Here is a 58004-nt window from a genome sequence, read left to right as displayed (position 1 = left end):
TAATAAAATATTTTTTAATATTATTTACAAAAAAAATATTAGTAAAGAATAAAAGATTAAATTCATCGTTTAAAAGTGATAAAAAAGAAACTATTGATGTAAACAAAATAGATTATACTTTTTCACATGTTTTTAAGCATTATACTAATGATCAAATTGTTTAATAGAGAAGCTATTTGAAGCATTATACTATGGTCAAATCTAATGATCTTAAAATTATATTACTTTGGTCCCTCCAACATTTTTAGTCAATATCCACCTTTGGGTGATAACATAGAAAACATCATAGACAACTAAAAAGTGTAATAAATATTCAAATAAAAATACTCAAATTTATAGTTTGGCATAATGTTTATGTATATTTTGAAACAAACTTAATTGAAGTTCTCCCTAATGCTTGATGGATTGATTATGGATGTACAGTTCATGTTTTTAATATGATGTAGAGATTCCTTTCAATCTAAACCATAAACTCAAATGATAAGTTTGTCTTCAGAATACAATACTCTTTCTTAATACAAAAGAGTTATATATATATATATATATATATATATACTACTACTAAATAATAATAATAATAATAGCATAATTAATAGGTTTAAATACTATTTTGGTCCTTGTTTTGATCCAATTTGTTAAATTTGGTCCCTGATTTGCTAAATTATGTTCAATTTTGTTATTTTCATTGAAGATTTGTAAATTGATAACGACAGAGTGTACAGGTTGGCATTGCTCACATGACATGGCACTGTTCACATTATGACTTGTTGTGTTTTGTTCAAATAAGTCCCTAATTTAGTTAAATTTATTGAATTTAGTCTCACCCTCCATTTCATACATTTCACCACCACCACCACCACATTAAAACCATTGTCACCACTGGTGGCGGAGCTATTCGGGGGCAGGGAGGGGCCCTGGCCCCCCAAGATTTTTATTTTATATTATATATATATATAATATAAAAATATATTTAAAATATATTAAATTTTTAAAATTATAGACAATATATATTAAAAATTAATAAAAATTATATTTTTTATCTTTTATTTTTTTTATTTAAACATAACATTTAATATAAATACGTAATAAAACATAAAATTAAATATAATAAAAAATAAAAATATTTAGGTTTAATTATTCTTTTGACCCCTGATTTTATTTAAAAATTGACAGTAGGATTAGGTTAATTATACCAACAAAGCAAATCATTCATATTAACAGTTTCAATTTTAGTGGAAAGATCATTGATATGTTTCGAGAAATTTAACGAAATTTATCATACAAGACGATCAATTTTTCAAAAATTGGGACTAAATTGAGACTAAAAAAAAAATTGGAGGACCAACTTAACATTTTTAAACGAAAGCATGAATCAAAAGAGTAATTAAACCAAATATTTATTAACCTAATTTTTATTTTCCTCTTCATTGTCTTTTTTATTTTTCACAAATTGTAATAATCTCTCACTCTCATATGTCTTCTTTTTGTTTTAAAAGAAAAAAAAGTTAGACATAAACTCATTATATTTCTCATTTATCCTCTTCCTTTCCTGTCTTTTGTCTTATTTGATAATGAAAACATTATTTTTTTATCTAATGAGCTTTTTATATATTTTTTTTGTGAATATAGAAAAAATAATAGTGTATTATGTATTAAGAATAATGAATATATTTTTCTTTTAATAATTACATGTCTCAATTTTTTATTAGATTATGATCAATTATTTTTTAGTATTATTTTTAAAAAAGTATGTTGATAAAGAATGAAAGAATAAATTAATCCTTTAAGAGTGATGAAAAAAAAATTATTTATTAAAACAAGATAGATTCTACCTCTTCACATATTTTAAATCATTATACTAATGATAAAAAATGTTCCATCTTTTGAAGTATTATACTAATGATCCAATCTAATGATCTCAAAATTATATTACTTTGACCCCTCCAACACTTTTAGTCAAGATCCGTCATTGGTCACCACTACCACATTAAAACAATCACCATTACCACCACCACAATCACTTTGCAACTACCAACACAATCACTCCTTGCAACCACCCTCACCCCCACCCCTACACTAAAATCACATTCACCACTATTACAATAAACCCACCAACAACAACACTCATACTCAGTAGAATCTTTTTAGGGGCGGGGGTGGCCATGGCCCCCCTAATTTTTTTTTTTAATATTATATGTAATTTAGGAATTTTCAATCTTTTTTCAAAAAAAATAAATTATATTTAGTTTATATTAAAAATTAATGATTATTAAATTAGGTATTTTTTTATTTTTCTATAAAGCATAACATTTAATAATAAGAAATAATAAAACATAAAATCAAATATAATAAAAATAAAAAATATTTATTTAGATATATATTTTTTTATTGTCTTTTTGAGTTTTCTACATATTAGACTCATCTCTCACTTTCACCTTTTTTCTTTTTGTTTTTGAAAAAAAAAATAGTTGGACACAAACTCATTATTTTTTTTCTTTCATTTCATTTGTTCTCCTCCACTATTGAAGAAAAAAAGATAATTTTTATGTTTGACTTGATCCTTAAATATTTATTTAATAGTTAGCATTATTTTTTATCTCATGAGTCTTATATTTATTTTTTTATGAATATAGAGGTAAAAGTAATGTACGATGTATTTTTTCATAATTGATTTTTAATTATGACTTGATTTTTAATTATGACTTATTATCATATATCTTTTTTAGGAACTCTCATTTTTTATTATATTGTGGTAACTTATTTTTTATTTTAATATTTTTTAGGAACTCTCAATTTTTATTAGATTGTGATAAATATTGATGAAGAATAAAATAATAGATTATTGTTTTAAAGTGATAAAAGGGGAAGCTACATGTGAAGATGAAAATAAGACAAATTTAATTATTTACATATTCTGAAGTTTAATACTAATGATCATATTGTTCAATTAGATTATTCTTTTCTTAAGATTCAATGAATTACATGATAAATTTCGTATTAATTCTTTAGAAAGGTTTCCATGTTTATATTTAAAAAAAAATAGCTGGAAATTTTAGTTTTGATTTAATTATTAATGAGTTTAAGAATTTTAAAAAACAATAATTTAGATATGTGTGATTTGTTTTTGTAGTTATAGTTATACTAAATTATTATTATTTTTTATTGTATTATTAACAATAATTAAAAATATAAATTTTGAGTATATTATTTTGACTCTCCCAAAATTAATGGGCAAGATCTGCCACTACTCATAAGGGTAGGGTTTTAGTCTCACCCTTCATTTCATGACCCTCCATTTCAACACCACCACTCATGGTGGCAGTGTGGTTGCACAAAGTGATTGTGAACAACGATCATGCAACCCTTTCTCGCTCTTGCCTCCTTCTCCTTCATGCACATCAACGAGTCCCCTTATATACCTACGCTTTGTGTAGCACGTTGACTGCCTCATCCAAAGTCAAAGACCTTGATTTTGGTGGTGGTGGTGACAGTGGTGAAGGGTACTAAATTGAACAAATTTAACTAAAATAGGAACTTATTTTAACAAAACACAACCGGTCATAATGTGAACAATGTCACTTCATGTGAACAATGCTAACCTATACATTATGTCATTATCAATTTAAACGACGTCAAAGAAAAGGATCAAATTGAACATAATTTAGCAAGTTAGTGACCAAATTGAACGCGCAAAACAAAACACCAAATTGAACAAACTGGACCAAAATAGAGACATAAATAATATTTAAACCTAATTAATAAATTAACTGTAATAGTTATAAATAAGTCTTCAATAAATAATAATAATAATAATAATTATTATTATTATAATATAAAATAAATATGAATTATAGAAAAGATGTTTTATAATTTTTAAAATAGCTTTTAAATAAAATACCTGTTAAAAATAAAATAGATTAAAGGTAAACTATTTATAAAATAATTAATTTTTATAATAATAAGTAAAAATGAAAAAAAATAGAATGTGTACAAAAAAGAGATTTTTAAAATAATTGTTAAAGACAAAAAAAAATTTAGAATAACAGTCAAAGGTAAGCTATTTATAAAATAATAATTAAGGGTAAAATTGGAAAAACAAAATGTGAACACAAAAGATAAAAGAGGGAATCCTCTTTATTTATATATGGTTATAAATATTGTTATAGATATTATCTAGGGTGTTCCTAATCTATATTTTATTTCTTTCACTTGCTATTTTCATACTATAAATACAATTTTTATTAATCAAATTTCATTTTACAAATACAATCATATCTTAGAATTCATTGTATTCTCTCTAAATATTTGACCTAATTTTTAATTTGTTTGAAGATCATGAAATTCCTCTATTATAATTTATGAAAGAATCATAAATTCTAATAATATTATTTGAATTAGGAATGTATAAACTATAAGTTGTGAAAACTATAACCTACAAAACCATATTTAACTTATAGAGAAAAAAATAAATACACTAGTTTTATAAAAAGATGATAACAAAATTGTTTTTTCTCTCTAAAACGATAAATATAAAATTAAAATATAGCATAGATATTGTTCCTTTAATCGTTAACTCTTTTTTTTCATCCAAAACTTATAAAAGTAGTTGTTCACATGTCATGTTTTTGTGTATATAATTTATGTCGTTAAGGCATTGGTTAAAAGATAATTAAAATATGTATCGGTTCTATCATTTTTATATTAGAATTTAAAATAATTAAGTACATTAATTAAAATAGAATAGATGCATATAATATATTTTATAAAGACAAAAACATCCATTTAAATTTTTAGACAATAATTTTAACTTTGAAATTTTGAAGGTTTTTACTAAAAAGTCAAAAAAAAAACTCTACTTTATTTTTTTTTGTAAAATTTTTAGATGTTTAACACTATTTTTTTACTACTTTTTTATTCATTTAAACTTTCTTACATTTAATTATATTTAATTTTTAACAATATTAAAAATATAGTTATTTTATTATTTAATTGTTTTTTTAATTTTTATTGGTGAACATTAAATAAAATATTAAACACACATGTACAATATTCATGGGCATTTTTGTCTTTCAAATAAAATTAAATTGCATTAATAATTATTAGATAAGATTTTATTTAATATAACACCTAAGTATATATTTTTGTAAAATTCAATGCATATTAATTATCCTTAACAAGTACACTGATTAACAAAACCTTTTATTTTAAGGATCTAAAATAATTTTTTATACCAACTTCAGTTATATAATTATAAGTTTAATTATGCCTTTGGTCCCCATTTTGGAGTCAAAATCTCAAAATGGTACCCAAATTTTTAAAAGTCTCAAAATGGTCCCCTTTTTTGTTAAAACGTCTCAGTTTGCCCTTTCCGTTAAGTCAAGGTTGACGCCGTTAGAAAGAGTGTCACGTGTCAGTTCCTCGATTTTTTGAATTTTTGAATTTTTTTTTAAAATCAAAAAAATTGCCACGTGTCAAGCTGTCATCGTGCCACATGGTAGTGACAGAGTGACGTGGCAGTGACATTGACACGTGTCAATATTATGCCAGGTGTCATTTCCTTAGTCTCAATTTGGTCCATTTATTTTAATTTGTCTCAATTTAGTCCCAATTTTTGTAAAAATGAGCAATTTTGTCCCTCTCCAAATTGAAATCAAATTTAATTTTATATAAATGTTATAAAAATATTTTTATTAAATTTGATATTTTTATTCAAATTGATATTTTTATTATAAATTTTTAACATAGCTAAGTTTATTTAAAATTATGTTTCACATTCAACTTTACTTAAAATTGTTTTCAAAATTTAAATTTATATGTGTTTTATTGTTACATGAACTAGTTAATTTATGAATTTTTTTCTATTAACATTATTTTCTATTAACAACTTTTAAACCATTTTAAATAAAGTTCAATGTAAAATATTAATTAAATGAACTTAATTTGGTTAAAAATATTTACTTGAAATATCAATTTTAATGGAAATATTTGTGTACATTTATATAGAAATTAAATTTGATTTCAATTTGGAGAGGGACAAAATTGCTAATTTTTACAAAAATTGGGACTAAATTGAAACAAACTAAAATAAATGGACCAAATTGAGACTAAGGAAATGACACTTGGCATAATATTGACATGTGTCACTGGCACTGCCACATCACTTTGTCACTGCCACGTGGCACAATGACAACTTGACACAGGGCAATTTTTTTGATTTTTTTTAAAAATTCAAAAAAAATTAAAAATCAAAAAAATAATAATAATAATAAAAAAATTCAAAAAATCAAGGAACTAACACGTGACACTCCCTCTAACGGCGTCAACCTTGACTTAACGGAAAGGGCAAACGTGAAACGTTTTAACAAAAAAGGAGACCATTTTGAGACTTTTAAAAATTTAGGTACCATTTTGAGATTTTAACTCAAAAATGGAGACCAAAGACATAATTAAACCTATAATTATATATACATATATATATATATATATACACATATATATATATATATATACATATATATACACATATGTGTATATATATGTGTATATATATGTGTATATATATATATTTAAATTACATAAAATTCTACCATTTTAATCAATATTAATAAATTATTATTTTTTTATTGCATTTGATTGTTATGAATGTAACACTCCATTTAATTTATAAGCAAAATTAAATGTAGCGTCGCATAAATATAACATACAAACACAGTCCTCGGATTCTTAACACCATCCCTACAAAACTAGGCACACCACGATGCCAACAAAACAGGATAATGGTTTGACTAAAAGTTTACAAATCCGAGATCAAAGAATACAGGGGCCATAGCCCTAAAGAAAAGCCCAAAGGAAACTAAAGTCTAATCCACGCGGACTATGCAGCGGAATTACCACCTCCCTGTTGTCCACGGGTGTTCCTCGTCTCTGCTCACACCAACAAGTTGATGCTCATTGCAAATAAGAGTACCACACAACAACAAAAGTCATATAATCAATGAAGTCAGATACATATTCACAGTCCATCATACATACGTCACACAAGCATGTTACGACCTTCCAAACAATACACTACGACTCGACTCGACTCATCCGGATACATATAACTTGGTCGAATTCAGTGGATGCTTGCACTTGTGGTGGATACCTCTGCTCACCCCCGAGCTAAGTGTTACAAGTGTTTCAATGAATCGATTTCCCTCACCACAAGGTTAGCCCTTAATGAATTTCAGGCCTCCTGCTACTCTCACCACAGGGGTTAGTTCGCTCTAAGTGAGACTAACTGACCCCTTAGAGTGTCAGGATGCAATCCTTACCTTGAATCCTTACCTAGTTATACAGATGGGGCACCACCATGGACACCCACTAACAGGGGCCATGGAATTACGTCCCAACCACTGAAGCGCGACCCTGAAAGTCTCACCTAGAGACCCCAAGGAATTATGCACTGACACAGATCAACCATATTCATATAGCCAAATAATATTCACCACGCATAGATATACATTAATCGTACCAACCTTTGAAGCCAACGCCTTTCATGATCCAGGCCCAACTCATTCCAACACATCATAGTCCATCCATGTACATAAGATCCAACTCATCATGTTATCATGCCACTTTAATAATACCCATCTCATTTAATTCACATGCCAATTTTCATACCAAACCCATCATCTACAATTCATGAATCATGCCAAACTTACTTAAAACTCCAGTATATACATATTTCTCATCATAACGTTCATACTCAAACCAATATCAATCATCCAAGAACAAACAAGCATCCAAACAGCACCCGGTCTCGCCTAGCCCCTCGCTCAGGCGAGCCCCCCCTTTGCCTAGGCGAGGGCTCAAAAAGCATCAGGGGAACCACGCGGGATCTCGCTTAGGCGAGACCCCTCTCGCCTGGGCGAGATACTCGCTCGCTCAAAAATAATGAGCGGGTCGCCTGGATGACCTCTCGCGAATTAGGGTTTGGGCGAGATTAGCAGGTCTCGCCACTGTTTTCCTGCAATAGTCCCTCGTACCAGCTCAACAATAGGTTCAACAACAGATTCACAACAAATTCATGTATTCAAACCAGTATAGCATCATACCAACCATACAACTCGAAATGACAACCAAACCACGAAGAAAACAGGACATATGAGCAAGGTTTTAGCTTCCCTACCTAGAAAAAGACTCGTACACGATCTTGACCCTAAACAGCGAAACGCAGTACTCGAGAGACGACTCCAAGAGCTGGAAAGTAGGAAAGGGAAACTGGTTTGAACTTGCGTGCTCACGATGGTACCTAAACCCTAGCAGAGGTAGAAGACGGTTGCGACTCTAAGGCAAGGACAACAGTTTTCTGAAAAATGGGAAGAAATGTTAGGTTTAGGACAGACCTAGTGACTTTATCTGTTGGACCGGCCTTAGGCCCACTTACAAGGACAATCCACTAACTTTAGGGCAAAAAAAGAATAAAAGATTTTTAATGGGTCTTACTATGAATATTATTACGTTTAATTAAGTTATTATTATTGTCATCATTATTTCATTTAATTCAGTTATAATTAATGTTGAGCATCTGAGTTGTCATTAATTGTCATTATAATTGTATTTAATTAGTTATAATTATTATGTTTAAATAAATTGTTTATTTTTTTACAAGTGTGAAGATAAAAAACATTTTAAATTCATAGGATTAAACAAACTTTTTCCATCTTTAAATTATTATTATAACAAATTTATTTAATTCTTAACGTAAATTATAAAATATTTATTTCATACATTTTATGAAAATCTCGTAAAACATTATGTTCAATATACTTCAGGTGACAGACAAAGTATAATCTTTTGTTGGAATATTTTACATAATTTTTATAAAATATGAAATTCGTTGATAAAATGGAAATCAAACTTATCGTCTTTGAACTTTGACTATTTAATGATAAGATTTGTTGATAATTAAGTTTTTATAAAATTCAATAGTAAATTTTGTTGATTAGTGAATTTTTTTTAAAAATTTGTTAATAAATTTGTTATTAATTGTAATTTTTTTCATAATTAAAATTTTTCAAAATTCATTGAAATTCGTAAACATTTGAATTTTATTAAAATTTTACAAAATTTGTCGACAAAATGAATGTCAACATTTTTGCCAAATCTACAAAATATCTATAAATGAATAGGTTACAAGTGAGAACAAAAAAGCAAAAAAAAAAGATAAATAAAAACCGAAACGATGATAGAAGTCGAAGAAAAAAAAAGGAAGAATAAAAAGAAAAAAGAAAGAAAAAGAGGTGGAACAAGAAGAAAAATAAAAGAAACGAAGGAGTAGGAAGAAAAAAGAGAGAGAAAAAGTAAGAAGAAGAATAACTATAATTATCCACAAATAATTACATATAAACATTTTACAAACGAAATTTTAATCTTATAAAAAATATTACATTTTACAAAATTTCACTATTATCGATAGAAAGTACGTGAGAAAATAATTTAAAAGTACGAGGTTGTATAGAAAGGTCTCATATCACAAAACAATTTATATATAACTCTAGAATTATAACAGATGTTTTAAAACATTTAAACATTATTTATTTAGTTTAAATTTTTTAATAATTATTATATAAGTTTATAAGTTTATGTGTAAGTATAACTATAACCATGGATACAAATAAAATAATATGTAAAATAAAATTTATGAGATATATTATTATCTATAACATTTATAAGATTTTTTTTTTAAATTAGTCGAGAGGTCTTCATTTTTGTAACAAAATCTTAAATAGGTCTTTTTTTTTTTATTTGACTCAATTAGGTCTTATTTTGGAAGATTCGTTATAATTAAGTTTTGTCCCTATTTCGGAAAATTCGTTATAATTAGGTCTTTTCCTGTTTTGGAAAATTCGTTACAATTAGGTATTTCCTGTGTTATTAGTAACTAACGCAGTTAACTATGTACCACATGTCAGCACATTTTATATTTTTAAATTAAGACAAAATAAAAAATAGAGGGATTACACATGAGACTTTTCATATCCAATAATGACATGTGACACCACATCACATTGTCTCTACCACGTGACATAACGTCAATTGACACGTGACAAATTTTATCACGTGCTGACAGGTGTCAGATAGTTAACACCGTTAGTGAAAAAAGGATCTAATTGTGATTTTGTTACAAAAATAGGGACCTCTATAATAACTTAACTTTTTTTCTATATTTTTTAGTGAATATATGTTTAAATTCAAATAACTACATATAATGGAAAAAAATGTCTAAACGTTACACTATTATTGTCTCTCTTTACTCCCACCACTCTCTTTCTCACCTTCTCATTCTCTCTACAATTTTGCTTTCGATTCTCATATTTTTTCAAAATTTGATTGCACCTCATAGTGGCTAAGAAGCCAAGGAGAACTTTTGTCTAATCAAAATTTCAAATAGATTAAATTTCTATATACTCTATAAATTTCTTATACTCTTACTTTCTGCATAATATTGTCATCGATCTTGATAGGTCAGTTGAAAAAAGTTATTATTTCAATTTGTTTTACCATATATTAAAATATATTATGTTTGGATACCTTGTTTTAGACCATGAAGTTACGAGTAGATTTATGCTTTAATTTTGGAAAGTTGCTTAGTAGATAAACATTGTAGATAAGTGAAACTATTTATGTTTTCATAGAACCATAAGTTAACTGATCTGGATGTGGAGGTGACGTGGTCACCATATCTGATAACTAATAATGGTTAAAAATGTTTTTGTATACCTTATGTAATTGAATTTTATAAATTGATGGATGAGATAAGTGGTTTGTTTGTTTTGTAAGTGGGTCTGCATAGTTAAATAAGATGTAGTGTGGAAATGACGTGAGCACTTGGTCTAATTTGAGAAATGTAGTTGGTATTGATGAAATTTGGATAGTTAATTTTCAATGAATTTTAAGTATAAAGGCTGATTGGATGTATTTTATCTTTTACCAGTCATGTGTTGTTTGGACTTGTTTTCTGATGTTTGAATTGAGGTTTGTATAGTTGAATGAATTATGTTTGGACTAGTCATGACATAGATCGATTATTCTGAATCATTTATAAGTTGCGTGGTTAAAATGTTTTTGAAAAGAAATTTTAAAATTGACATGATTTTGCAGTTGCGGTTGGTTCTGTGGTATTTTCGCTCAAAAGAGATATTTTTCCCTCAAGAGACAAATTTGTTGCTCAAGTCAAAATGAAGTTCAAACCAACTTTTCTTGAGAACTTATTTTTATTCAATTAGATAATTTTTCACCCAAACAAAAACAAAAATAATACTGCAACTTAATTCAATTTCAAATTTTGTTCAAGCAAAAGTATTTTTGCTCAAGCTAATTATTTTCTTTCCTTTTTCTAGTTCTTTAACTTATTGAATATACGTGCTTTTATAAGTTTAAAATGAATATAAATATTTATATTTGATTGATTTGTAGATGTATTTAAACGAGCTCTAATATTTTAGAAAAACGATTGTTTGACAAAGAAAATGTGACAAAGTTTTTGACAAACTGACGTGGCTTTAAGTAAATGAATTTTTTGAGTTAAAAGAAATTGGACTGCACGTGTGAGAGAGAAATGTGAAGGAATGAGAGGTGGTTGACGAAACGGGGCTTCTCTTTCATAAAAGCTGCTCCTACACTGGATTCAAAACATTGCTGGTTTATGAAGACCCTCTTCTCGATGCAGACTCAATTTCTTCAATCCCACCTACACTTAACCCTTTCTTCCCCACGGTGGTTCACGTTTGAGAGAGAACGATTCTATAGAAAAGCATTTCGGCACCTGATTAAAATTTTCGCTGCCTTACCAAAACCCCTCCGCTGCTTTACCCAAACCCCATTATCGTTGCACATCGAAATTGTTCAATCCCACCTGCACAAAAGCAGTTCGTCCCGACGGTGGTTCACGAAATTGCAGTAGAACGTTCTCGATGGTGGTTGACGGAAAGCATGGAATTTGCAGGTTAGGTTTTTCGATTGGAATCAATTTGGGATTTAGGGTTTCGATTGGAAACCATAGCTTTTTGGATTCGAATGCATTTTTGGGGTTTAGGGTTTTGATCGAAAATTGAAGGTGTGGTGTTTACGGAGCTTGCTGAGATCGGGCCTTGGGCCGACGACGGTGTCGTACCACAAATCACTGGATTTTGTTTTGTCTTATGACTTTGTGGCATGCTCATAATCTTCAAAAATAAGTTGCTCAAAAAAAGGAAGGATGTTTGAATGGCTAATAATGAAAACAAGGTTGCAGGTTTAAATGACAATCACTATATCCGTATATGGTAAACGAGGTAAAGGTTTTTGCACAATACATTTTCACGGATGACAATGGTTGTTGTAGTGGTCAACCCAATTATTCCGTTTTTGGTAAAGATATGGATCATGATGAGGAAGTTGAAAAAGCAGCAGAGTTTGATAATGAAGACACAAATGAATATGAAGAAAGCAATATGTATGATCGAATGAAGCATCAACCACGATTACGTTTGAAGAGTGCAAGAATTCGAACTCCATTTGCCACATATCAGAGACGAATTTTTTTTTGAAATTTCTGGAGAGAAAATAGTTGATGTATTTATGTTATTATGACATCTCAAAACCTTGTTATGAGACATCAGTTAGAGCTTTTGCTATAATATTATGTTGAAGTACTTACTATGTATCAAACAGTTACTTTGTGTTGACCAAATTAATGTCATTTATCAGGTTTGATGTGTCACAAATATGTACATTTGTGCTTGCCATATATTGGTGACACCGAAAAAGTTGTACTGATTTTTTAATAAGAAAGATTGGTAAAAAAAAAATACAAATGAAGTTGCCACCTATCTGTGAAAACTTGTTGTGCAAAACCCTTTACTGCATTAGTCAGTTAAGTAGTTGGTGATTGTCATTTAAAGTTGTAGCCTTAGTCTTTGCAAATTATTTTTAAACTTTAAGTGTTGCCCATATCTTGGTGACACAAAATAAGTTGTACTGATTTTTTAATAAGAAAGATTGGTGAAAAGAAAATGCAAATGAAGTTCCCACCTATCTGTGAAAACTTGTTATCCAAAACCTTTACCATGTTTGCCATTTAAGTAGTTGGTGATTGCCATTTAAAGATGCAGCCTTAGTTTTCGCAAATTATTTTTGAACTTTATGTGCTTCCCATATCTTGGTGACACAAAATAAGTTGTAGTGATTTTTTAATAAGAAAGATTGATGAAAATAAAATGCAAATGAAGTTGTCACCTGTCCGTGAAAACTTGTTTTGCAAAACCCTTTACTGTATTTGTCATATAGGTAGTTAGTCATTGCCATTTAATCCTGCAGCCCTAATTCGAGCAATTTCTTTTGGAACTTTATGTGTTTGACATATCTTCGTCACACCAAATAAGTTGTGATTTTTTAATAAGAAAGTTTGGTGAAAAGAAAATGCAAATGAAGTTGTCACTTGTTTGTGAAAACTTGTGCAAAACCCTTTACTATGTTTGCCATATAGGTAGTTAGTCATTGCCATTTAATCCTGCAGCCCTAGTTTGAGCAATTTCTTTTGGAACTTTATGTGCTTGACATATCTTTGTCACACAAAATAAGTTGTAGTGATTTTTTAATAAGAAAGATTGGTGCAAACGAAATGCAAATCAAGTTGTCATCTCTCCGTGAAAACTTGTTGTGCAAAAGCCTTTATTGCATTTGCCATATAGGTACTTAGTGATTGCCATTTAAGCTTGCAGGCTTGGTTTCAACAAATTATTATGGAAGCTTATGTGCTTGACATATCTTGGTAACACAAAAAATGTTGTAGTGATTTTTTGATAAGAAAGATTGGTGAAAAGGAAATACAAATGAAGTTTCCACCTCTCCGTGAAAACGTATTGTGCAAAAACCTTTACCTCGTTTGCCATATACGGATATAGTGATTGCCATTTAAACCTACAGCCTTGTTTTCATTATTAGCCATTCAAACATCCTTCCTTTTTTTGAGCAACTTATTTTTGAAGATTATGAGCATGCCACAAAGTCATAAGATAAAACAAAATCCAGTGATTTATGGGATGACACTGTCGTCGGCCCAATGCCTGGTCTCAACAAGCTCCGTAAACACCACACATTCAATTTTCGACCTAGCTCCGGCAATGGTACGACGCTGTGACACATATCACAAGGACCACGTTAGTTTCCGATCAAAACCCTAAACCCCAAAAATGCATTCGAATCCAAAAAGCTACGGTTTCTAATCGAAACCCTAAATCCCAAATTGATTTCCAATCGAAAAACCTAATTTGCAAATTCCATGCTTTCCGTCAACCACCGTCGGGAACGCTCTACTGCAATTTCGTGAACCATCGTCAGGACGAACTGCTTTCGTGCAGGTGGGATTGAACAATTTTGATGTGCAATGACAATGGGGTTTGGGTAAAGCAGCGGAGGGGTTTTGGTAAAGCAACGGAGGGGTTTTGGTAAGGCAGCTGAATTTTTAATCAGGCGCCAAAATGCTTTTCTATAGAATCGTTCTCTCTCACACGTGAACCACCATGGGGAAGAAAGGGTTAAGTGCAGGTGGGATTGAAGAAATTGAGTCTGCACCGAGAAGATGGTCTTCATAAACCAGCAATGTTTTGAATCCAGTGCGGGAGCAGCTTTTGTGAAAGAGAACCCCCATTTCGTGAACCACCTCTCATTCCTTCACATATCTCTTTCACATTTCTCTCTCACACGTGCAGTCCAATATCTTTTAACTCAAAAAATTCATTTACTTAAGCCACATCAGTTTGTCAAAAACTTTGTCACATCTTCTTTGTCAAACAATCGTTTTCCAATATTTTATGACGCTTATTTGAATGTATCATACTTGTATGGATTTGAGTTGGTACATTTGAGATGATTTGTGAACAAAAATCTCATCTCTTCTTTGATGATGCAATACAAATAAACTAACTTACATATTTGATTGTAATAAATAAATGAGGAAATTCTTACTGAATGTGACATGTATAGATTATAAATTTTAGTTATAATAAACTTACCTTTATTTTATTTTATGATTATTGATTTTCATGTAAGTACACATATTCCACTTATATGAATTAATATTAATATAATTATGTTGTATTTACATTTATAACTTTTACAAATCAGTATCATGTAATCAAATTATAATCATTAATTAAAATTAGGATATTTTAGAAAAATGATATAATGAATAAAATAAAAAATAGTAAAAAAAGTGTTGTATTTGAATTTCCATATCTTTTGATAAATATTATACTACTCAAATTAACTTCAGACTAAATAAAGGGAAAGATTCTTTTATTTTTCAAATTAATGAAAAAAAAGAAGGTAAAACTAATCTACTCGTAATAAATGCAATACAATTCTATATTTTTGAAATAAATATTATTTTTCCAAAACTTAATATTAGATTGAAAGTTACTTTCTTATATATTATATGTACAAAACTTTATACGAATATACACTTACTTTATATTTTTTCTATATAATTTTCAGACTTTATTAAAATATAGATCATTTAATAAGTTTTTACTGTTTTATTATAAAAAACTTAATGTAATAATTACAATAACATAATATGAAATTATAATTGATTGAATTGACAAATTTTATTTTATATAATTATCAATAACGTAACATTTGATATTTTATTCTCATATATAATATAAACATAAACTTGTATTATGCATATTTATTCGTGTGAGAAATTATTGATTTATAGGGTATACTTTTGCAACAGAGTAATTTTAGATTTATAAAACAAAATTATTGGTAAAAAATTGAAATATTACTTTTAACAAGGCGTTCAAGACTATGAGAAAAAACAAATTTATCAATTATGTTAATTTTTTATTATTCAAATTGTTCCTCTAGTTAAAAACATGAAAGACAGTGAAATTATTACTACAAATGATATATTACAATAAATTTTCAGGAATTATTAATTTTACACTATCTTTTTACTTAAATATAAGTTACCTAATTTTACACTAATCAAGAATGTTGACTAATTTTATTCAACTTTCTTGATATCGTAAACTAAAAAGTTACCATTTCTAAGATATCTTAAACCATATTTATCAAACATCATGTTGAAATTTAAAAATACTTTCTAAAATAATTAAATTAGCAGAAATACAAACATGATTTGCTGTGTTTGCATATTTTATTATTTTGTCTTATACTAATTTTAGTTTCTTTATATATTTATATATTTGTGCAAATTTCTTTATTATATTAATATAAAATAGTTAAATATAATAAAACATTTTAAACGCTTACAGTTTAATTGTATTCCCTAGAATGTAGGTAGATAATTATCTCATTTATGTTAAAATCTCTTCTGTGTGTCAATTGATTTTTTCGCTTTATAATTTTGTTCTATTATGTTTTTATTTTTTATTTATTTTGTAGTGACTTTTTATAAGAAGTTCTGTATTTTAATTTTAAAACCTTGTTAAAATTTAAAAATATATATTATTACTAAATACGAAATAGTCTTATTATCTACCATTACAACAAGGTTAAGATGGTTACAATTTATTTATATTTGAATTTATTTAATAATAATAGTTATTTTAAATTTGAGTTGTAAAATTTGATAAAAATAAAAATATAATCATATTTATTTTATTTTAAAAAATAATTATTTTGTACATATATGATCTAATTGGCAAGTTTTACTTATTAAGATGACAGTAAATATAACTATTAAAGGTATATTTATGAGTATAATTATATATTCTTTCATTTTAATTTAATGATTCATTAATATAGTGCACATTCTAACAAAATTATTATTGAAATTCAAAAATCTACTTGTCCGGTTTTATTTATTATGGAAATAAGATTTGAATATATTGATCACAATAATTTGATACTTGAGTCAATGATACAAATACACAACAACCAAGAACCCTCAATCTCACGCGCTAAACCAAAAATCCCGACAGCGAAATGTGGGGCCGAGAATTAAATTCGAGCCGCGCGTGGATTTGAGTTCTCGGAGATATCAAAGCACTACATATATCGCGATTAAAATGAGAAATTGAAGAGAGAAATTAATTTCTCATTTTAACGTGAAAGGGACAGAACAAAAAGATTGGAGTAGAGTGGACGTGTGTGACGAATATTCACTAGATTTGAATTAATAGATGAATTCCGCAATAGTCTGGGCTGTGATCTTATCATGCACGAAATGATAATCTCATTTGAGAAGCGGTTGTGCTTATTGAATAAGTCGATGTACTTATCTCTGATGGGTCAGTAGAAAAAGAGCGACCTTGTACAACGCATCGAAGATAGCGAGACCGAGTTTCTCTTCTCTCTCTTATCCGCAGCCTTTCAAACCCTAAAAATTCTCGAATTCCGAGCCCTTTATATAACTTAGGAGGCTCTAGATTTCATGAGGATTTTAAGGTTGCCAGGGTTGGGATTGTTATAGTTGGAGTGAAGAGGGAGAGTTTGTGTGGTTCATCTCTTGTTTGTTCGTGGTCGGTGGGGTTGGAGTTTTGTACTGTTTTTGTCCTTAGAGCGTATTGATTGTGTTCGAAGATCGGGATTCGGAGATCGGAATTAACGGTGTGGGTTTCAGATTGGAGTTCGATATGTCTTCTCTGAGCAGAGAATTGGTGTTTCTCATACTTCAGTTTTTGGAGGAAGAGAAATTCAAAGAATCCGTACACAAGTGAGTGTCTTTTCTTCCCCTTTTTCCCCTCTTTGTCCTGCAAGTTGTTTATGTCGTTCAATTTGGGTGGTAGTCGGGATTTGGTATGAATTTGAGATGAGGTAATTATGTTCTGGAACTGTTTATTATTCTGTGTGGGTTCTGGTTATCTGATTACCGAGGAATGAGAAAAAAAAAAAAAAGAGAAATAAGGAAAGAAGGAATGTTTCAATTTCATACATTAGGGTTTTTTTTTTCTTGTATTTTACAATTAAGATGTGAGTATCAGAATTGCTGTGGTCTTTTTGCACTGTATTGTCTACATGACTGGTATTTCGACGGTTGAGTTTTGTATCAGGTTCAATTACTCTGCCAATTGAGCGAGCGCATTGACAGAACTAGGTGTAAACAACTCTGATATTTCGAGGAAGCCAGCTTATGATTTTTTTTAAATTATTTTTTAATTTCTTATTATTTGAAAAGATAAGTGTCCCCTGTAATCAGACATTCCACCCTTGTACAAGGATACATTATTATTTTATTTGACACCACCAAAGCCTAACCAATCTCCACTTGAGCACTTGACAAATAACTGCGATTTATTAAGATATGTCTCGTGTTGAGATTGTTTGAGTCTATTAATGTCTGATATCCTGGACTATGCAATAATTTTTCTCTCGGCAAGTGTATTAAATAATTTCATATCTTGTTCTTTTTACATGGTCGTTACTCTTTTTGGCTTTCTGAATTGGGCAAAACAGTTAAATACTTTAATATATGGAAGCTGAACTTGTAAACCTCTTAATGATAATAAGCCCGCTCTTTTCACCAAAGTTATATAATGTTCTTACTTGGAGGAGTGGATTTGAGAAGAAAAAAAAAAGCCGAACACCCTTTCTGTTTTTTGAGTTTTTTTTTTATAAGAATTTTCATTATGGTGCCTGTTCATGTCACTCTATTAAATGCTTCTTAATGAATACAGGCTTGAGAAAGAATCTGGATTCTTTTTCAATATGAAGTACTTTGAGGAAAAAGTGCAGGCTGGTGAGTGGGAAGAGGTTGAGAAGTATCTATCGGGGTTTACCAAAGTTGATGATAATAGATACTCAATGAAAATATTCTTTGAAATTAGGAAACAGAAATATTTGGAAGCACTTGATCGGTATGTGGAACGTCATATTTTTTTCTTAGTATTTTTAAATGCACTTGTGTTTGTTGTAACACCACATCTGTTTGGTCTGATGATTTTCAAAATTTTAGGCAAGACAAGGCAAAGGCCGTTGAGATATTAGCTGGTGATTTAAAAATGTTCTCCACCTTCAACGAGGATCTGTACAAAGAAATAACACAGTTGTTAACTCTTAATAATTTCAGGTAATTTCTGGAATATAAAATCTAATGAAATACATTGTTTGTCACTGCCTTCTCTTGACTGTTAGATGGATGAGATTGTACATGTGGTTCATGAATCTTTGATTCAATTCACAACGAAGATTAATTAAGGGTTAAGCTTGAGAATTGAGTGGTATTTTTTTTCACATAACAGGGAGAACGAGCAGCTGTCCAAGTACGGTGACACCAAAACTGCTCGAAGCATTATGCTGATAGAGCTGAAAAAACTCATAGAGGCAAATCCTCTTTTCCGTGATAAGCTTATCTTCCCAACCCTTAAGTCATCAAGACTGAGAACTTTAATCAATCAAAGGTATGTACGATTATTTTTTATTTTTTATTTGGTAAATGATCCGAGTTTTGAAGGTTTCCCATTTCTTTTCTATTTGATTCTTGTAAATTTCAACTTCTAGTGTGTTTTGTGCCTTATTTTTTTATCAGCGAATTTATATCTGCACCCTATCAATGCAGTCTAAACTGGCAGCACCAGCTCTGTAAAAACCCAAGGCCAAATCCAGATATTAAGACTTTATTCACAGATCACACATGTGCACCTCCTAATGGTCCTCTGGCACCTACACCTGTTAATCTTCCAATTGCTGCTGTTGCAAAGCCTGCCGCGTATACATCTCTTGGAGCTCATGGTGTATGATACCTCTCATTTCAAGCAACTGGTTATCTTGATTTTTAGTTGATAGATACTGTAATTGTTACCATGCTGAGTAACTAATGATTTGATTTTTTAAAATTTGTAGCCCTTCCCACCGGCTGCTGCAACGGCCAATGCTAATGCTTTGGCTGGTTGGATGGCCAATGCCTCAGCTTCTTCATCTGTCCAAGCAGCTGTTGTCACAGCGTCAACCATGCCTGTCCCACAAAGTCAAGGTTAAGATTCTAGTTACCGTATTATTTTCAATAAAACTGACTGGACTATTTTTTATGTCATTTACATGCCATGTGCTCTGGTTTTTGTCACTTTTTTAGAAAGCCTTATAATCATTAGTGTCTTGGCCGTTGTAATTTGCTTGGCTAAGCGAATAGGAATCTTTTTATTAAATAAAATATCACTTCCCCAATAGTTTCATTATGTGAATCCCTTACTTAAAAATACACATTTCTTTATCAGTGTCTATCTTGAAACGTCCTAGAACACCTCCTGCAACTTCTGCCATGGTTGATTATCAAAATGCTGATCATGAACCGTTAATGAAAAGGCTTCGTCCTGGTCATTCTGTAGAGGAGGTAACTTTCATGAATTTCTGTTCAATTTAGTTCTATCTAACATACTTTATGAGGCCAAATATTTGTTACTTTCTTTACTTTGTAATCGATCATGACTGATTTCATTGTCTTTCATTTATAATTAAAGGTTTCTTATCCCTTGGGTCGACAAGCCTCTTGGTCTCTGGATGATCTGCCAAGAACTGTGACTATGACATTGCATCAAGGATCCTCTGTGAAAAGCATGGATTTTCATCCTTCTCATCATACCTTACTTCTTGGTAATGTTTATCATAACTTCATTATGTCTAATATAGTTGTCAAAATACCAACAAAAGCATGATTTAAATTCTTTTTCTTCTAATGATATATATATTTCCATTGAGTAGTTGGTTCAAATAATGGAGAAATCACCCTCTGGGAACTCAGTTTGCGAGAAAAGTTGGTCTCAAAGCCATTCAAAATATGGGACGTGTCGGCGTGCACATTACCATTTCAGGTTTCATACAGTGCAATATTTATTGTTACATATGTAGTGCAGCTTAAAATATAGTTGCCAGTTTATTATTATGATTGGCCATTAGTGTTGCTGCTGGAGAATTCAAAACCGTTGTAATTAAAGTTGAGAATTTTTCAGGCTGCTGCAGTGAAGGATGCACCTTTTTCTGTCAGTCGGGTCACATGGAGCCCTGATGGAAGTTTTGTAGGTACGATAATTTATGTTTCTGAGACCATTTTGAAGCTGTCAATAAATATCTAACTGGTTGCTTATCTGTAGGTATTGCTTTTACTAAACATTTGATTCACCTCTATGCTTACACCGGATCAAACGAGTTAACCCAGCGAATAGAGGTGATATTTTTTTTCATAAAAATGGCTAAAGCTTGTTTGCAGTTTAATTTACATCTTCTTTTCAATCAGGTTGATGCTCATGTTGGGGGTGTGAACGACTTGGCATTTGCTCATCCAAACAAACAGCTGTGTGTTGTGACTTGTGGGGATGATAAGTTGATAAAGGTTCACAAAATTTACTCGTTGCAATTTTTTGATTTTGCAAAAATTATCACTTTTTTCTGATGAAACTCTTGACCAGGTATGGGATTTAAATGGACGAAAACTGTTTAACTTTGATGGGCACGAGGCACCTGTATATTCCATCTGTCCCCATCACAAAGAGAGCATTCAGGTAAAAAGTGGACATCGTTATGGAGGCATCTACAATATTTAATGTTTATACTTTGGACTGTTTTCTGCTGTATACCGCTTGCTAGAACTTTATAAATTCTTAGTTTATTTCAGTTTTACATGTGTGGTTATTTTGCATAAAACATCTGAACTTATAAAAAGCGGCTTTCATTTATTGTAGTCTTAGCTCTCTTTCTGTTACACGCATATACTGCTACCATTGGATGAGAATATGTATTGATTGAACTTATTGCAATATATATATATATATATATATATATATATATATATATATATATATATATATATATATATATATATTTGTACTCATACACACTCTCTAAATGTTGATTACATAATTTTGCAGTTCATATTTTCAACTGCCATTGATGGAAAAATAAAGGCATGGTTATATGACAACATGGGTTCTAGGGTTGACTATGATGCTCCTGGCCACTGGTGCACTACAATGCTTTATAGTGCTGATGGAACTAGGTAAGCTGGATCTGGATGAGGGTATTTATTCCTCAATGTATCATGCTCAATGGATACCTATGGTATATTATATTGAAGTTTCCTATGATGTCCTTCAAATTTTTTTTCTCCATCTTTCACCAGGTTATTCTCTTGTGGGACAAGTGAAGATGGAGAGTCTTTTCTTGTTGAATGGAATGAAAGTGAAGGAGCCATCAAGAGAACATACAACGGGTTTAGAAAAAAATCAGCTGGTGTTGTGCAGTTTGACACAACCCAAAACCGCTTTTTGGCTGCTGGTGAAGATGGTCAGGTTAAGTTTTGGGACATGGACAATGTTAATCTTGTTACAAGCACTGATGCCAATGGAGGATTACAGGTTGGTAATTATGGTTAACTAATTTAGGTCTTGTAGAATATGACATTCAATAAAATATCCTTGTGTATAATTACATGAATTTGTTTAGAGCCTTCCACGCTTGAGATTCAACAAGGAAGGAAATATTTTGGCGGTTACTACTGTGGACAATGGATTCAAGATACTTGCTAATGCTTCTGGTCTTAGATCTTTAAGAACTATTGAAACTCCCGGATTTGAAGCATTGAGGTCACCCCTTGAATCAACTGCAATTAAGGTAGTGATACAGCTTAATTTTCTGCTTGAACACCGACATTTAAATCTAAATATGTACGAGTTACTGTCTACTTTGTTTGTGCCATGTAGGTATCTGGCACTTCTACTGTTAATGTTAGTCCTGTCAACTGTAAAGTGGAAAGAAGCTCCCCTGTTAGGCCTTCTCCAATTCTTGTATGAACCTAATCTTGTAAATTTAATTATTAATTCATTACTAGAATGTTAGAACAATGACATTGATAGTTGTTTCATTTCTGTACACACACTCTAGCCTGGGGACTATAGTTTAGTCCTTTTATTCTTTCTTATAGTATGCTAAGTCGACAATAATTCATTACCCATGTAAACAGTGGAGGACCACCTTTTGGATACTTCTACTCTACACTTTTTGTGGTACCATTAGAACATGTTCTTTTTCGTGGTACCATTAGATCCAAAAGGAACACAAGAATCTGTTTTACTTATAATTTGGTGTTTGTATTTCTCTGGAATAACTTATCTAACTGTTATTTATACCTTCTCTATGTTGTATGTTTTGTGAATTATTTACTGCATCTTAATACCTGTTTGCACACGTATTGATTTTGGTCTTCTCAATAAAGAATGGAGTTGATCCCATGGGCCGAAGTGTGGAGAAACCACGAACTGTGGAAGATGTAATAGACAGACCTAATAAACCATGGCAACTATCTGAAATTCTGGATCCTGTCCAATGTCGGTCAGTTACCATGCCTGAAAGCACTGATTCATCTAGCAAGGTGTGTTGCCTGTTGTTTATATGAGATTTCCATTATTGTATGGCTAACTGTGCTCTGTACACTGTTTTAATAATCTGATGCATGCATAGGTTGTTAGACTTTTATATACAAACTCTGGCGTTGGTATTTTGGCACTTGGTTCAAATGGTACCCAGAAGCTTTGGAAATGGGCTCGCAATGAACAGAATCCTACTGGGAAGGTAGTCTTAGGAAGATAATTAATTTACAATTTTTTCCCTTCAGTACTTTGTTTCTATGTGCTTTCCATTTGTTTGTTCCTTTCAGTAGAGAACAGAATTCTGATGTTAATATATTACAGGCTACAGCCAATGTTGTTCCACAGCATTGGCAACCCAACAGTGGTCTTCTTATGACTAATGATATCTCGGGTGTCAACCTTGAAGAAGCAGTCCCTTGCATTGCACTCTCAAAAAATGACTCGTACGTTTTGTCTGCTTGTGGTGGGAAGGTTTCCCTATTTAACATGATGACATTCAAGGTGTGTGTCCTCCGGATGTACAACTGTGATATTCCATTAATTTGGCAAGTCTACTGATTACCTCACTTTTTTTTATAGGTGATGACAACATTCATGCCACCACCTCCTGCTTCTACCTTCCTAGCTTTCCATCCCCAGGATAACAACATTATCGCAATTGGTATGGAGGATTCAACCATTCACATCTATAATGTCAGAGTGGATGAGGTGATTGCTATGTTTGACTAGTTTTCTTGTTTTTATGCTTACACTATTATTTCTGATAATCTCACACCACTCTTTTCCCTTTCTTGGGGTATGTTCCAGGTGAAATCAAAATTGAAGGGTCACCAGAAGCGTATCACTGGTTTAGCTTTTTCAACCAATCTTAACATACTGGTTTCATCTGGTGCTGATGCTCAAGTAAGTCTTTGAACTGTTTTCCATTCATACGACATTCAATGTGGCACGGAAAACTTTTCAAAGAAGATCTCTGGTGCAAATATTTTGCTGGCTTTTGCTACACTTAATAACTTGACGTTTATTTTTTCTTTTTGGAGCTATAGTTTAATTACCTGTGTTTTTTATGTAGTTTGTGCCCCTTGCATTTTTATATGTTCACATTTTTTAGCTTTTGGGTTTTAAGAAGTTCAATTATTTTGTACAGCTTTGTGTATGGAGCATTGATACATGGGAGAAAAGAAAATCAATTCCAATACAACTACCTGCAGGAAAGTCACCTGTTGGTGACACACGCGTACAGTTTCATTCTGATCAACTTCGTCTGTTGGTAGTTCATGAGACTCAGTTGGCAATATATGATGCCTCTAAGATGGAACGCATTCGGCAGGTATGAAATTTCTTCCAATATCGGTGAAGCTGCCAGTTTCTGACAAAATTAAAAATTAGATGCTCATTAATTCCTTTGCTGCAGTGGGTTCCCCAAGATGTTCTGCATGCCCCAATATCATATGCAGCTTATTCCTGCAACAGTCAATTAATTTATGCTACATTTTGTGATGCCAACATTGGTGTGTTCGATGCTGATAGCTTGAGGCTTAGATGTCGTATTGCACCGTCAATATGCTTGTCACCGGCAGCTTTAAGTGGGTAAGTTTCAGATCAGTAAATTGGAATCATTAGTCTTTATTTTATTAAAGTGACTAACACTCTTATCAACACTATCATGGGTAGATTTCGCTTCAGTTCCGCCAAATAACCTACTCCGCGCTTTATTCAGTGACTCCCACATTCACCTCACCTAATAATAAAAAATATATATTACCCAACATTTTTCATGCAATAAAGAACATATATGTACATGTGTGCGTGTGTGTGTATATATAGCCTAACATTTTCTCATGCACTTGCGCTGTAAATTTCTGCATAGTAATTTAATACAACAAAGTCATTGCTGTTTATTAAAATGGATGTAGCATTAAAATCCTCAGAAACAGGAGCATGGTGATTTTTATTTGCATTTGCTAAATCTGAGGTTAGGAGCTTGATCTTTGTGTATTATTGCAGAAATCCATCTTTATATCCTCTTGTGGTCGCGGCTCATCCTCTAGAACCTAATCAGTTTGCTGTTGGGTTGACGGATGGATCTGTGAAAGTGATAGAACCAAGTGAATCAGAGGGTAAGTGGGGATCCTCCCCACCGATGGACAATGGAATATTGAATGGTAGGCCAGCATCATCATCTACAACAAGCAACCACACTGCTGATCAGGCTCAAAGATGAGGTCAATTGTATTATACTAGTGTAGTTCTTTTCATCTGTAATTTTATCATCTTAGAAGTTTAGATTTTCATTCACCAATGTCTCGTCAATATCAGAGGTCAGAATTCGACATAAAATGCTAAATGCTTAGATGTACTCTGCTGTATACCTTTATTTATTCTAGTTAACTCAATTTATTGTTTACATTGAGTTGTAATGTTCTTGTTCTTGCTTACAACTCCATTTTCATTGCCGTTTGATACTCAATATAAAATCAATTCTCAATTTATCATTATTGGAATTAGGAAAGGTCGTAGGGAATTTCATCCCCATCTTGATTGGGATGGATTTTCTCTTATTTGAAAACAGAAAGTTTACTGCAACCTCTAAAGTGCCCAATTCAAAAACAGATATTGACAGCATTCCTGTTCTATTTATCCATAAATTATCAATTACGAAAATATAAAAAATTAATTGAATTAAATCGCTTTATTTAATTTCATGAATACATTATTTTTTTTAAAAAAAATTGAATGGATCCTAGCATCAAAATTTAATGATTAAAATAAATTTGACAGATTTTTTACAATTAAATGTTCTTAAAATTTATTTTATGAGAAAATTTTCGAAAATATACTTTTAAGATTTTTTTTTTATTTCTTTGAACTTTTTTAGATTGATTAAAATTAATCGAGTTTTTTTTTATTTTAAATTTTGTATGCATAAAAAAAATGGATCGGTGAATATTTAATTTAATTTATTATAATCCGAAATAAAAACACCTTTACCCTGAAATTGTTGTAGGCTTCATTATAACTCGTTACTCATCCTAGCTAAAATCAAATTCGTTTATCACTCATTGATGCATGTATTTTCATACTTCACTGTGGATCTGTTCACGAACACACCTTAGTAACAGTATTTTCCCACAAAATGATTTCATTTCATATTGAGTACATCGGAGTCGCTTAGTACTTTGATGTAATGCATTATTATGATGAAATCCTTTTTATTTATAATTACTTAAACCACGTGATTAGAACAGTTCATCTAGTAGAGAATTTTAATTTTTATTTATAGTAAAATATGTTGTTTTAATAACGATAAAATATTTGTACAGCCTTTCAACTTAAAAAAAGATAGGGGCATTCCGAGAATTGAACTCGGGACCTCTCGCACCCTAAGCGAGAATCATACCACTAGACCAAATGCCCTACGTTGAAATGTGATTTGTAGTTTTATAATACTAACTAATACACACTACGCTATCTTAAAATAGAAATTAATTATAAAAATATACTGCTCCGAGCCATTATTCTTTCTCTGTCCTGGACCTGATCCTGAAAAGGGTTAGGGTTTATGCTATTGAATTCCAGGGACGGTGCATTTGTGCTTAATCGATGGCGAATCGTACGGACCCAGCAGCAAAGAGTATCAGAGGGACGAACCCTCAAAACCTGGTGGAGAAGATTCTCCGGTCGAAGATCTATCAGAACACGTACTGGAAGGAGCAATGTTTCGGGTTAACGGCGGAGACCTTGGTGGACAAGGCCATGGAACTGGACCATCTCGGCGGAACTTACGGGGGAAACCGTAAACCTACGCCTTTCATGTGCCTCGTCATGAAGATGCTCCAGATTCAGCCAGAGAAAGAAATCGTCATCGAGTTCATCAAGAACGAGGATTACAAATACGTTAGGATACTCGGCGCGTTTTACTTGCGTATCACTGGATCTGACATTGACGTCTACCGCTACCTTGAACCCTTGTACAATGACTATCGCAAACTCCGGCGAAAGTTATCTGATGGACGTGAGTTTCATTTCAGTTTTCGTTCGTTTATTCTCCGTTGATTTTATCAATTACTAGCTCCCTTGTGAAACTAAATGATTGCTCTTGGTCTGCAGAGTTTTCATTGACCCATGTGGATGAGGTCATCGATGAACTTCTCACAAAAGATTATTCATGTGATATTGCTTTGCCTCGCGTCAAGAAAAGGTATCTTCTCGGTTTTTCTTTCTCTTTTAGAACGTTTCTACACTTTATTTACTATTAAGCCTCTTTTTTTTTCATATTTTTGGGATTGTGAAATTGATAGAGATTACAAGAGTTTTTTTGCGATGTCAAGATGTTTAGTTCTGGTCTACTGTTTGCTACAGATGGACTCTTGAATCTTTGAATTCATTGGAACCTAGACGAAGTGCACTTGAAGAAGATTTTGAGGAGGAAGAAGAGAAAGAGGATAATGAGCAGCCTGTTGACGAGATTGAAGATAGGGCCTATGAGAAGGTACTTTCCTTACTTTTTTCTCAATCATGAGATATATTCTGACTCTTGATTTTTTAATGTTAACTAAATTTAAGTAGCTATTATGTTTTGATATAACTATTGAACGATTTGTAGGATTATTATCGTGGGCGAAGCCCAACAAGGGAAAGAGACAGGGACAGAAGGCGTGATAGTCATAGATACAGGTACTGTTCTATGTTTCCAACTGTATTGCGTTGATTAATGTAGATGTTAGTCTTGTCAAGGAAAACACTTTTCTGGTACCTTCAATTTGCATTTTGTTTTTTCATCAACTTCTTCGGTAGTGTTGAGCTTATCTGGACTGCTGGGTCTACAGACTCGAACCAATTAAGTTTTTCTTAAATAACGTGACTCTAGGAAATCTTTGAACTCTTTTACAACGAACGAATACATTATGCTGGAAGCTGTTTTTGATTTGTGCAAGGTTACACTTCTATTTCCACTCTGGCATTCAGAGCCATCTGTGGTGTACAACTGCTTCCTAAAGTAAGATTCAATGATCCTGCCAGGTTTCTCTGCATTGGCAGTGTGCAGTGAGAAGTATGATGGGTCAAACAGTTATGTTACATGTGTTGTTGGTTCTCCACACTTATGATCTTAGACATTTAGTTTACTCTTAAATGTTTATTGAATCATCTTTTCATTTTTAACTGGAAAATTGGTATAGTTGTTTTTATTGTCAAGTTGGTTATTGCAGCTACTCGTTTCCACACCTTTGATTTGTTGTCCCCATGTGCTTTGCCTTTTTTCTAAATTACTATTAAATATCTATAAGAGATACCTTTAGAAATAACATCAGCTGAAGCCGTATCGTTTCTCCTCCAACCTTTGAGCTTCATGAAAATATCACGGGGTAGTCTGTCTTTGTGTTCAGCATGTTTATTTGGGATCCCAATCCCATCCATCTTCATATGAATTAACTATTTGAAACTGAATTCCGTGCAAGTTTTTTGTTGTGGAAGCATTATGTTACGAGATGGTGATTTTACTATGTCATTTTAAGAACCAATGACATGTGCGCATTAATTTGAGTGGTGGTGGTTTGATTGCTGCTCGTAGTTGAAGCACAGGTTACTAGACATTTTGGTTTATTCACTGTCTTAGTTTTAATGCTGTCATTAAAGTGCATTAGTTAGTATCTGATATCGGTTTCCTCTTTCTGGTGGTGTAACGAAGTACTACTGAATTTCATTAAGTATAAACGGGAGGTGTTTTGTCATTTTGTGATTCTTGGTTCAACGAAAGATCACGTTTTAATTGGTTTTGGATGTTATTTCATAGGGACCGTGACTATGACAGAGACTATGACAGAGATTATGATCGAGAGCATGATCGGGAGCGGGGACGTGGCAGAGATAGAGACAGGGACAGAGATAGGGAGAGAGACAGGGATCGATATCGTCTAAGGGATGAAAAAGATTATGGTCGTGAGAGAGAAGGTAGGGAGCGGGAGAGGAGAGAGAGGGATCGCGACCGTGGAAGGCGAAGGAGCCACTCCAGGAGTCGAAGTAGGAGTAGGGATCGCAAGGAACATGATGGTGGTGACTACAGAAAGAGACATGCTAGAAGTAGTGTAAGCCCTAGAAGACACGGAGATGGACTTGAGGATGGTGAGCCAAAGAAGAAGAAGGAGAAGAAAGAAAAGAAAGAAAAGAAGGATGATGGAACTGATCACCCAGATCCTGAGATTGCAGAAGCGAACAAGCTCCGAGCAGCCCTGGGTTTGAAACCGCTGAAGCTCTGATCTGGGCAGTGTGATATATATTTGGTCTGTGGGTTTGTTGTAAGCACTGAAGATGGTAAATGCCATGTTACCAGGTGGCTCTAGATGCTGCTTGCTTTCTGTGTATATCCCTATATCCCTGAGTGGCAGTTATGGAGTCAGAAGGACAAGTTTGTTATGTACGTGTGTTTGTGTTGCTGCGCCAGCTCGAACTTATACATGTCCATAGTCTTAATTTGATTGCTTTTATTTTAATGAGACCATATCCAGAGCTCCGGTATGAAATTTTTACTACAGAAACTTTTAGCAGCCTTGTCTCAATCAGATTTATGTATTGAATATCGCTAGCATTCATTTGAGGATTTTGGGGAAAAATTTAAATTTCAGGTGATTTTGATTTATAATAGAACACATGAAATAAAGAGTTTTATTTGCCCTTTCGAATTACAATGGAAACAATTCTATTTAAATTCTAACTTCCTACTAAGTTGTTACAGGCATGGCTTCAGTGTACAGCTAATTCTTTGACAAAGTGGCATTGCACTAACGACTGGAGAACCGATTACCAAATGCATTCTAAAGGCCAAAAAATTTTGTTAACGACATTGACGAAGAAAAGGAAAAATAATACACAATATATCTCTAAAGGTTACTTGAAAAGAAAATTAGAAAAGTGGAGAAGCAATCCAAGCCACGGGGATCAGGGATGGCTTCGTGCCCTTGTCCAGGAACTACTATACATCTCTTTGTAACCTGGCGAACTCAACGGCCTGCATCTCCCTCCCATCAGAATCCTCTTCTTGCACAGTTCTCTGTCTTCATTTTCATCATCATCATCTTCCTGTTCAAACTGCTTTGTCGCTTTCTTTTTAATCTGAAACTTTGTCAACTTCAGCTTGAGGTGAAATAGCAGTATTTTGGAGGGAATCCTAAACAAGTGGCGTAAGCTTAATTTCCTCCTCACTTGCCCGAACCTGACAACATCATTGTTATCACCGTTCTCATCACTACTAAACCCAGTCCTAGTGAAATTATTCCATCCTTTCTTATATAGAAAACTCAACAAAGGAAGCTTCATTTTCACACTTTGCCCATCCTTGCTGTTCAGCCTTCCCTCACCAGATCGATCAATCCCCTCCAGTGCAAGAAGTTGAGAAAATGGAACTTTAACCGGTTCGTCCCCACATGACGCCTTTCCATTTCCCGAATCACCAAAAAGCTCTTTTTTCTTCACTTTGGAAGCATCCTTGCCAGGTGGTCCCGTGTTTGCAGGCATACAAGAAAATGCCGACCCAACTGATTTTCTTGAGAACCGACTTCCACAAATAAACCTTGTAACCCCGTCATCGCTGCCATCAGCACTAGGATTGGCTTTGTCCATGACAAGAGAGTGAAACTTTCTCTGTATTTTTGTGACCGGGAAGGAGTGAAGTAGGAGATAACAGTTACAGGTTGAACCAAAGAAACATTTTGAGCGTAATATGGGGTTTAGTGGGTACCAATATTTAACAGGAACGTGGGAGCGGGAAAGTTCGTGCAGCGGCCACTCTTTAACCATGTCAGACTACTTTTTTTCAAAACAAAACAACAGGTAATTATTTTTTTCCTCAAATATCTGGAAATTTGTATCTCTACTTTTATGACTAAATAAAATAATGTATTTTGATCAAATATATTATTGCGACGATATTTTTACTGTTCAAAATAGTCTTAGACGACATTAATGTAAAACTAATGCGTAAGAATGAGTAAGTACTAATTTTTAGCTTGGTTGTAATTGTTACGAGAATTTTTTAATATGTTTTTAATAATATAGTATACGAGTAGATTTGATGATCAAATTTTTAATGTATTTTGAATAATATAGTATTCAACCAGATTTGATGATCCAAAGTACATAACATGTAGGATTTATAGAGATCTTTGTCCATCATAGTAATTGTCATAGTAAATGATTGTCTTATGCAACAATTATAAAATTAATTAACAAATAGATCATGAAAATAAATAATTAACATGTGAATATCTTATATTATCCCACATTTCACATATTTGGAAAATGAGAAATTTTTAACATTCTCTCAATTTGCTGCATTTATCTCATTATCAAATCATATAAGAAACTAAATGCAAGGATTATGGTGACAGATACTCCAAAAGTGTGTATCACAATATATCACGTCTTTTATCAAATACTCTTAACTATAACAAATAAATCATAAGTTTATTCTGGGTCAAACAAAATTTTTCAAAATAAATAAATATGTACAACAAAAAAATAAGAAAAACTAAATAAGAGTTTTATCAAAAAATAAAAAATAATGATTGTCACAACATGGAACCAATTCCCATTCGGGATTTAGTTGATCAGCAAAATATAAAGTACTAAGTACTTCATCATTTATTAATTGTTTGATTCTCTTAATGAATATATGTTCCGATCTCTGGTGCCATAACATTAGAGAATTTCTCATTCACAACATATTCTTTAACCTAGCAGAAACATTCATTGAACTATAAACAGTGTAATTTGTAATTTAATGGAGTAAAGACTATCACATAGTTCATAGAAACCAACAACTTTTGATTTATTCAACAAAGTAAAACCATATTCCATGAAATTAAAAGAAACACCTACAGGTGCAAATCACAAAATGAAAATTAAGTTTTTACCAAAACTAGGAACATAAAAATCCTTTTTTTAAACACAAAATAAAACCACTACTAAAAACCAAATTGCATGTCCAAAAACCTCTATATGTGAATTCAACTTGCTTCTTAAATAGATGCAATGTTCACTTCCCATTGGTTTCCTTAGGTTTTGCGTACCCTATATGTTATTACAAACATATATTATAGTTTCAAAATAAATCCACCATGTGCGATGATTAATGCTAGTCATATTAGATTCATAACAAAAAAAAAACAAAATAATTACCTTTCTTCATTAGCCAACTTTTAAACTTTATGTAAGAGAGGTTAATAAGCTTAAATACCAAGTAATTATCAAGCTTATTATAATCCTTCTTCATGTGTCCCTCTTTTAAAAAAACACATGGACTCTTTCTTTATAAATGGCTGACATATTTCCCTTTTGATTAACCTGATTCTTCTTATACTTAAGAGAATAAGTCAAGTTCACCTTTTGACCTTCCTTCATTGGCAACCTTTCCTCTTCTTAAACACACATGGTCACTAATTCATTAATAGATCACTTATCCTTATATGTGTTATGAGCAATTTTAAAAGGAGCATATTGATGAAGTAAAATATACAAAATATAATATACTAGAAGAAATTAGACATGGTAACCTGTAAGACCTTTAGTTGAGCCACAATGTCCCTTATGTGTATGATGATCACACCCTCCCTTAATCTCGTAGTGAGCTTTAAGGATGAAAAATTCATGATAATAATATTGATAAGAGATTTATCAGATGTGACCAATTGTTCATCAATAACCTCTAGCAAATCTCTCACATTGTCATGCTGATCAATAAAAACTCAAATCCTAGCAGAAAAGTTGGTCTTTATTAATGTCAACAATTTAACCACTCTCACTTTTTCGTAGAGAACAACAACATAAAGTATTACTCTTAGTAATAACGATGATTTTAGGTTTCTAATAGCATAATTATCCCATTTTTAGTTTGGGTATACAATAATGGATATCAGAAACATTCACAAATTTAGAAGTTGCAAAATTTGAGACTATAACAAAATAATGTTTTGCCAATGCAAATATGTCTTAATAATCAATTTAGTGACATAAAATTTGTTTGTGGGTCAAAGTCATACTCAATTAGATTCACATAACCAAATGATAAAACTATTATGTTTAACAATGCAAATATGTCTTAATGAATGAATCTAGTGACATAAAACTTGATTGTGGACTAAAATCTTACTTAATTAGACTCACATCACCAAATGATAAAACTATTATATTATTATGTTTTACTTATGTTTTACCGATGTAAACACGTGTCTTAATGAATAAATCAAGTAACATAAAATTTGTTTGTGGGCTAAAGTCTCACTCAATTAGACTTATCTACCCAAATTAAAACTAGTAGACTATGTTCTTTTTTCAATTACTATGGGAAATTTGAGAAATATAATCCAATACATCCTAATTAATCATATAGATGGAAGAAGATTCCTATGGATAAAAATTCATCGCATCACATATAATTACTTACAACTAATGTTTATTACGTGATTATAAATATCAATTAATCAGAGATGCTCTGACCTTGCTTTAGTTCATTCAACATATTTCCACCATTTAAACATTTAAAATAAATAATAATATTCCCGTATATAAATTAATCATACAACATATCATTTATGTTATCCTCATCTAATGGTGTATGGTGTAGTAACATATAAATGCAAGAAGATTCCTTTGCGTAAAAATTCATCACATCATATGTAATTAATTATAATTAATGTTTATTACGTCATTATAAATATCAATCAATCGAATATGTTGTGGTCACTCTCTAATCCATTAGAAATATATCCACCATTCAAACATTAAAAATAAATATTTGCATCATCAACATTATTTATAACGCAACCAAAATAAATAATAATAATATTCACACATGTAAAGTAATCATACAACATATAATTTATATTATCTCCTCTTATAGTGCAGTAAAGCAACGAGAGTCCAATAAAGAGAAAGAAAAGGTGAGGAAGGAAAAAAGGGCCTATCGACTGGATTACTAGACTGCCTTGCTTGCTTGCCTGCCATGGTACACTTCTAATATGAGTTACATATCTATTCCACCAACATCAATAACGTCTTTCATAGCTGATTCAAAGACAACCATTCTTATTCTTTATTCTCCCAGGGATCAAAAAGGCTAGACACTAAGGCTACAAAACTAGGCTATGAAAGCAGAGAGAATTCAAACTCTCACAAAATAATTATGCCAAACCAATACTCTATTATTGGTTTCATACAAAAACATATATTACAAACAAAAACTTATAGTACGTAGAAAATCTATAATACATACAAAAAAATATATATTACATAAAAAAACCTATAGCACTTAGAAAATCGTATGTATTACTTAACCATCACACCATATAATAATTCACATTAAGATATAGATATAAAATTAGTTATATACTCCTCATTATTTTAACAAAATAAAATGTACATTTTTAATGTGTTTTTTCCTTTCAAACCCTTACCATCTAAACTTTAATATATCATATACAGTAGAAGAGAGATTTGATTACCAAATCACATAGCACGTGTGAAATTTATAGAGATTGTTTTTTCATCATCACATAATAGGTGCCATAATAAATTGTTAATAATTATATGATATTACAATCTCAAAATGTATTCAACAATTATAACATTGATAAACAAATGGATCACATCTATGAAAAATAATTGATCTTGTGAATATCTTATATTATTTCAGATATTAGACAAATCACATATTTAAAAAATTTCCAACATGTAAATTATTTTTTAATTTTATTTATTGTATAAGTTTTTTTATAGTTTTTTTATTTATATAACTAATACATATATTATTTTCTATTTTATTTGAATTTCTTTTAGTTTTATTTAAAATTTAAATAATTAATTTAAATTATTTTTCCTTTATTATATATTTTTTATAATTTTAAATTTAAATTAACTTTAATATAAGTTATTAAAATAATATTAAAAGTAAAAATAAAATATAATTAAAAAAATAAAATTTAAATTAAATAATATATATATATATATATATATATATATATATATATATATATATATATATATATATATATATATATATATATATATCTCTTTTTGGAAGTACAAATTCTTTGTTAGATGTCAATATCCGGAAGCATTTTTATTGGAAGTTGATATTCGGATGTAATTTGGAGGTATGATCTGCGTTATTGTGATTAAATGATCAAAGAATAATTTTAGAATTTGAAATTTTGTTGGAGGTGGAGAAGAAATCTCGGAGGTGCAGAAAGAAATCACCAAACCATAATTGTGTTCCGGGCCCATATAGAGTTAGCCCAATAGCATAAACCCACAACATGTTTTACAGGAGGAGTGTTTGGTTAAACCCTTGCAGTGGTTCACCTTCGAATGTTGTTGCCGGAAATGAATTCAGTGGCGGTGAGACTTGCGAAGCATCTCCGAGTCTCTAGTCTGACCTCATCTTCTCTCGGTGCGTTTCTTTCTTTCATTTTTCTTCGTAACCTATAACATAAATAAATTTGTTCTGCTCTGTGTCTATGTGTTCGGTCCAATCGTCTAAAGTAGCACCTCGTTCACTAAATATGTATGCGTTGGTTATGTTCTTTTGTTCAATGGAGAATTTCGTCGAACACTTGCTGGCTAAGATTATATTTTATTGTCGTTGACACAAGAACATATTACATACGTGTGCATAGCCAGATGTGTGATGCTTAGCTGTAGCTTTGTTCGTGAATAAATCAGGTGGTGTGACGAGAAGCGGAACGTTATGGTACTCGACGTCTCCATCTGGAGGTGAAGATGATCAGCCTTCACATGATAATGGTGAACCGAAGAACGAAGAATTAGATGAAGGGTTTGATGAGCTTCTTGATGGAAGGCCCGAGCTACAACTGCAAGGTGTGGATCCCAAAAGGGGTTGGGGATTTCGGGGTGTGCACAAGGTACTAAATGTTGTTGATTGATGGATTATTATTGTTAACGTCTGTAGGGTGGAATTTTGATTTGTGAACTCAACTTATGACCGAGTAAATGTTTTTGCAATATAAGGATTTAAGAGGGTTGTAGTTTTTATTTATTTATTATCATAACGAGTAGTTTTACAAGTTTGTATGGATTGGATTTATTCTGGACAATGGTCATGCTGGCCAATAGAAAGACATCACTACAATGCTACTTTAAACAGAAGAAAGATTAGAGAACAAGATTTACGTTTTGCTGATGTTTAAAGTGACAATTTATGTAATATTTGCATGTTGCACCGGACAAATAATTTGACCAACGTGGTAGTCATTTTAAGCAGGCAATTATTTGTGGCAAAGTTGGTCAGGCCCCTGTACAGAAGATATTGAGGAATGGTAAAAATGTAACCATCTTTACAGTTGGGACAGGGGGCATGTTTGATCAGAGAATTGGACCAAAGGATTTGCCAAAGCCTGCTCAATGGCATCGGATTGCTGTGCATAATGACATGCTGGGGGCCTATTCAGTACAAAAACTCTTTAAAAAGTAAGTGATTGTACGAAAGAATATTTTATTTTAATTGTGTAAATGCTCCGGACTCATTCTTGAAGTTTTAATGCAGCTCTTCAGTCTATATTGAAGGTGACATTGAAACTAGAGTTTATAATGATAGCATCAATGGTGAAGTTAAAAGCATTCCAGAGATATGTGTTCGCCGTGATGGTATGACTACTTGTATGAATTCTGTTTCTCATAGATTTTCTGAAAGACAAACTGACATTAAGTTATCTCTTGTGGATACTGGACATTATATAGGCTCCTTAATGCCTGCTACTAGGTTAGAAGCGTTGACAACATTTATTTGTGCATTAACTTTCTTCTACCTTCTCAGGGGATATTAAATTTGAGTTCAATTTAAAAGCCAAAGGGATTTTTTTTTTCTTGGGGAAAAAGATGGTTACTATCCGAAACCTAAGCTGAGCCCAATTTGGACGAGCTCCTTGTCATCAATGTTATCTTAATCATTGTAGAACCATTGTTTCATTATCTTCAAACCTAAGCTTATTTAATTTATGGACAACATGCTTTGTTGCAATTTTCTGCAATAGAACTTCTGTTTTGAAAGGCCAAGTATGTTTTCTTTGCATGGAAAGGAAGATTTTATCTTTGTTTAAAAGGAGACAGCGAGTCGTACATTTCTCTTTTTACTTTTAGGGTTGAAGGATTCTAAACTCACTGAAATTGATGCTATTTTTTTTTTTTCATTTCTTAACTTTTCAAACTTCTTGTTGGCATATTGTCACTTTCTATGTTATCTTTAGGGAGAATTCGCCTCATCAAGAGTGGAGAGAGCATTGACAAAACTTCCTTGGATGAATTGCGTAAGTCCTTTTAACTGTAGATGCAAATAATGATATGTTGGAAATAGTTGTTTCTTCACAATTGCTGTTCGTCAACTATTCGAGTTCAACTTATTGAATGCTCAATGAAGCTTTGTTTGGTTTTTAATGAAATAAACCATCTTAAGCTCGAGATTGAATTCAATTATTAGAATGTGTCAAGTATCTTTACAAACTCGACATTAACAACATGTGAATAACTTGTTTATTCGAATTGATGATGGAGATTTACTAGCCTTTATTTTTTATATTTCATTATGGAAATCAGCTGATTTTTTATTGAGCATTAGTTTTTAAGTTTTTTGTTTTTGCATGTTGGGAATTTTCAATTTAATGGATTATGAAAATGTACTAGTCTACAATATGTTTGGATTCCATGCTACATTTTGAGCATATGTCTCTATTTGTAGATTATCATCTAATATTTAACATCTTTACTAAATACTAAATTGATGAAGTTGTAAAATAATTTAAGAAAAAAAATCATAAAAATCAGTTGTAATAAGCCAGGCGAGGCAATTTCGAACTTTATTTCAAACTAGAATAACTATTTTTTTTTTCACAAGCCATACTTGAACTTCGAATAACTAGGCTAGACTTGGCTTATTTAATCCGTAATCACAACGACGTTGCTTTTAACTTTAAGATCGAAGTTTGTTTATTGACTGGGGTTTATACCTGACAATAATAAATATATGCTTGCAGGTGAAGGGTTGTTTTAGAGGAAATTTGACCATCTAACGGAAGCATCTACTTCTGTAAGAATCTTAGCCTTCTGAAGCACCATTTGTAATGAATAATGAATGCTTTAGTAGGATTTAATTTTTTCCGATATATTGTTTAGCATTCTGAATTTTAGTTTCCCATGGTTATTTTCTTATATATGGGAGAGGTGTAGAAGAACTTATTTGTGGTGGCCATTATTTGTATTTTGGTTATGAATATTGCTAATCCACTAAAAATTTGGAAATATATAGATCTACTTCTTAAAGTTTGCTTATATTTGAAATGACAGCCTATTTAAGCATTTTCCAGACTAATACGGGTCATTCATGTTCAGTGAGAAAAAAATTTGTTTAAATTTCGCGATTGGTATCTTAGAAATGTAATACTTCGTTATTTCTTGAGTGGTATCGTATCATGTACCTGAGAAATGTAGAGAAAGTGGCATCCACCAAGATTGAATTGCAAAAGATGTAATAATAAAATGGGATCGAAATTGAACACATGTACTTTTATTAATAGAACTGCTTCAAATACTCCTAGAATATTGCTAAACTCCGGAATTTTTATTTTCGTATTACCTTAATTTTTCAGCAAAGCAATAGAAGTGGATATTCCTTTATTTTATTTAAATGCATTATAGACTGACAGGAGGTCGATCAAAATTCTATTATGACTGGTATTTCTGCCACGGACTACGCATCCGTCAAGCACTGAAGAACTTGGCATTTCCTCTACGAGTACGTGTGAAAGCCAAAATTATGCATGACTAAAATTTAAGAAATTTAAGCATTTTGTACATTATTTCTATTAAGAAATCATGATGTTTTCCTTGTGCTACATAATAGGGTTCTGCTTCTAGAACGGAAAATACATTAGCATTTTCTTTAATTGTGTTTAAGCTATGCTAACTTTTCCATTCACCAAATTGACGGTGCCAGCCCTGCAGTGTAGGACGGTATCATACCCGGAGCTAATGTATTTCGTGAAACTCTGTCATAGCAAATACTAAAATGCAGGAGACAGGTTTGTTTATTACCTGCTTGTAACAATCCAAATCCAGCACTACTTTTTTGTCCACAATTAAAACCTTATTGTAGACGAGTTATTTATTGACTATAATTTATTTCTTCCAATATACTTCATTTCATTGGTTAGTGGCAGAAAGGTTTAGTTAAATGCTTTTCATAACGAGATTCCATTAAGATTGAATTTTACGTAATTCTATAATTTTAATAAATCTTATTTGAAAGTAAAGTATATTATAGGATGAAGAATCTCTAATATAAGTCATAAAGTCTTATTTTAATTTGATTGTGCTCCCCTTCTCATATCATTTTTAAGATTTTCTTGTAAACAATGTCTACAGTTTTTTGCGATTAATGAAAAATGTTTTTACAATTAATAAATTTGACAACTATTTATTAAAATGAAAAATAATCATTATAACAGGCAAGTAAAATTGTAATAAACTACATATAAAAATATCTTACTTTTTTATTAGTTATTACAACAACTATAAAAAATTTATAGGTAGTTTCTTATAGATAATGGAAACTACAAATTTAGTTAATAAAGATAAAGATTCGAAGGTTAAAAAGAAGTAAAAAATGTGTAAAAAAGACAGTAACAGTAATCAATCTTCATTCTCAATTGATATAAATAATTAAATATCCCTTTTTTTTTAAGTTTCAAGGTCCCATGTTTGAGTTTTGAATTTAAGATCTTCATGTTTTATGGAGGGTTTAGGAGTCTCTTAAACTTTTTTATGACAGAAGCTGAGAATAATCTTGTTGTCTAAGAGTTACACATAAAGAAGCAAATAATCGTCGACAACTCCACAAAGACGTAACCATGAAATTGTCAATTAATTTTACAAGCCGTTAGTATCAAACTATCAGAAGTTATCTACTAGGCATCGTTGTTTGTTCTGTCAGTCAGTCCAACAGCAGAGCACACACACCAAAAACAAACTTGCAACAACCTCCAATAGACCTGATCTCAACCTCATTCTTACACACCTTTTGGACAATCACCACTCAAATAAGCAAGCATGCTCACACTGCCAGCGAAGAATTATACTAATATTTACTATGTTTACTAGAATACTGTATTACTATGCTGTTTCTGAGGGACTGCTAGACCTTTTTCCTTCCATGGCATCTTTCTTCTTCTGACAGTTTGTGCAGAGGAACGGACCTTCCCATGGCTTAGATACTGGAGAAAAAAATGAGCCAGTGTTCATTGGTAAACCATCTCCAGAGGGTTGATCAGCTTGGCAAACCGCACAGCGGAACATTCCAGAATTCGTACTTGATGGAAAATCCTTACCCAATCTGCATTTTAAGAAAACAGACTTTAAGAAAAGAAACAATTTTGTTCTCACTTTCCTCCACGCAGGTGACAAGGTAAAGCGATTGTTCAACTTGAAACGGTATCATGCAAATATAAGTTTAGTATTTACAGTCCTAGTTACCTTTCTGTAAGCATAGCAGAACCCTCTTCAAATAATTCCTCCACAACACCTACAGCAGAAAGCTTATTGGTACTTTTGTTTGCAAAGTTTTGGGATTTCTTTCCAAATAAAAGGGAAGTTAGCATATTATGTTTCTTTGTTGGAATTGTTGGTAATACAGGATGATCTGATGGGATAATATCTACAACGAGGCAAGTTGTATCATCCTTCAGTCCCCTTGACCTTAAAGCTTCCTGTTAAAAAAAAAAGTTAAAACACAGCATTGAGTAGAGAATATAATGGCTCACCCTTCCTGAAAAAAATAGCAAGATTCCCTAAATTAATCATCACCTTGACAACCATCTTTGCAGCAAGCTCAGCAGGTAGACCCCGGCATGACTTGGCAGCCGTTTCAGAAGATAAAGCATCCCAAATGCCATCAGAAGCTATAATAAGTCTTCCACCAGCTTTTGAAAGCTGGCAAACCAATAAGAGAACATCGTTACAATTGAAATTTAGAACCAAACACATCCACATAAAACTGATCAATCATCAACAAACTAAGACTATAAAATAAAACCAGCTAACCTTCACTTGCTTCACGTGTGGTATTGGCACAATAAATTCTCCAACATCCGTGTCACCGATCGATCTAGAAAGGCACAATCCACCAGGCCAGCAGCGAAGAGGCCCAACCTATAAAATATATGAAGAAACCAAAACAGTCTTGTTAAAAATTCACTGATCAGAAAGGAATATGAAGGTTACTATATACCTCATTGCCTCCAAAAACGTTCAGTCTTCCTACTTCACCACCACTGGCAGTAATGCGTTCCCTCTCTTCTGCATTTTCTTCCAATCTGTGATCAACTGTCAAGAGAGAAACGACACCTCCCTGTGTATCTAATATGCAACGCGAATCCCCGACGGATGCAACAGTAACAGTCCATCCATCAATCAGAACAAATGTAGCTGTCGTTCCAGAAGTTTCCCCTGAAGGTGAAATTAAAAAGGTTGGGAAAAGTGCGCTTGGTGAAGAACTTCAACTGGGATGCAAAGAAAATTCTGAAAATGTACCTTTCTTCTGAAACTCTATGTCTGTTTTCACAAAAGCAACAACCAGAGCTCGAGGCAGAGCTTGAAGCCACTCATCCCTACTGATATCTTGCGGTATTGCACTCAAAACATTACTTAGTATGTTTTCCTTCGCAAAAATAGCAGCAGATATACCATTATGTCCATCAAAGATCTGCCAATCAAGAATTCCTTATGGATATCATAACCATTGTGGGAATAAATTGACGCTCCACTTGATCACTGAGAAAAATATAGGAGAAGAAAGAAAACATACACTTCAATTCTCATTTATTTACTAAACCTGAGAAACAAACATGTTTCCAATCTGCATAACCGTATCACTGATTACCAATTCAGCCTTATGTTAGGCTATATTCTCATCTCTTATTATTCAGATATCTATCCAGAACATTTCACCAAAACCAAAAAAAGGACGCTAGTCATATGTAAAGTAAATACAAAACCAAGAAAATGAATAATACCGCAAAGACAGAAAAAAGTGTTGATGAATCCCCAGGAATTCTCTGGCAATCCGTCTTGATTAGAAAATAATCTTCTCCTTTCTTTGCCAAGCCAGCTTGCCCATACTTCACAAAAGGCTTTTCAATTTTTCCATTTCGTAGCTCCCGACCAATCAGGGTTGCCAGTGGGACAGGTGGCTGCTTCATATTAGATAATTCAGTCCTACTCATCTTAGTTCAAAATTAAACATTTCTGGAATCCCGGTGAAGAAATCCTAACCATCCACACAAAATTCGAAAACAAGAATAAAAGACATAATAAGATTCATGATCAACAATGAAAAGAAATCCCAAAGACTCAATCATCCCAAGCAGATCTACATGCTTTTAGGATGTCAGTAATATTATTTACCAACACAATTCTCACACACACAATAGGCAGCGATAGAGACCACACTGTTTATGCTCAAAGTAAGATCCATTTAATATTTTAATTTAAACTTCCCCTACTCAGTAAACACATGGAGCAAAGAATCTGGAAGTGTAGAACAGATCCTAGATAAATTGCATTTTACAATAAAACACCACAGAGAACTTCCTTCCGAAAACCAAATAAACCCATAAAATTTCAAAAGGTAGGAAGCAAATTCCCAACAAATTCCAGAACCCAGAAATTGAACAATTAACTCACAAATAATTAGGTATTCGAGAATATGCATATCCACCAAACTAGGATGCTGCGTTTCAAAGGAAAATAAAGTGAAATAGTGAGTGTGTGGGAAAAGCAACACTCACAGTCGAAAAGTGGAGATGGGAGATTCAGCATTTGGAGGAAAATATGATAAACCCTAGTAGGTGTGAGTGTGGATGGAGGCACCACGAACTCAGGGAGTGAGAAAGAGGAGAAAAGGAGAGATCTTGCTCTGTTATTTGATTGGTAGAGAAAAGTTTCTAGACGGAGGAAACGCGTAGAGAGAACCAAATCACTGTTTTCTTCCCAAATCTAAACCTCAATTTTTTGTTAGTTCACAACATGAAACGCAACGCCGTATCCGTAAAATTACACCAATACCCCTCTGTCTCAGAATAATTCTGTAACAGCTCAGATAAATTTATTAAAACACAAAAGCACACAACAGAAACTAAAGATTTTTTAAATTACTAATGAAATTTAGAATGAGAAGGATATTTGTGTAAATAGCATTTTTCTATATTTATTTAAAAACAGGGTTAATTTTTCAATGTCCCTATCTTGATTTTTGGAAGCAAAGATTTGTCTAACCAAACCATGTTTCCCTGTCACTGTCATTGCGCAAAAACGTCAACCTCTGCCCTTTAATCTCGTTGTTTCATTCAATTTTTAATTAAGAAAATAAAAAAGTTCATCGCCAATGAGTAAATCTGATTTTTTAATGTATTTTTTATTTTTTTCCTTTTGTGAGACGATTTTTTTTATATGTAATTTGGTAATTGATATTTTCTCAAGAAGGTATGTAACAAAATCACGCGTGTGATTCGTCGCTGTCTGGTTTTAGAAGCAATAATATAAGAGAAGGCTCAAAATTAGAAAAGTAATAAAGCATAAAATATAAAAAATATCAGTGTCAAGTTTTTTCTAAAATAATAATAATAATAACACGTCTCTTTGGTGATAGATAAGAGTAGTTATCTTAAAAAAAAATATATATATATATATAGCATTTATGGAGTTAGATTATTATTAAAGAAATAACATAATATAATTTAATTAATTGGAAACAACTTTTTTTCTAATTTTCTGAGCTGTACTTGAATTGGCATGCTTAGTATATAAGAAGCTGGCATGAGTCTACTCAAAAGAAAGATTTATAAAAACCAAAAGTCAAAACATTGGTGACAACATTATCGTGATTTACTTTCCTATTTCCAAGTATGTTTTTGCTATCATTGTCTCAACAAATTTAGGTGATTATTAACGGGTCCATTCAGGTTATTGAATAAAGTGTGTTACATATTATAATGTTCAATTTCATTTAGGAAAAATAATTTAGACAAATATTAGTTAGCAACCTTTTTTTTTTCACTCCCTCTGCTTTATAATGTTCGGTAAAAATTCATATGGAAGGAACGTTAATTATTTTTTTTTCTTATACAAATATTGCAGTTACGTTCAGAAGAGTAGAAAAAAAAATGTTTATAAGAGTCTATGACTTTATCTGTTAATTTCAAATTACTTTAATATAAGTTAATAAAATAGTTTTATATTTAATTGAGTCATTTTTATGATCAAATTTATTTGATATGAGTAATTTATTACTATGTTTATCTAAATTAATTGTTTATATAGATGGAATATCGGGGAGATTATGTTATGCTTTCATAATTTGGTGTGAAAGGAAAAAAAAAACTCGAAAACAGTGTGCGATTATATGTGTTTTTCTTTTTTCATTTTTATTTATCAAACAATAAATAAATTATTATTTTTTATTCTTTTTCTTTCTAAAATAGCTTCCGGCATGCATCATGGTGCTATTTTAGTACTGTAGTTTATTATTTGTAGTTTATTATTTGATTTGATTTATAATGAATCGCAATATTGTCTTGTTTGAAGGATTTTTCAATAAAATTTATTTACGCTGCATTTTTTTCAGACAAAAAAAAATTGCCGAATTCTAAGTTTTTTTTTTTTAATTTATTCAAATATAGTTTTAAAGTTATTTTAGGGTTAAATATGTTTTTGGTCCCTCAAGTTTTAGCGAAATTTGGAATTAGTCCCTCATCAAAACTTTTGACCAATTTAGTCCCTCATCTTTCAAAATGCCTGAATTTAGTCCTTTTAACTAAATTTTGTTAAGTTTATTTACGTTTCAAGCACATTTCATAATAGTATTTAAGTTAACATTGAAGCAAAAATGTGTCAAATAGTGTAAATAATTTAAATACTATCATGAAATACGCTTCAAACGTCATATAAACTTAACAAAATTTGGTTAAAAGGACTAAATTCACGCATTTTGAAAGATGAAGGACTAAATTGGTCAAAAGTTTTGATGAGGGACTAAATCCAAATTTCGCTGAAACTTGAGGGACCAAAAACATATTTAACCCTTATCTTTATATATACAATGAAATAATATATTACTTTAGCTGATAAAATGGATAATATATCATTTGTTTTTCAATGAGAAAATTTTCAATTAATATGTTTTACATCCATAACAAATCATCAATAGAACAAAATATCAATATTCAAAATTTTAATTAATCATGAAAATTATGTTTTCTTCCTATTTCTTTTAAGAAAGTTCAATTTCTTAATTATATATAAGGTTAACCCTAAAATTAGTTTTAGATAAAACATGTTAAAAACTAATATTTTTTAACTTTAAAACACTTCATTAGTTGTTTAATCTTAACAATATTAAATAATTTAATTATTTTAATGTGAAGTGATAAACAATAAAATGTTTTATAAAATGATAGAGAAACATAATTTTTAAAATGTTAAACATTAGAATATGGGAGTTGTCTTGTATGAATGAGAAATTTAAGAAGTTATTATTATATACAGAGAAATGTGATGGTGACGTGGCCACGTGGTGTAGGTATCCTGTGGTTACCAGCTGGAAAGGCTATTATCTGTCGCCCACACAATAACTTGATATTGTTGGCCCACAATATGGGGCCCACTTTCATTTCCTTTTTCTTTTGGACACCCTTGTTGACTTTTTATAAAATTATAATATTATAATCACAATAAATAAATAAAATTAGACATAGCACTTCCAAATTATGCAGATATTTTTATATGATCTCCACCCACCCAGTATCACGTAATTTTGTATACTTCCTCAATTTGACATAAAGATAAAGAATATAATAATGTTTGATTTTTTATAAAGATATTATGCAATTTTTAGTAGTTTTATTGATTATTTATTAAATGTATTTAATCATTTAATTTTGTTAAAATATATATTTTTTTGTAATGAGAATGAGTTATAGAAATATTTTTTTTTTATTTTTTAAAATTACAATTTTCTCTAAACTTTCTTTGCAGTTGAATAAATGAGTTGTGGTACCAAAATATATTTTTGAAGGAAGTAATAAGTATCAAATCAAGAGAGTTTCGATTAATTTCTAACCAGAATGAATATATAATTTTCATTTTTTATTCTACTTGGTTTTTTTATGATTGTGAATAAGGAGATGTGTTATTTATATATAATTAAACTTTAGAAAAATTAATAATTTATAACATGTTTAAACATACTTTTTGAATTGATTTTATTTTAAATTGTTTTATTTTTTAAAAAAAATTGTTTAACAAAACATTTCAATTTTATTAAACTTTATTTTTCTAGTTTTGGTAAGGTCTGCTGCCAACTGTAAAATAATTACGTAAATATTAAAAATTAGTAATAATTAAAATATATTAATATTAATTATCTTTTTAGTCAGTATTCATTAATGTTATTTTTCAATTAAAGTTCATGAGAATTTTATCCATTTAACAGTAATAAAGAAAAAAATTTGACTGAGCATCAATCAAAATTCTTTTGTAGTTTATATCGAGCTTAGGCTGACATTAGTCGGAGTTATTTTTACAATTGTGGTTCAAGTTTTCTCGCTAGTTTTCCTATCAATGTTGGTTCAGAATATCTCCTAGCTAACACTAGTAAAAGAAATCGTAAAAAAAAATAATACTAGTTAGTATTGGACAAATATTTTCTAAGTCAACATTATAGAACAAATCTTACTTAGCAAATTATTGAAAAAAAAATCATTGATGTGCTGGTAAACAAAATAATCACTCCATAATTTTTTTTTTCTATTAAGTAAAGAAATTAAGACAGGATAATTTTAACCTATGTTGTATAGAGAATATATTTAATTAATATTAATTAAAAAGAAGTTGACAAACTTTAATTAAAAATAACTTCTATTTGTAACTATGTATAAATAGTTAAGAATAATAATGGTCTCAACAGATTATATTCAATTATTTTATTATTAGAAGTTAGACTATAAAAACTATAATCTTTCTAGAATTTTTTTAAAATTTTTTATTTGTCTTTTCTTTATATTTCCGACTTTATCCTTTATTTGTTTGAAGATCAAAATATGTTATAGGACTATTGACATAGAAGTCTATAATCCTATTCTATCAAAATCTTTAACAGAGTAAGCTTATATATTACTATTTTTTTAGTCTTGTTAGTAGATATGTTGCAAGTGAGGGTACAAGAATTTGAATGTGATGTTAAAAGTCTCAAGATAAATATATGTTAGGATTGTAAAAATTATCCGTGTACTAATAGAAAAAATTTTGTAAGGTAGACCCTATTGAAACACTTTTTAAGTAAAGTATTTATTCAAGTAAAGGAAGCTAGTAAATTATAATAGAACTAATTGAATTTGCCTGGTTATGAGAAACATGGTTTGATTGATAGAAAAATTGATAATTATAAGGGTATGAGATAGTAGGAATTGTTTGATGAGAATTTATTGTCTATTTAAAATTGGTTTGTATGGTGTAAAGCTAGTATATAATACAAAATTTATATGAAAACACAATTATCACAATCATATAAACTACAAATAAATAGGATAAGCTAATATATAATAATATTATAAATTGTTTTGGGCGTAGGAATTAAGCGTCTTTCTAATTAATTGTAAGTTTATGTAAGTTGCACTCATTTACCAATAAAGATATTTTTTTCGTCCAAACTGGTTGGTAGCACTTGCTAGAAAATATTTGGACGTTCAAGTTAGTTAAGTATTGAATGGTCAAACAGATTAAAACAGTCTTAAATGCGTATTAAATAGACTAACAACCATACTTTTGACATCTATTTATAGTATTCTTCTATGAGCTTTGATTAGAGACAACCTAATAATGACTCAATCCCTCTTCATCATGTCTATTGTCTTGCTTGATATAACTACTTACTTAATTTATTAGTTTGGTTTGGGAAGACTTCATTGTTCAGTTTCCATGGTGATGGAATTAACGGTTCTGCTTGAACCCACCAGACCATGCGGCTACCGTGGTGATGGTGTCAACGAAACATTACCATGGTGGTGGTCTTAATAAAACATGTTTTGATTTACGTAAATTTAATAAAATATATTATAATTCACTAACCGTGTAATTACCATGATGATGGTCTTAAATGAATATTTTAATTCACTAAACCGTAGTTGATATTTCCACGGATACCTTTCACTTTACTGGTACCTACAATACATAACTTAATATAAAATACAAAATTGATTGATAAATTATCTCATTCACTTTCTACCAAAGATAACTTATATAATTACAAAACTTTAAATACATAAGATTAACACTTATCAATTTTTTTTCATAGAATACTCTGTTACTGATTTATTTATGTTGAAATAAACTTATATGCTTGGAATTTGATTAATATGGTAACCTACTTATGACAAAATAGTTAATTAGATATCCATCAAGTCTATACAAATGTTCACCGATGACATGAACTCTGTATATTTTCACTTCATAGACCAAAATCCCAACTTATTTGTACTAGATAAATGTGTAAAAGCGTAATTAAATCAATAAAAAATTAACTATAATATATATATATATATATATTATAACTATTATTTTTCAAATTATATCACACGTTTATATTAAAATACAAAAGCATGCCGTTACAATATTGTTGTTAAGTTATATGAAAATTTATTATCTGATAATTAACATCTGTTATTTTATTTTAATTACTTATTTGAGGAATTGAGGAACTATAAAAATGGTTTTACTTTCAAACTTATTTTTTAATCTATAAAATTGTATACACTCTACATTTCTTTTCCACCTTTCAACGAAAGTTCTTTAGAAAATAACGAATTTTTCTAGATATTATAGGAATAAATTATATTGTATATGTTATGAAGATATAAGACTCCTTATTATCATCTACTCTCACTAAACTATGTATTATCAAAAGATAATAATATTTTGACTCACTTTTATGTCATCACTAGAATCACCCTTCAATTAGTTATTTTGATTTTGATTTTTTTTAGCGGTGTAATGTGATAATCTAAGAGTGATTGAAGTGATAAGTTAGAAGTTGGTCAAAATATCATTATCCATTAAAAAAACACTTTATAAAAATGAAATGTGTATAATTTAAGGGGAAAATCTTACTCTTATTCTCCATCCCACTCCATTATTTGATATAGAAAGAGATTGAATTATTTTTGTAATTTTTAAAATTTCACCTCAATTTTTTAATTAAATCGTTTTATTTAAACTACATAAACACATGCGTTATTGTAAACATATTTTAAATATACATGATATTACATTAGTAGGTAATGATATTGTAATATTATTAAATTAGTATGCAAAATAAATTTATATTTATCAAAAAATAAAGTAAACTGAATGAAAAAAAAAATAACGATCGATGAACGATAAATAAAAAAGAAAAAAGAAAAGAGAAAATAATTTGTTTAATAAAAAACATGTAAAAGTAATTCTTAATTTTAAAAATTTAACAAATAATAATATTATAAAAGATAAAATTAAAATTATGAAATGTAAACACTAAAAGATGAATCATCTTTATATTTATATATATATATATATATATATTTAAAATACTAAAAAATAAAAATGAGTTAATACGGTCTAAATACGTTTCAAAATCATTCTAAAAAGTATACTAGATTTATTTTTAAATTTAAATCCGTTAAAACTGAACCTTTTGTACACATAAGTTGGATTGTGTCATGCAAACCTCTTATCCGATTTGAGACATGCTCTTGCTTGCACCAAATCTGATCACTTTGTTTCTACAATATTTTATTTTCTTACCCTAATTAAATTAGATAGTCCAAGGAATTAAATAAGGGTCGATTAATAGATTAAAAATTAAAACAGATTCAATTCAAATTTCAGTTTATTTTAAACATCCACGATTCAAATTCAATTTCAACGATCAAATAAAGTATTTATTTTTTCTCACAGGATCTTCATTTATAAATTTGAGATAAAAATAACGATTTTAAACATGTAATTAGTTCGAATCTGATTCCGATCATTGAACGAAAAGTTTAAATTTGTACTAAAAGTGGTAAAATGAAGTTTTTCCACAAATTTAATTATCAGTAACACAATGAAAAAAACTATGCTTGACTTAAAGAATTTGCTTATTTTACTTTATTTTTCTATTTCACGTCTTTTCTATATTTTTGAACATACTCACATAACAAATCAGAATATTATTTATTATAATTATATATATTTTTTTTATTTTTTAACTTTGTTATTATATTATTAAAATAAGTTGTGACGTGTTTTTTTTTAATGTAAAGTTATCATTGTTCCTTTGTTTTTCCCATTACTGAATCACTAATCATAAACACTATGCTTTACAGAAGTTTCCACCTTAATTAGTGACTTTGAAAAGATGAACTCCTTTGCCTAAACCAACCACTTTCACTTTCACTGTGTTCCAATAACCCTTGAACCCTTTCCACTGCACCGATCCTAACCCTTGTCGGTAGACATTTGTTCACACATCTCTGTACAAAAGTGAGACAATATAATGTTGTGCTGTCGGAAACACAAACAAAATTGTCAAGCTGCGTCTTTCTGTTCTTCATTCTCCTCTCCATTCATCAATCTCCTATAGTTCTAGTGCCACAAGGGGTACATGAAACTAAGGGTGGGGGATTTTTCTTACCAAAACTAGGTTTGTATAGAAAGATGGTTTGGAATATACAATTAATGGGAATCATGCTCGCCACCAGAGAAACACAGGTAACTATTTAATGCCCCTCTAATGAAAAAAAAAAGGCTTTCTCTGAGCAACTAAATTATAGATACAATGTTAAGGTGGTGAAGCAACAAAATATCTTGAGCAGCTTTCTCATTTGGCGTTTCCAGATCTTCTTTTTGCATCTAGATGCTTTCTCTGTTGACTAACTACTTGTCTTCTTGATGATGAAGGAGACAATGACGGGATGGTACTCCTTGTTCACACACACAAACAAAATAAAAAGTTAGTCATGAGTATAACTGAACAATAAGTATGATCCTTTGATCGACAAGAACAAGAACCTGTTTTCTTGATTCTTGGCTTCTCTTGAATGTGGTGATTTTTTTGTTTTAGCTGCTACTCCGTTGGAACGAGAGGTTGTTTTTGGTACGCGTACATGTGATTGCCAACTCTTGTCGGATTCAGAACTTTCACTGGTTGCTAACTCAAACTCATCACAGTCATTTATGGTGGCCACCTCCGAGCATGTTTTGGAAGGGCCAAAAATATGCAAGGGACTTAGCATTGGAGAAGATGACCGCTTGCTTTCTGTGTCACAGTCTCCCACGAGGCTGTTTTCGGTGCTTAAGCGGCCATTCCTTTTTGTACTCTTACCAACAAAATCCCCAGAAACCGATTCCTTATCATCCTCATTTCCATTTTCCTCTGCATGATGTGGCCAAGGTGGTGAGTTCCTACGAACGTCCACGGGGTCAAGGCTTCCTCTTTTCGTCAGCTTCGGGCTACCCTTTTTCTTCTCCTACAAAACCATTTTTCACATCCATGTAAACATCATTTTTCAGTCGCTGGTTTTGATGAAGGACATTCATTCACATATTATTCACATACCAAAGATGCATTAAATTAATTTCGTGAAGTTACAGTTGAGAATACGTTACCTCCACCGTGCTACTGGAATCTTCCCTTGGTGGCTTACGATTTCCATGAGACGAAGTAGAAGACCGTGCAATGGAAGACACTAGAGATTTGGACTTTGGAGTTTCAGGAATGCTATTTGCAGACTGATGAAATTGTTCCCATTCTCCATCCTTCCTGGCCGAGGCTGCCTTCAGAATCGCAATCTGACCAAGAAGGCAGTGGAAGCATTCGTGTTGAAAATGCGGAATTTGCATAAATAGTGATATACGCACCCATTAATTTAATGTACTGATTGTTTAAGAAAACAGACAAAAATTGTAAGAACCTGTTCTTTAAGCTCTTTGACCTCTGAACTATCTTTGTTAACTCGAGCAGCACCAAGTTCAATAGTGGATACCCTTTCTGCGAACTTCAATGTACTGATTGTTTCTCCAACGGCATCTGGCTCCGGACTAACATGAACAAACATAAGTGTCTTTGCTTGGCCTCCTGGTACATATAAACAAATAACCTCCTTAACAGGTAACACCGAAGTGAAGACAAACCGTAGTAATTGAAGAAAATGTATAATATAGAAGCAGTGGAAGCATACCGAGAGAATCTTGAAGTAGCTGAGTGAGTTTGCTGTTCCTATAAGGAACGTGTGATTGCTTTTGGGCAAGTGAAGCAATTACATCTCCTAAAGCAGAAAGCGACTTGTTAATATGTTGAGCCTCCTTCAGCCTATCTCCTGTGACCTCAGATTTATCAACCCTCTCACTTCCTGCCAAGTCAACTAAGTGGATACAACCACGAAGACTATTCCCTGATGCTACCTCTCTTCCTTGAACATGAACCGTCAAGCAGCTGCAAACATAGCATTACAAGTAAGTACAGATTAATATTGTGATGAAAACTTACACGGTAAAAAAAAAAAAGGGACCAAAATGTGTTAGCTTTTCCACCAACCGAAATGGTAATGGGAAAAATTCAAAGTTCAAAATCTATAATGAAGTTAACCAAGGCTACTTTTTCTTTCTTTAGATCATGTCGTTTGAAATGAAATCAATGCTTTGAGTTGAAGAATTTAAGAGATAAACTTAGCCTATACCTATGAGAACGACTACTCCGGTCATTCATGGCAGTAGAACTAACTGCCCGGTTATTTTGTCCCACGTTCATTAAATTTAAGACATCGGCAGTGGATGAAACAGGAACAAGGTTTGCATCTGGCACGTTAATGCCATTATGAGAACTGTTGCGGATTTCTAATGTATGAAGTGTTAAAGGGTCACAAACATGAGCAATATAATCACTACATTAAAATGGCATGCATACATAAATCCTGTATAAAGAAAACAACTAGTTTATTATAGAGAAAAGGATATCTTTTGTGAGCACTGTCTGCCGATAATAGATCTCTGACTTGTTCATTGTAAATCTCAAGCATTTGAACAGATATATCATAGTGAATGGTGTCTTTTCTCTGGTCTGAGATTTGGAAAAGATCTTTCAGAGCGCGGTAGTTGACACCCACTGTTTCCTCAGTATAATTGTCTGGTCCAGACTGTATCAATACAAAGATGCAATAAGACAATTATTACTCGTAACAAGTTATAGGGAGAAAACATAGAAGAAGAAACAGGATGGTCTAATCTAAATCCCTCACCATAGTGTGTGTTTTTCCTGATCCTGTCTGACCATAAGCAAATATACACACGTTGTAGCCATCAAGAACCGAACGAATCAGTGGTTTTGTATCTGAGAAAACCTCCGCTACAGAAAACAAAAATGAAACCATGAGCAAACATATAGAGTGACAATAATTTTTACAGAAGGAACTGAAAGACCAACCTTGGGTTGAAGAAGGACCAAAGACTCTGTTGAAATTAAATGTCTTTTTCCCATCTTTACCGTTTTTGGATGGCACTAAGAGTGAAATACTTCCTTCATCTAAGTTACTGATAGGGCAATGATGATTTGGTTGGGCACCTTTTGAGGGACGAACTCTACAGTACACCCTAATATTTCCTACCGTCGTTTCAAATTTGGCCAATTAGTCTTATTAAGAATTTATAGATATAAAGGGAGAAAATTGTTTAGACTCTGACCACTTGAGTTTTTACCTTTCAGGTCTTGCAATTGATTATATAACTTGCGGTTTTCTTCGAGAACTTTCTGATATCCTGAAGCAGCAGAAGCTAGGCCATGCAGGTGTTTACCTATTAAGGGTAGGTAGTAATCAGCTAGACTGCATAGATGTTTTTGTAAAAAATATAGGATTTTCTAAAGCATTATACGTACTTAGATAGATCATATCCTCCTGGTATTTATGTTGCAGAACCTGTATTCCTGTTTTTGTTTGATGAACCATCATTTTCAATTCCTAAGGATTGTCAACATCAAATTGGTTACTTTATCTCATGCATAGTGCATTACTGAAACAATGATCTAACATAAATACCTAGTCCATGTTTAGGCAATAGACTTCCTAGGAAAACTCTTAAGTCAAACCACTCAATCTAGCTCTAGTTGCATGCTTATATGGTATATCGTATTAGACTTATACATGGTGCAATTGTGGTTATTTAATATTATTCTGGCACGAGTTACCTGGACGTTCTCGTTTTGCTGCTGAATTAACTCTTGCTTCTTAAAATGCTGGCTGTTAGGTTCTTCATTGACATTGTACTTCACATCATCACATTCCTTGTGTTTAACCACTACCTCTTCGTCTTCTTCCATCTTAATAATTGATTGAACAGAAAATTAAGTTACTTAAAATTGCACCATGATACCAAGCGATATATGAATACGTTCACTTGCAATTTGCTGAGAATTTTGCTAAAGTCTCTTCAAATCTTGGGATTTACCTCTTCACCATTACAAGCAGATTTCACATTGGAATCCTCTGCTTCAGGCAGTGCCTTATAGTTTTGAGTTGTTTTGAACTGTCAAAGTAAAAAAATTTGGCATCAAATTCAGTGAGATTCATGGACTCAAGTTTTAGGAGGAGACATTCAAACGAAAACAATTTGAAAATTTTCTCTTTGATTGACGTCACTAATGGGGCTGAACTTTGCCAAAAGACAGAGAAAACACACCATTTGTTGTTGGACTAGCAAGCGTTGTTCAAACTCCTCCATGACTCTGCTAAGTAGAGACTCTACCACCTGTAATAGCAACAGACATTAGTTCTTCAGAGAAGTGTAAATTTGAAATAAAATACAAAGGTAAAAACTGAAAGACTCAATTTAGAATGCACTAGTGAACATTAAATTCTATATTGAAGCTAAGGATAAGCAATAACGCTTACAATGGGAACTTCTTCTAGTTTCTTATCAGATAAAATTTCACGAATTAGTAAATTCAGAGAGGGTATAGAACCCTGCAAATACCAATCCAACCAAAACGTCAGACAGATGCTATATTCATTCTCCACATGTAGAGACAAAAGAAAAAGATGATTATAAATGATAGTACTCTTACCCCTTCAATGTTTGTAGAAATATCATTCAGTAACCCATCTTTATCGCTTAACCTACTCTTTGACAAAGACCTCATGAATGGTTCTGAGACTTTCATCACAAAAGCTGGTTTAGCATTGGTAGGTGGCTTTGGATTCCCACCATATTTCCATGACCCATTTTTTCCTCCCTGTTTCCATTCACTGTAAGACTTAAGTGCTAAAACACAATTCACTATCCTCGAAGATTTTCCTCCCTGTACATGGAAGAAGAACATGTTAAAGTTGAATACACTTGCATTATAATAATGCAGCATTGGGTGATTCGAGTCTATTAAAGTAATGAAAGGCGATGAACTCTCTTAGCCTCACCTGTTCTAAATCAGATACATCAAAGGTGGGAAGCCCCATTGCTTCCGTAGTTACCAGAAAATTCCTTACATTTTCAAAGTATTGGTAAGTAGACAGAGGTGCCCCATCAGGAATGGTAACACTATCGCAGGGGACTTCAACTACCTAACAGTACAGGTTCAATCATTGTCATTTGTTAGAAAGTAATAATGATATTGATTGATATCCAATGTCAAGAACATGCATGTATAAGTAATACTCAGAGGACACAAGAACTATCATCTAGATTTCAATTTCATGAAACAGAAGCAAACATACATACATACACACACCTTGGGCACTGCTCCGGGTTGAATTTTGTTAAGAGCATTGCAAAGGACAATGCCGCTACGTAATGCAATCCTGAAATCTTCTTCAGTAGGTTCATCTGGAATGTCTTTTCCTCCAACAACTCCAACTGTCTTTCTTAGCCACCCAGCTGCTTCATTCCTTCTTGAGGCTGCAATACCACTCACCAGTCTTAGTTTCATGCATTCTAACAACTATCAAACTTGTATCTTTTTGTTGTGATGCCATCAACATATAGGGTTTACTACAACCAATCAAAACAACCACAAAACTTGTGATTCCTTAAATGCTCTTGCTCTTGCTATTGATATCCAATCAGAATCAGAATTTCACTTGATGTTTAATGAAGACCTTTATTATGTATATTAACATAACGACATGAAACCTTAATTCTGATTGAAAATAACACCAAATTCTGTACTTAAAATTTGAAAAAGAACACAAACAAGTGTCATTCACTCTAGGCAAAAAACCAACGTTGTCAATGGATTGAATGTGAACATTGCCTGAAAAAAATAAATATTAAGAATGGAAGAGAGAGAGAGGATATGTACAAGCTTCTTCTGCCATCCTTGATGCCAAGTGAATGTCGCTTAAACAGCTTCCGTGCGTCTGAAGAACATCTTCGACCACAGATACAACAGAGAATGGCAAGGCTAGCTCTGGCGCCATGACTTGGCCTCAACAAACACGAACTCAAAAACAACAACAACAATTCCAACCGGAATCTATTACAAATCTAAGACATTATAGTTAAAAGAATATAATCCAAGCCTTCCATGAAGAACCTCGATCATGTTCAAAAAGTCACCATAGTTTAGCTAAATTTCTGCGGGAAAGGCAAAAAGAATGAACCTTTTGCCCCCCCTCCGATTCTGAATAGAGCTGCTGAAGAATCACAGAGAAAGGCAAGGAATTGCAGAAAGAAAAGAGAAAATGGCTATTGAAAATTTTCTCTTTCTTTGTTGGTGTAGTTTCCCGTTTCTAATATTGACGTGAAAAAGCTACACCAAACCTGGTTCCGAGCCTCTCGCCTAGTTTATATCTCACTCTTCTCACAAATATGTAATAACTAATATTTGCATGTAAATATGGTAAGAAAATGGTAACTATTTTTATGTAAAATTCTACAAATTTATTATTATATTTTGTACTTTCAACTCACTCTATATTACATCTATACTATAGTTTGGACTTCATGATTAGCGCTACCTTTTCGCCAATAAACAAAAGCATCATAGTAACGTTGGTTGCAAAATATTCAATAAGTATAAACAAATAAATATTTACTAAGTTTACTCTAAAAAGCAAGAATTTCTTATATTGATAAGCATAAAAAAGGAAAGATATAATTAGTGGTAATCAAATTTACTTTTTCAGCCAACTAACTGTAATTCTTAATGGCGTCTAAATATATATATATATATATATATATATATATATATATATATATATATATATATATATATATATATATATATATATATATATATATATATATATCGTTGTTTTTGTAATTATCTTTAGTTAATGTAGTTCGTATACATTAACCATTATATAGAAGTTAAACGCGTTAAATTATGTCGAAAAAAATATTATTAATGAATCTTTGTGTTCTTTTTTTATTTGTTGTCAGAAACAAAACTTGCACTTCATTTCAGTTTAGATGAAAAATAGTGACAACGAATGTTACAATTAAAACTGTATGCATCTAAATTTGTCATTTGTTTTTCAATGAGATGGAATTAAATAGTATTTTAAGCTCATAATAGGGTGTTAATACTGCATCTTTATC

At 31.5% G+C, this 58004-nt stretch overlaps 5 protein-coding genes and 1 non-coding gene across 8 annotated transcripts; 3 read left to right on the top strand and 3 right to left on the bottom strand.

Annotated features, from left to right (window-relative positions):
* The first annotated feature begins 17314 nt into the window (after nucleotides 1-17314).
* On the top strand, nucleotides 17315-25771 carry LOC114190764 (topless-related protein 3-like). Its single transcript, XM_028079786.1, has 25 exons — nucleotides 17315-17710; nucleotides 18672-18851; nucleotides 18950-19063; nucleotides 19236-19394; nucleotides 19553-19727; nucleotides 19837-19966; nucleotides 20208-20323; nucleotides 20451-20583; nucleotides 20692-20801; nucleotides 20940-21009; nucleotides 21081-21154; nucleotides 21224-21319; nucleotides 21396-21488; nucleotides 21855-21982; nucleotides 22106-22340; nucleotides 22429-22596; nucleotides 22686-22769; nucleotides 23198-23353; nucleotides 23443-23553; nucleotides 23673-23852; nucleotides 23931-24059; nucleotides 24159-24254; nucleotides 24499-24681; nucleotides 24766-24941; nucleotides 25359-25771. Exons 1-25 carry the CDS (start codon nucleotides 17631-17633, stop codon nucleotides 25573-25575), a joined length of 3393 nt encoding a protein of 1130 aa, XP_027935587.1. The 5' UTR covers nucleotides 17315-17630; the 3' UTR covers nucleotides 25576-25771.
* A 925-nt stretch (nucleotides 25772-26696) lies between these two features.
* TRNAP-AGG lies at nucleotides 26697-26768 on the bottom strand. The gene has a single exon. It is a non-coding gene; the product is annotated as a tRNA-Pro (tRNA).
* Nucleotides 26769-26855: 87 nt separating this feature from the next.
* Nucleotides 26856-29946, top strand: LOC114191489 (pre-mRNA-splicing factor 38). The gene is made up of 5 exons (XM_028080676.1): nucleotides 26856-27366; nucleotides 27462-27552; nucleotides 27714-27843; nucleotides 27958-28028; nucleotides 29146-29946. Exons 1-5 carry the CDS (start codon nucleotides 26955-26957, stop codon nucleotides 29606-29608), a joined length of 1167 nt encoding a protein of 388 aa, XP_027936477.1. The 5' UTR covers nucleotides 26856-26954; the 3' UTR covers nucleotides 29609-29946.
* A 5729-nt stretch (nucleotides 29947-35675) lies between these two features.
* LOC114190138 (single-stranded DNA-binding protein, mitochondrial) lies at nucleotides 35676-39564 on the top strand. Of its 3 annotated transcripts, XR_003605772.1 has the most exons (8): nucleotides 35676-35793; nucleotides 36066-36265; nucleotides 36625-36830; nucleotides 36907-37007; nucleotides 37607-37666; nucleotides 38390-38442; nucleotides 39051-39147; nucleotides 39349-39564. XR_003605772.1 is itself a non-coding variant. In XM_028078920.1 (7 exons), exons 1-6 carry the CDS (start codon nucleotides 35712-35714, stop codon nucleotides 38404-38406), a joined length of 666 nt encoding a protein of 221 aa, XP_027934721.1. In that variant the 5' UTR covers nucleotides 35676-35711; the 3' UTR covers nucleotides 38407-38442; nucleotides 39349-39564. The 3 variants fall into 3 exon arrangements, 2 of the variants coding, with proteins under 2 accessions (XP_027934721.1, XP_027934720.1); XM_028078920.1 differs by lacking the exon at nucleotides 39051-39147; XM_028078919.1 differs by lacking the exons at nucleotides 39051-39147; nucleotides 39349-39564 and having other exon boundaries at nucleotides 38390-38693.
* Nucleotides 39565-40218: 654 nt separating this feature from the next.
* LOC114191859 (probable protein phosphatase 2C 5) lies at nucleotides 40219-43426 on the bottom strand. Its single transcript, XM_028081298.1, has 8 exons — nucleotides 43196-43426; nucleotides 42422-42675; nucleotides 41940-42111; nucleotides 41638-41855; nucleotides 41451-41558; nucleotides 41214-41339; nucleotides 40884-41116; nucleotides 40219-40743 (listed from the first exon to the last, which is right to left on the bottom strand). Exons 2-8 carry the CDS (start codon nucleotides 42629-42631, stop codon nucleotides 40524-40526), a joined length of 1287 nt encoding a protein of 428 aa, XP_027937099.1. The 5' UTR covers nucleotides 42632-42675; nucleotides 43196-43426; the 3' UTR covers nucleotides 40219-40523.
* A 7756-nt stretch (nucleotides 43427-51182) lies between these two features.
* LOC114190302 (kinesin-like protein KIN-14G) lies at nucleotides 51183-57166 on the bottom strand. The gene is made up of 19 exons (XM_028079134.1): nucleotides 56764-57166; nucleotides 56194-56360; nucleotides 55883-56026; nucleotides 55534-55767; nucleotides 55361-55432; nucleotides 55149-55217; nucleotides 54918-54995; nucleotides 54658-54789; nucleotides 54349-54430; nucleotides 54171-54266; nucleotides 53899-54075; nucleotides 53714-53820; nucleotides 53433-53611; nucleotides 53156-53317; nucleotides 52658-52911; nucleotides 52391-52554; nucleotides 52086-52268; nucleotides 51489-51946; nucleotides 51183-51400 (listed from the first exon to the last, which is right to left on the bottom strand). The coding sequence occupies exons 1-19, from the start codon at nucleotides 56879-56881 to the stop codon at nucleotides 51298-51300; spliced, it is 2979 nt and encodes a 992-aa protein (XP_027934935.1). The 5' UTR covers nucleotides 56882-57166; the 3' UTR covers nucleotides 51183-51297.
* Between the last annotated feature and the right edge of the window lie 838 nt (nucleotides 57167-58004).

This window comes from Vigna unguiculata, chromosome 7 (genome assembly GCF_004118075.2).
Source record: "Vigna unguiculata cultivar IT97K-499-35 chromosome 7, ASM411807v1, whole genome shotgun sequence".
NCBI lineage: Eukaryota > Viridiplantae > Streptophyta > Magnoliopsida > Fabales > Fabaceae > Vigna > Vigna unguiculata.
The sequence above is the reverse complement of the archived record's forward strand: the minus strand, read 5'-3'. Positions and strand labels throughout refer to the sequence as shown.

What these genes read in the sequence shown, in the direction of transcription:
- LOC114190764 (XM_028079786.1), top strand. Translation starts at nt 17,631, where the DNA reads ATGTCTTCTCTGAGCAGAGAATTGGTGTTTCTCATACTTCAGTTTTTG. An exon ending in TATAGTGCTGATGGAACTAG is followed by an intron (nt 21,983 to 22,105) that starts GTAAGCTGGATC and finishes ATCTTTCACCAG; the next exon opens with GTTATTCTCTTGTGGGACAA. An exon ending in TCACCGGCAGCTTTAAGTGG is followed by an intron (nt 24,942 to 25,358) that starts GTAAGTTTCAGA and finishes GTATTATTGCAG; the next exon opens with AAATCCATCTTTATATCCTC.
- LOC114190302 (XM_028079134.1), bottom strand. Translation starts at nt 56,881, where the DNA reads ATGGCGCCAGAGCTAGCCTTGCCATTCTCTGTTGTATCTGTGGTCGAA. An exon ending in CGGAGTAGTCGTTCTCATAG is followed by an intron (nt 52,912 to 53,155) that starts GTATAGGCTAAG and finishes CTATGTTTGCAG; the next exon opens with CTGCTTGACGGTTCATGTTC. An exon ending in GCCAAGAATCAAGAAAACAG is followed by an intron (nt 51,401 to 51,488) that starts GTTCTTGTTCTT and finishes TGTGTGAACAAG; the next exon opens with GAGTACCATCCCGTCATTGT.
- LOC114191489 (XM_028080676.1), top strand. Translation starts at nt 26,955, where the DNA reads ATGGCGAATCGTACGGACCCAGCAGCAAAGAGTATCAGAGGGACGAAC. An exon ending in GCGAAAGTTATCTGATGGAC is followed by an intron (nt 27,367 to 27,461) that starts GTGAGTTTCATT and finishes CTTGGTCTGCAG; the next exon opens with AGTTTTCATTGACCCATGTG. An exon ending in CGTGATAGTCATAGATACAG is followed by an intron (nt 28,029 to 29,145) that starts GTACTGTTCTAT and finishes GTTATTTCATAG; the next exon opens with GGACCGTGACTATGACAGAG.
- LOC114190138 (XM_028078920.1), top strand. Translation starts at nt 35,712, where the DNA reads ATGTTGTTGCCGGAAATGAATTCAGTGGCGGTGAGACTTGCGAAGCAT. An exon ending in GTACAAAAACTCTTTAAAAA is followed by an intron (nt 36,831 to 36,906) that starts GTAAGTGATTGT and finishes GTTTTAATGCAG; the next exon opens with CTCTTCAGTCTATATTGAAG. An exon ending in GATATGTGTTCGCCGTGATG is followed by an intron (nt 37,008 to 37,606) that starts GTATGACTACTT and finishes TGTTATCTTTAG; the next exon opens with GGAGAATTCGCCTCATCAAG.
- LOC114191859 (XM_028081298.1), bottom strand. Translation starts at nt 42,631, where the DNA reads ATGAGTAGGACTGAATTATCTAATATGAAGCAGCCACCTGTCCCACTG. An exon ending in CACACGTGAAGCAAGTGAAG is followed by an intron (nt 41,340 to 41,450) that starts GTTAGCTGGTTT and finishes TTGGTTTGCCAG; the next exon opens with CTTTCAAAAGCTGGTGGAAG. An exon ending in TCTGCTATGCTTACAGAAAG is followed by an intron (nt 40,744 to 40,883) that starts GTAACTAGGACT and finishes CTTAAAATGCAG; the next exon opens with ATTGGGTAAGGATTTTCCAT.